Here is a 72,089-nt window from a genome sequence, read left to right as displayed (position 1 = left end):
CAGTCTAGGGTTTATCTTTGGGAATGATTGGATCACCATGAAAGTTCACACCAGGATGGACCTTGAATTCACCCTGCTCCTTTGTGGGCACAAATGGTTGACTTGTAGTAGTAGACTGAGTTGGATATGATTCTTCCTCATCTTCTTCAAAATCCAGCTTCCTTTTGGCTCTAAACTTTACTCTTATTATAGTTTTCTGCTTTGGTTCTTCACTCTTCTCAGTTTCAGTCATTGTGACAGGCTTTTGAATTTCTGATTTGGTATCAACCTTTTCAGTTTGTTTCTTAGCTTCTAAGGTAGCCTGCCTTTTCTGATGCTTAAGTCTCAGTTTTTCTTCTTTCTTGGCTTCTACAAATTATGGATGTCCATCCATCACATAAATTTCTTTTCCATGCCTGTAGGCTTTTGCTATCCTTTTCTTTAAGATTGTGTCTTTTGGATCTTTGACATTTGCAATGGAGTGAGCAAGAAGTTTCTTTTCATCAGGTTGGGGAGTTGCATAGACTAGTTCCAAATGATTTTTTCATGAGTGTTTTGATGAATGATTCTTGGGCTTCAAAATCACATTGGCCTTTTGATGTCTTCTAACTGAGGTATGTCCCTTTTCCATCCTCCCCAACTTCATTTCACTTATAGGAATTTGTCTCAATTGTGTGAAGTGCTTCACAGATTTGTCTTGCTTTTCAATTGGACCAAATACCTTTTCAATTTTCTCATCAATCTTCTTCATTTGATCTTTCAGCCTTAATTCAGCTGCTGCTATATTGATCAGATCAATGCTATCTAACACTGGTGGCTTTGAGAAAGTAATGGTTGGAACAATTACTTTGCTGACTTGAATGTGCACATCCTTCTCCCCCTCACTACCCTAGATAATTGCATCTTTCTCCCCCTTTTGTTATCATCAAGTTGAATAGGGTTTGAAGTTTGAGCAGCCACCAGTTTTTGTAGCAGTTGAGTTTGAGTTTGTTGGTTATAAAGAATTTGAGCAACTGAGTCATCCACTTTTGACAGTCATGAACCCAATTCCTCCACTTTCCAACTCAAGTCATGTTTCTTCCCGAGATTCCGGTTAAGACTTGTCATTGTAGAATCAGGAAGTTTGGCATATAGTCTTTTAGATATATTTTCTTTGACTTGCTCAATCTCATGTTTCAGTTCATCTATAGCTTAATTATGTTAAAGAGCTTGAATTTTATGCAGTTGTAGAGACTCTAGATGGGCCTGTAGAAGATTCTTGGTGCTGGTGTTGTTGGTGGCTTATATGGCAACTTGAGTTTGATGAATTAGTTTGAATAAGGTAGATTGGAGATGATGATATTTGCAATCCTTTGAAAACATCCAAGCTGGAGTTTCAGTTTCTCCCCCTATGTTCCTGCCTACATCTTCGGCATCCTCTCCAAGAGAGTCATCACCATAAAAATCACCAGAGGCTGCAGAATGATATCCAAAATCCTCACCGGCTGTTGAAGGAAGTGAGTTGATTGCATCTTTGGCCCTTAGCATAGAACCTGTTGTATGCACCAAGTTTAATGTCCTCTCAACATCCCCATTTCCCTGTTCATCTAGAATTTGATAGGCTGGAAGAGGATGAGTAAATGCCTCAGCATTAAAGGAGACAAAATCTAAAAATGCTTGATATTCTTATTGAAATATTTGCTCCTTTTTTGCATCATTGACATCCCTTAACTCATTAACAATGGGATCTTCCCATTCTGTTGTACCCGCTTTTCTCTCATTATCTATCTTTCCTTGCATCAAGGGCTCCCCTTGGCTTCCCACCCTCACCTTCATCATCTAAGGTGAGACTCCTCTTACTCATTGTTGCCATGCTGGAAGAAATAATATGTATTTGGTCACTCTTTTCCTCTCCATTTGCCTGAGCTTAACTCAGGCTCTCACTCAGTTCACTCCCTTCCCTCAATTATGTCCACATCCAGTGAGTTTGTGGGATAATTGTGTGTGTGGGGTGTTTCAATTATGAGAGAATTTGGTTGTGACTCCACATTTTTTGGAGGCACATCAACCTGACTTTGTGATGGGCAATAACTGAGTCTTGTACTGCAGTTGGCATAGTATCAACCCTGTGACTCCCCCATAGGTTTAGATTTCTTCTTTCTAATGTAAGTTTGAGGTTGGTCTATGTCCCTTCTATAACGCCCTCCAAATCCGGGGTCGAGATCCGGGGGTTACTTACCAAGCTTCAACATAATACAAACCTGTTTAACAATTATACAAACATATATCCCAACCCATTTATATCTATCTAGGATCTTTAAGGTTAAAGTATGAAGACAAGAACAAATCACTACATTTATTATAGTCCCAAATTCAAAGTCTAATAAAACTCTCTTTATTACAAACCAACTTTCTAAACATGTTTTCAAACTAAATTCATTTTATTCAAACACACACTACATCTATCTGTACTACACCCACTCAGGAAGCTCAAAGCTCTTTTCTTTTGTCGGGATTAGAACCCTTGGTGCCGGAGGATCCCGCTTCTTGACTCGCTTCTTTACCACTCGGGTACGAATGTGTTTCATTCTCTGCCTTAACTAAAAAACAAAGTGAATAACAACAATAGGGGTGAGCCATAATGCTCAGCAAGTCCACAATATATGCATACAATATTATTAAAAAGATAAATGAAATGGTAATCTGATTGTATATGTAACTATGCATCTCTGCAAAGGATAATGAAGGTCGCTATCGGCGATTACCAATAAACTAGATTGGACACAAGATCAACATTAGCTCCCATATCCTGCTGATCAGTCAGGATATAGTGCAGATCTATACCTACCTGTATAGATCCATTCGAGTGCCCAGGCTCTATGGCCCAACACAGGGATCCGGCTAATTTCCAGCCCATTGGATCCATTTTATATATAATATCCGGTAAAATTATGTGAATATTTTATGTTAAATAAATAAATATTATGTGTTTATATAATTTAAAATGTTAATTGCCATAATATTACGTGTTTTAAATGTTGTTTATGTTTCTGTGCGACCAGAAAATTTTTTGAGTCATTAGTAGGTGTTTAAACTACAATTATATGAATCGATCTGCAATCTGGACTCATATTTATTAGCGTCTTTATTGAGGTATTCGTGTTATCTCGTTTTATGTGCGTTTGAATGTATTTTATGTGTTTTCGGGGTCTTCTGGTAATTTAGAAAAAGTTTCGGTTTCTCAAAAATCAACGAACCAGGACCCCACCGGGACGTTAAACCCCATAAAATTCATGTTTTTATTTTTATAAAATCATTTGTATTTCAAACACCCAATATTTTTGCATTTTTGCATTATTTGCAATTTTTGGGAAATTTCGATACAAATTTTATATTTTATCGTTTTAAAATTATTCCCCGTAATTATTATTTTTGGGCTTAATTATTTTTATTATGGGAATATAAACACCCTTATTTGATTTTGGGTATTTATTTTTCCAGATATTAAAAATAGTAGATTTTATTATTTTACTTTATTTTTATATCATTTTAATTTCAGAAAATAGAAAAAAAAACCAAGAACAAGTTTGGGGGTGTTCTTGAACATGAGAATCAATCTACTGTTTTAGGTGATTCTGATTTCCATTTTCAAAGCTCGAGTAATAGAATTAAAGCTCTCGTTGAGCTCTTTGTGTTGAAATCACTCTTGCAATCAGAGGTGAGGTCTTTGTAAAAGTCGATTTTTTGTTTTTTTTTTGAAGCTTGAAATCGATTTCTGATTCTGTTGAGTTTTGATTGTTGTTGAGGTCATGGATAGCTTTAGAATGATTCCTATGATCGATTCATATAAATATCTGACTTGTTTTAGTTTGGATTAAGTCAAATAGAGGTTTTTATTTTGCTTCATTTTTTATTATTTAAATTCGATTTTAGGGACTGATCGTGATTCATGTGATGGTTTTGATATGGTAAAAAGATTGTGGTTGTAATAAGCTTTAATTCCATGTATTTTACTTTAATTTTGGTAGAGGATTTAACCGAATCGAGTTTTTTCGCCGGAAAATTCGAAGAAACCGCCGGCCTCAATGGTTTTTGGCTGGAGTTTAAGCTTTAACGATCATCTGTTAGTGTTGTTTGTGTATTCTGGCTTCTGGGATGTTATGGGAGTGAATGGAATCGAAAACTGAGTGATTCTACACCATTTGAGGGCTCATCGGAGCTCCACCGGATTTTTGTCCGGCGACCGGAACGGTCTTGGTCTGACCCAGATGTCTGATCCGTGGGTTCAAGTAAAAACCCCGGTTTGATCTTTCCCAGTCCGTTGTGTTATTCTAAAAAATGTTTTTAACAATTTCTTTTTACTTTTAATTAAAAATCCTTTTTTCTTATTTCAAAAATCTTTTATTTTAGTTTTAAAAATCATTTATTTATTTCTTATAATTCTAAAAATTATTTTCTTAACTGTTTTAAATTACAAAAATTTATTTCTGTTATATTTTTTTTAAAATCCATATTTGTTTTAATTTTCTATAATTTGTTTTAACTAATTATTTATAGATTTAATCAATTGATTAAATTCATTTAATCAAATAATTTAATTTATAAATAGTTAAATAAAATACAATTATTTAAAATTAATTCAAATAAATCCTAAAAATTATTTTTAAGCTTTTAAAAATTATATTTTGATATTTAAAAAAAATTAATTAATATTATTATTAATTGATCTATTCCCATTTATTCTTATTTTATTCATAATAAATGAATTGTTCCTCCGTTTAATACAAAACGAACACGTACAGACTCTAAAAAACCTTACGCTTTCAATAAAAATATTTCCGAGTCCTAATTTCTTTTATAATGTAAATTCATTTGAGTTGTGTACTATTCTGAGTCGGTATTTAATCGTTAAACTCTATTATTGACCTGATTTTAGTTCTGAACGTACTGAGACCTATCTGTTGACTATCTGATTTATGTGTTACATGAGATATATGATTACGTGTTATATGAATACCATGATTACGTGATATGTGATATGCATGCTATCTGTTTACAACTTTAAAATGCCATGATTAATTATAAACGATCGGGTAGATGTCAAGACATATAGTTGCGTTGATTGAGTTTGGTTCTATCAATAAGATAGTCCTTTTGTTTATAGAATCGAGTAGCAGGGAGTGCAGTCAAGTGTTAGACGAAGATAGTAGCCAGCAACTATAAGCCAGAGTTATAGTGAGAAGTTATTAAACATACCAGGCAAGTATCCCTACCTTCACTTATTGTTCAAGTGATGTTTATTATGAATCATGTTATGCAAATATCTATATCTTCACTTATCATTCAAGTGATACTGACTCTGAACTCTATTATATCAGTTTTTATACTATTCTAAGTTCAGAATAGTTAAACATTTATATTTCGCTACAAATTACTCTATACAGTGGAACGTTGAATTGAGATTAGCGAATAACTAATTGTTCTAGTTATTTCGCCATCGGTTGTTGAGATAGCTCTGGACCATTAGAAATGGGGAGTTATATTGTTAAGGATATCGTTTGATTCGGCTCCTTTGATCAAAATGTTTTATAGATAGGATGAATGCATAAGTGATCGGGGCGGATGGTCCAGCGGAGGGCTATGCATCATATGAAATATTATGATATAACTTACGCCACAGGCAGATATATTGCCTTTTTATTTGAGTACTCGTGTTTTGGGATATGTTTCTACGAACCATGATCCAGTGCTATTACACGGGCTAATCAGCATGTGATAGTACGTTCGTCGGAGTTAGATTCCAATCTAAAAATCATCTTTTATTGATGATAGCTTGTTCGGCTTTTATTGATTGATCAAATATCACTGGTTTTATCATGTTATTCAATTATTATCAAAATGTGGTTTATCATTTCAAGCATACTTTATACTGCTTGCTGAGCATTTCTTTCGCTCATGCTTGTTTATCATTCTTATCTTTCAGCTAAGCCAGAGCAGGCTTGAGTTTCAGGTTTGCTCAAAAGTCGAGTGCTTGTAAATAGTTTGGTGTGTTTTCCATGTAGGCAGTTTGGGACGCTAGAATAGTCTAGAGGTTTGTAATAAAATTTGAATAGTTTGTAAAACTAATTAGACTTATGAGTTGTAATAACATTTGGTTTGTCTTAGTGCCTGTTCCAAACTATCGCCTGTGATCGATCCAGTTGCATGCAAGGGGTCATATTTATTATTTTATTCCGTTGTGTTTATTATATTATGGTTTATCGGTTAGTGACCCCCAAATCTAGACCTTGGGTTTGGAGGGCGTCACATTATACCTGGTCCTTATCATCACCATCTTGTCCATAGATGAGCATCCGGAAAAATCGGTATGCTTTGATATATCCCAACATTAAAATATATCAAAATATATCAGGATATATATATATATACATATAATATGTAATCTACTGGAATATGAATAAAGTATTTAACGTATCAAGGGAAATCAATAATCAAAATGAAATTAGAAGCTGAGGAACACTAATTGTGTATCAGTGTTTATGAACAAGAATTATCAATATTTATCGAGTTGAGAATCTGAGCAAAGTAAAGCAGTTTACTATTCTTAATTTCGAATAGGGGAAAAACTTGCTTGTTACGCGATCTACCACAAATATATAACAATTTCCTATCACTGGCATGTTTTGCGTTGCTGGATTCGTATCTATCAAAGAAGGATACTCATTTAATCGACTCATATCTTAATCCTATCTCAATCCAACTTCACGTAGCCCTTATCGTCTACCCGTACGATTATAAATGACTCGTATAATAAATACTAGCAATTAGGACTTAATTAACCACATAAATCACATAACACATAAGTCACATTGTCATTCTAGGCTTGAAAAATATTTTTAGAATCGAAATCGGATCAATATTCGCATTACCGAATAATATCTGACTCGTTTCCTAATTTTTAGAATTTATTAGACTCGAATTTTTCATTAATAGGGTCTATAGGTAAATAAATATCGAAAGCCGACTCGTTTCCAAAAGAAATGAAGATTTAAAACTATTTTTTTAAACATATCATATTTATGAGTCTAAGGGCTTTCGTTTGTTTTTAAATCGAATAAACGGTTCAGTTATTAATCAATAAATAAGAATAAATCAATTTATTTATTCAAAATAATCAATTATTCAAAATAGTTACACCTCAAATATATATTTAAAAAATTATTTAGGAAAAATCAGAATTAAAAATAATTTTTCCATAATTTTTGGAATTAAACTGAATTATTTAAAATAAACTGATTAATTATCAAAATAATTAACTAATTTAAATAAATAATAAATAATAAGTAGATAAATAAACAAATAAATAAGTAATTTCGAATTTTGGAAAATATATCAGATTTATTTATAAAATAAATTGATTAATTATTTAAATTAATTAATCAATTTATTTAAATAAATAAAACTGATTTTTAGAATTTATAAAAATAAAAATAAAAAGTCAGAAACAGTTTTCAAAAACGGGTTTAGGTAAAAATTAGATCAAAACCGGGTAAATAAACGGGTCTCACGGGTCAAAATCTGGGTCATGTATAACATTACCGGAAGTTGCCCAGAATCCGGCACCAGCCAAGATTCCGGTGACCATTTTCAAGCCAAAAACGTTATCGTTTGGTCTGTTTCTCAACCGGGTTCGAATCCAAATCACTTCCCCCTTCTGATTCAGGCCAAATCCAACCGAAATAACCCCTGGATCATCTTCTCCGATCAAATCAAACTCAACTCCGACCAACTATCATTTTTCTTCATTTGTACATGAAACTTCGATTTTAATATCTCAAATCAAAGCTGGTAACTTTTATAATCTTAGCCCTAACATCTAACATAACAAAAATCACTCTATAATAAAAAACGAGTAATCAAAAATTAGCATAAACCTTAATAATCGAATTTACACAAACAAGAATCGTTTGATAAAATTAATAGCATAAATCGACTGCAAATCATCATACAAAGCTATATCAGTCATCAAATCAACCTAATAACCCAAGAATAAAAAAGCCCTAATTCGAACATAAACCCTAGAAATTAAAATTGAAAATATACGAATTAAAACATGAAATTAATGCAGGAAAGTAAAAGAACAGATCAAAAGCATTGATTTGAGTACTTACACGATCATATTTGGTGCTCAGAATCGATCAAAATCACGATTTAATTATGCAACCTGAATCCTGAAACCCGACCCGAATTTCAGAGAAAATTCTGATTTTTCTGATTTTTTAATAATTTAAATATAATTACTTAATAAAAATTAGGCTATTTGTTGTAGTAAAATTAATACTCCTAATTAAAATTAAGGTCCTAATTATACTCATAATAAAATTAATTGGCCCAAAATCATTAATTTTTGAGTAATAATTTTTAAATTTTTAATAATAAATATATACAATATATATGCCAAAATTTCCCAAAAATTATGAATAATTCAAAAATGCAAAGAAATGGAATATTTGAAAGTCCTATGATTTCATAAAAGTAAAAATATAATTTGTTTGGGGTTTTTAACACCCAAAGGGGCCCGAAAAAGTCATTTTTCGCGAAACGAGAATATTTCTAAATTCACTGGATGTTCAGAATAGAGATGGTACAAGCCATACTAGGCAAAATAAGGCCAATTATTTCAAATAAAATATCAGCTATTAAAACAAGGTTTGGGCAATATAAATATTAATACGAAAGCATTTAACACAAAATAAGATATCCGATAAATACCCAAAAATTACCCTAACTACACGGAACACATATAGCACATACAGCTAAGGTTTTATGACTAAACACATTTAATGACATAATAAGACACACAATTCACCTTTATTATGATATTATACAATCGTAATTTTCCAGTCGTTACATCCTTCCCCCCTTAATAGGGTTCTGTCCTCAGAATCTTGCTAAAAAAATAACTGGGATACTTTTCCAACATTTTTACTCTCAAGTTCCTAGGTTGACTCTTTAACCATAGGGTTCCTCCAGAACACTCGTACTAATGGTACAAACTTATTTCTCAATACTCTCTCTTACCGATCTAGAATTCTTATTGGTTGTTCTACATAAGACAAATCAGCTTGAATCTCTATCGGCTCGTATTCTATCACATGCCTCGAATCAGGGTTATATCTTTTAGGTATTGAAACATGAAACACATTATGAATATGTTGAATGTGAGGCGATAAGGCTAACTCGTACGCGACCTTTCCGACTTTCTTCAAGATTTCAAATGGACCAACTTATCGTGGTTTTATTTTGCCTTTTTTGCCAAACCGGGTCAATCCTTTCCATGACGATACTTTTAGCAACACAGGTTGTCCTTCCTTGCATTCCATATCCTTTTAAGTTTGATCCGCATATTTTCTTTGTCGATTCTGCGCTGCTTCTAGTCGCTTTTGAATAAGCTCTACTTTTTCTTTGGTCTGCTGAATCAATTCTGGACTTAGAATCTTACGTTCACCAACTTCATCCCAACACACTGGAGATCTACACTTTCTTCCGTATAATGGTTCATAAGGTGGCATTCTAATGCTCACATGATACCTGTTGTTGTAAGAAAATATCATCAACGGTAAATACTCGTCCCAACTTCCTTTACAGTCTAATGCACATACCCGTAGCATATGTTCAATTATTTGGATCATTCTTTCACTTTGCCCGTCCATTTGTGGATGATATACAGTACTCGTATTCAATTTAGTGCCCAAGCATTCCTAAAATTGTCTCCAGTATCTGGAATTAAAATGTGGATCTCGATCAGGTACGATTGATACAAGAACTTCGCATCACCATTTCTTTGAGATATATGTGCACTAATTTGTCAAGCGAAAATCTTTCGTTGATTGGAAGAAAATGTGCTGACTTTGTTAGTCGGTCGATGATAACCCAAATTGCATCATGGTTTGCCTTGGTTCTTGGAAGTCCTATTATGAAATCCATCGCTAAATGTTCCCATTTCCATTCCAGACTATCCAGTGGTTGTAATAACCACTTGAATGTTGATGCTCTGCTTTGACTCGTTGGCACGTATAACATTTACTCACCCATTCTGCTATTTTCTTCTTCATGTATGGCCACCAAAAGCCTTCTTTCAGATCTCGATACATCTTTCTGATCTCTGGATGAATGGAATATCTTGAGTTATGAGCGTCTAGTGAGATTTGTTCCTTCAATTCTGGTACATTAGGTACCCAGATCCTCGAGGAAAATCATATAATTTCCATATCGTCTTTCTGACTTGTAATTTCTTCTCCGGCTAAGCTGTCGTTTTCATGACTCATTATTTCCTCTTGACATCTTCCAATTTTTTCCAACAGCTCTGGTTGAAATGTCATTGTATAGTTCATGTCAGTGGACTCTCCTGGGACATGAACCTCAATCTCTAATTTCTCAAATTCTCCGGTTGGGCCACATGTTCTAAAGGTGATAGGTATATGTACCTTGATATTTTGGGTTTCAAGAATGGTCTAGAGACTCAGCTTGATTTGATCAAACGATCTTTGAACAACTTATATTCTCAGTTTGTTAATAACAAAAGGAATGAGATAGACATAACACTCACTGAGTTGTTAAGCATGTTTAGAACTACTGAAAATAACACGGTAAAGGCATGAATTATGTCCATATTGATGATGTACACATGGAATGCAAATGGGAAAGGAAAGTGGACGTGCAAGGTGAAGATTTGACCTTATTCGGTGCCAAACCAAAGTCCAATCCCAAAGGGCTTTTGAAGCCTGATAGTGGTGTTGCTAAAGGAGATGATTGTCATTTCTGTGGAAATAACTGGATGATTGGAAGTTAAATTGTCGAGCTTATTTGGAAGATCTATTGAACAAGACTAGAAATGGTCAAGCTTCAGGTATAGGGTTAGAATTGGAGCTAAAGTTGTTGCTCTATTTGAAGGAACTCGATACCTAATTTTTCCCATATAGGCGAGATTGAGAACTTGATAAATTGTTATTACGTGCCTATCTTTAGGGGATACATTAAATCAATTTCTTGTAAGGACAAGAAAGGTTTACATTTTAATTAAATAAATAATAGTTGTTTATTATATTTTAATGATAAGGCTTATAATGTTGCACAATTAGTTAACAATTTATATTTTCTAAGTTGGCTCAAATCAAACATTACCTCTAGCATTGTCGTTAAGCCATATTAATGAGAAATGCATTTCTGAGTTACATATAGATGAATACTTGGATAAGTTTGATTTTGAATCATACGAAAGATGCGAACTTTGTCTCATTGGCAAAATGACTAAAGCTTCTTTTACCTGATCAGGTGTGTTGTGGATATGTTGTGAACTTGATGATTTCATTAACAAAACACCTTAGTAGATTTAACTTAGTGAAAATGTAGCACTCGACGGATAAGCAAATATAGTCCCGACGGATGACTCATTATAGTCTCGACGGATGACCCAATATAGTCCCGACGGATAATAATTTGTTATCCATCGAGTGTGTAGCTTATGTAATAATAAGTCTGTAGCACATTTCTGCATACATCTTTGTATTGATTCTGCAGTAGCAATAAGTCATGTTGACTTTAATTAGATATGCAGAATAGGTTGATTAAATGTACATAAATTATGTCTTGTAATTCTGCATAAATGAAATAAAGTCAAGTGCCAAATAGCTACTCGACGGATGATCAACAAAGCTACTCGACGGATGATCAACAAGACAACTCGACGGATGATCATGTACTCAACAGATAATCAATTCAAATATCCGTTGACAGTGACAACACAGTCACATGTGTCAAGTGTATGCAAAAAGGAATGTGGAAGCCTATTCAACTGGGTTTTTGAGAACAAAGAAGCATTGCCATTTCCATGCTATTATGAAGATATTCAAAGATGCTGGAATGGAGTAATAAAGCAGCAGAGTATTAGACTTGATAGGTTTTGTTTTATTATCTTATCTTATTACTTTGTAATCTTGGTGATATATAAACCAATAAGTAGCAAGTAGAATAATAACAAGACTAAGAACATTTTCTCAGAGAAACAATTGTAAGCTGCATCCTTAGCAGTTCTCTGTAAACTTAGTTGTTCATATTTGTAAGTAGCTGTGAGCTTTTATTGCTACACAGAGTTCTCTCGATATAATATATATATATATATCTGGTGGATACATTCAAATCCACCAGAAAGTTTTTAAAGACCTGTGTTTTTAATTACTTGTGTTTTGATTCTATTAACTTATTATTCCGCACCTTGAAAATCAAACACTTATATATTATTTAGATGAACATTTTTATTGAGAAAGAGTTTCAAGAATTCCGTTCAACCCACCTTCTGTAATTCTTGTTGCATTGTTAGTGACTAACAATTGGTATCAGAGCAAGCTCTTGAAGGACAAAGAGTTTAAAGATAACAACAAACAGCAAGATGGACAAGAAGGATGTTGGAGTTAAGATTCCTTTTCTGGATAAAGATAATTACCATCATTGGAAGGTAAAGATGCATCTTTATTTACTTTCTCAAGATGAGGCCTATGTGGATTGCATAGAAAGAGGTCCTCATGTTCCAATGAGAGCTGCAACTGGAAATGAGCCATCAGTTCCCAAGCTAAGGCATGAATGGTCAGATCCTGACATTGAACAAGTCAGAAAGGACAAGAAGGCCATGAATATTCTGTTCAATGGAGTTGATGGTGATATGTTTGATAACATCATCAATTGCAAAACTGCCAAGGAAGTTTGGGATACAATTCAGATATCTGTGATGGCACTGAACAAGTCAGAGAAAACAAGATGCAGTTACTAATTCAGCAATATGAGCATTTTCCTTTTGAAGAAGGTGAAACTCTCACTGATATTTTTAGTAGGTTTCAAAAGCTACTAAATGCTCTAAAGCTACATGGAAGAGTATACCAAACCAAGGATTCCAACCTCAAATTTCTGAGAACCCTTTCAAAAGAATGGAAACCAATGACAGTCTCCTTGAGAAATTCTCAAGACAAGGAGTTCACATTAGAGAGACTGTATGGTATTCTAAAGACATATGAGCTTGAAATAGAGCAAGATGAAAGAATGGAGAAAGGGAGAAAGAAAGGAGGCTCCATTGCACTAGTTGCTGAGTTGGAGAAAGAGAAGGAAGTGAAGATGAAAGATGTTGAGTCAACTTCAAGGGTCTATGAAAACAAGGGCAAGGGGCTGGTAGCAGAAAATGAAGATTCTTTGAGCTAAGATGATATGGATGACATTGATGAACACCTAGCATTCCTTTCCAGAAGATTTGCCAAGCTCAAGTTCAAGAAGAACTTTGGAGCAGCTAAGCCAAATAGAAACATGGTGGATAAATCAAAATTCAAATATTTCAAATGTGGCTTTGCAGGGCATTTTGCAAGTGAGTGTAGAAAGTCAGATTCCAACAAAAGAATTTTGAGCCTGTGGAGTATAAACAGAAATATTTTGAGCTACTCAAACAAAAGGAAAGGGCTTTCATTACTCAAGAGAATGACTGGGCAACAGATGGTTTAGATGAAGATGTCAGTTATGTCAATCTAGCCCTAATGGCCAAGTCTGATGAGACAGAGACAGGTTCTTCAAGTAATCAGGTAATTACAACAAACCTAGCACATTTATCTAAAGCTGAGTGTAATGATGCAATAAATGACATGTCTACTGAATTATATCATTTGCGTGTTACACTTAAGTCACTTACTAAAGAAAATGCTAAACTTAAAGAAAATAATGTGTTTTTAAGTGAGAGGAATAATGTGCTAGAGTCTCAGTTCATTGAATTTAAAAAATTGAGAATTGAGTGTAAGATTGCCAAGGAGGAATTAACTAAGTCCTTGAAGAAAGAAAAAATTTTGAAGAAGCAGCTTGATCGTGAACAGGAAGTGATCAAGGCATGGAAGTCATCTAGAGATGTCCATGCTCAAATCACCAAATTTCAAAGAATTGAGTCTTTTTGTGATGCAGCCTGGAAGAGAAGCAAAGAGAAGCTAGAATCCAATTTGGTTGAAGGATTGCTGACAGATGTAGACTCGATGGATGATGAGGGTCATCCGTCGGATAACAAAAAGGGTTATCCGTTGAGTGACATAAATCCTCATCCGTCGACTGTGAGCAAACCTGTGAGCAAAGCCAAACTTGCCAAGTTAAATGAGAAATATGGATCAGTTTCCAAGAATTTCATTCCAGGAGAAACCAGTCAAGTGAAGAAGGAGAAAAAGGCTAATGTTGGACATATGACTGTCAAGCAGTTGAGTGACAGACTGGAGAAAATTGAGGTTAAAACAGATGCTAATAAGAAAAATAATAGAACTGGTAAAGTAGGAATTAACAAGCATAATAACTACACACCTGATAAATATGCTCCTAGAAAAATCTGTGTCAAGTGTGGTAGTGTAAATCACTAGTCTGTTAATTGCAAAACTGCCATGCCTACTTCCATATATGTGCCACCTCATTTTCCAAATATGAATGTCATTCCTTCTATGTCTATGAATGTTATGTTTACACAAAATATGAATGCACAGTTTGCTAATATGTCATTTGCATCTAATCCTTACTATGCTGCATTTAGTATGCCACAAATGCCATTTAGCATGCCTTACTGGAATAACATGTTTGCTAATAGCATGCCATTTCCTGTTAATCAAAATATGCATGATAATTCTGTTGTAATGAATGGTTTCAAAGGTCCAACTAAAATGACTAAGGATGAAACTGATATCCCCAAGTCAAATGAGATCAAACCTAAGAAACAGAAAAAGAAAGCTAACAAGGCAGGACCCAAGGAAACTTGGGTACCAAAATCAACTTGATTTGATTTTGATGTGTGCAGGGAAATATAAAGAATCTATGGTACTTGGATAGTGGTTGTTCAAGACACATGACTGGTGATTCTACCCTGCTCACAAAGTTCAAGGAGAGAGCTGACCCAAGTATTACTTTTGGAGATGACAACAAGGGTAATACTGTGGGATATGGCTTGATTTCAAAAGACAATGTCATCATTGAAGAGGTTGCCTTAGTGGATGGTCTCAAGCACAATTTGTTGAGTATCAGCCAGCTTTATGATAAAGGCAATTCAGTAACCTTCAACTTCGAAGCCTGTGTTATGACAAACAAAAGAAGCAGCAAAGTGGTTCTCACTGGAGTGAGAAAAGGAAATGTGTACCTAGCTGACTTCAACTCATCAAATGCAGAATATGTTACTTGTCTTCTCAGTAAAGCAAGTCAGGATGAAAATTGGTTATGGCATAATAAGTTATCCCATCTAAACTTCAAGACCATGAATGAACTTGTAAAGAAAGAACTGGTTAGAGGCATTCCTCAAGTGGAGTTTTCTAAGGATGGATTATGTGATGCCTGCCAAAAAGGAAAGCAGATCAAAGCATCATTCAGAAAGAAGCTTGATTCATCAATTGAAGAACCTTTGCAACTGCTACACATGGATTTGTTTGGACCAGTCAATGTATTGTCAATTTCAAGGAAGACTCATTATGTTCTGACAGCACAATAGTGTGTAAAATAACTGGAGATTCAGGAACAGCTTCATTTAAATTCTGAACATCAGAATTTATCTCCAGAGCTGGTGTGGTTGATGTAGATGGTATCTCAACATTTAAATATGGAAAATGAGTTGGAGTTTGCTGAGCTTCCGTAGATGGAGCTTCCAGATAAAGAACATTTGGTATATTCAAATTGTGAATATCTATCTCAGAATTTTCAGTTTGTTCTTTAGCATCATCTGTAGCTTTAATAGAAGAGACATGAGGGGTTACAACTGTATCAGTAGCAGTGTCTTTGGCTTGAGCTGGAAGAGCTTCAATGATAATCGGTTCTTGTGAGATCAGAGATTCCTGATCCCCTTCCTCCGCTTCTTCAATATCTTCTGATGGAGCTTTAGCCAAATACCTCATAGCCTTCATTTTCTTCAATCTCCTTGCCAATGAAGGAGTTGCTGTTGCAGCATCAGAACTCACAGATTTCCTTTTCAAAGTATCAGAACTTTGAGCTGCAGTTTCTTTCTGAGAAGTAACATTCTCAGCTCCAACTATCACAGGTTCTGATGCATGAACCCGTGCTTCAACTGTTTCCTCAAAATATCACAATTTATTATTGACCATAATTATAATCAAAACATTCATCAAAAGATATAGTTCAAAATAGATGAAGTAAAGATTAACATATTGCAATTAGAATATGCACAGTCGCATAATTTGAGAAATAGAGACTAAATCTTACAATTAAAGGAAATTTCATTAATATATCAAACGAGTACATTTTATGAAATTTATCGATTACATGCAAAAAATTACAAGATAGTCCTATTCTAAGATCTTAACATCAACAACCTTAGTCTAAGAAGCCTGACAAAGCTGATGATGAAGAGATATGGATGGATGACATTTAATTCTTCTTCCTACTTTCAACAAAGAGAACAGCAAGATGAATGATTTTCTCCTGCTGTTTAAGAATTCGGAGATGAACTTCTCTTTGGAAGAACAACAGATCATTTTTAATGTTGTCTGGAAGTTGAATCCAGATATCGAATGGAATGTTGTTGATAGGATATAAAGTCGGAATTCCATTTCTAAAATGAGTCATTGTTAGGCCATAGTGTATGTGCCATAGCAGTAAAACCAACTAAAATGAGTCACTGTTTGAGAGAAAGGAAAAGATGTGATTTTACTGAAGGATGATCAGTCATTTAAATAGCCAATGGAATACCAAGGGACGCGAGGACTGTTTAATGATTAAGAATAAAAATAATGATGCCTCGTCTTCCTAGACCGATGTGTAATAATAACAGTCGGTAAAAAAGTTAAAGCAGGAGTTAATGGGCGCGGGAAATAATTAACAATTACTGTGCACATGTAGTTTGTCAAGACAAACACGTTTACCACTAACCCATAATGATTATGACTATTTTTATCTTACCCAAATATATTCTGATTTAAATATGATTGTTTTAATTTTTACCACAAATAAGTCGAGTAAAGAATAATGCCACGTAAGCATCAAGGATCCCATCAGGATTTAATATCAGAACTTAAACTTATATCATATTTTAACAGTCATCAAAATATGGCTTCTGTACTCAAAAAGTGAATATCTTTTTCTGTGATTCTTCATACAAATACTGACTTGTTTTCTTTAGAGTTTAATCATCAGAACTTGTCCTCAGAATTTATGCAAATGACACTTAATTGTTTGTCAAAAACAACTTAATCACCACAATAATTTTCATCATTCATATGGAGTGAAAGTGTGAGCATTTAGCAAAATATCAGATAAAGATTAAAGTCTGATAAACATTAGTACATCTTAGAAATAAGGCATAACTAAGAAAAGTGCTTAAAATTTGTCATCAATCATGAAGTCTACTATAGAACAAATTTATGCATAAGTCTACCTCAACTGTTTATGCTCATTTTAACCATCTTTTGAAATTCCTTTTTACAGTGGCTTCTCAGTGTAAGTGAGTCACGACTGCTTATCAGAATTTATGCTATTGTCATAGTATTTCTCCAGTAATCAGAGAATGTGAAAAGTCACCAAAAAAATTATTTGCTTTTCTAATGCATATTACTTAATACCAGCAATGCACTTGGGTCTTCCCTTCCACATATTTACTCTAGATCTCAAAGGAGTACCTGACTTTTCTTTTCTTTTCTTTTCTTTTCTTTTGATAAGTGAGGCTTATCAGTATTTAGTTCATTCTTAAGATATACTGAAATTAGAATCTAATAGATAAGAAGCAAGAATCTAGTTTTTGACTTAGTAATAAGATACACAAAGTAAACTTGACTAAGCTCAATATCAGAATTTGCTTGTGTTAATGAGTTTCCAAATAAACAACTAATTCAAACATGGGATTTCTAGTATGTTAAAGACTACTAGGTCAGCATCTAGCACAGTTATCCTCATTGGATTGAATAGTCACTAAACATTCAAAACACTATCAGAGTTTAAAGATCCACATCAGATAACAATCAACATTTAATGAATTTCTATTAAAGAACATATTTCATGAAGATAAGATAATCTGTAAACACTGATCATAAAGTCTGTTAATAGATTGCTCTGATACCACTTTTTAGGTCACACACACTGTAGAAGGGGGTTGAATATAGTGTTTACTATAATCAAATCGAATATAAGAACTCAAGTAACAGAACACAGATTTTATTCAACGCAATAAACTCTGTTACAAAGAACTGTTCTCTCTCAGTGATGAACAAATTATCACGAGAGCTGTTAGGGTTACAAAGAATAATATCCTCGAATAAGATAACACATATAGTGTAAACCCTATGTCTGTGTTTATATACTACACAGTTACAAGATAATCTTCTAATTGATATCGAATATAATTCTGCTTCCTAATATATATCAATCAGTTATCTTTTCTTCCAAGTATTCTATTCTTCATAGAATTCTTCTCCATGCATATCTCTTTCTTGTTTTAGCTCGATCTTCTTTCCTTTCAATCAGCCGCCTTCCTTATCTGAAAGTCACTTTAAGTCCTGATATTATCTCCTGATAAATATCTCCCGATAACTTAAGTTCTGACAACTTAAGTTCTGATATCTTAAGTCCTGACTTCAGTATAAGTACTGATTTCCAGTTAAGTACTGATTTGCCCTGTTAAGTAAGATCTGAAAACTAAACACAAATTATATTAGTCATGACATCACAAATATATCTAACAATCTCCCCCAACTTGTAAATTAGCATTATACAAGTTCAACGGATATTTGATAATGTCAAAAACATTAAGTACAAATGCATGAGAATTTGACTAGATAACTACAACCTACAGTCCTTATAGCTTTACCATCCTTAAAGTCTGATTTCAGCTTCAGTCTGTATATCTTTCAGAATTTAAGCAGTTGTAGATCTTTGACTTGGCTTGAATTTCTGATCTCTTTGATGTCAGGAGTTGTTCTGAGATAGTTCTTCAAAAGACATCTCTCAGCATATTCAAGTTCATTGACCATCCTCCTTTTAGCATTTTTAATTCAACTGTTTCTTCACTAGTTTGAAAGATAGCAGCCCTGAGATCATTTATTTTAGCTTTCCTTATATCCTGATCCAGTCTGATTATAAAGGCTTTATCAGACTCTAGATTGAATTCAAGTCCCTTAATACCAGAAAATGTAGTGATGATCTTTGTGGTATTAGGCTTCATTTCAACAATATCTCCACTTTGAGATATGTACTTAGGACAATATGGGCTGTCAGACTTTACAGAGTAAAGCTTCTTCTGTCTTTGAATATTTTATTTTAAATAACCTGCAGCACTATCTGTTGATCTATTTTTCACTTGAAGTAGAAATAGAACATGTTTCAGTTCTTCAAAATACTTCAATGGAATAGCATTCTTCCTAATACGGAATACCCTCCCATCTGTCATAAAGTATAACATAACATCTTCTTTCAAAACAGAGTGGTAAACCATTTGTACAGATTCAAGTTGATTCAATCTCTCAGGAGTTGTTCCTACTCCTGGTTCACTCAAGGAAGTTGAATCATTGGTAGTATTGTTTACTCTCTTCTCTTTAGAACTATCCAATCCTGATTTGTCTCTTGCTTCCTTTCCTGTAACAACTCTTGCTTCAAAACCACTTGATGTAGTCTTCAAAGGTTGAGTCTGTTGAGCTTTGGTAAAACCAAGTAGTGACATCCTTGAAGGTTTAACATGAGCAATGTCAGAGGTTTCCTTTTCTTTATCTTCTAATATCAAGCCAACTTGAGCTATGTCAGAGGTTGCTTGCTTCACTGTCATATCAGAACTTACTATATCTTTACTCTAAATAACTTGAGCCATGTCAGAGGTTGGTTGAGAAATCTTCTTTTTCATCAGAGTAAGACTAGTATCTTCTTCATCAATAATTTCCTCATCCATAATTGGCATGTACACCTTTACAGGTTCATCAATTTTTTCTTTTCCCTTGGACCTTGGATCTACCTCCACTTGTGATTTGGCTTTGGTTGCCTCAGAAATTGTCTTCTCCTTAATCACAATACCCTTAGGTTTTGGAAGTTTCTTTTCAACAACAGAAGCTTTAGACTTGGAGTTAAAATTTTCTACTTTAAGTCTAGCTTCTTCTTCCTTTAGACTTTCAAAGTCCAATCCTGGATTTTCTTTGAGGAATAATCTCTTTGAAATTTCTTCATCAAGCTCCAGATGTTCAGTAGAACTTATCCTTTTACCAGTATCAGAACTTATTCTTCTCCCAGTATCAGAACTTGATCTCTGTATAGAAGTTTCAGCTGTCTTTGATGAAGAACCTTTTCCTTGACCATGACCTCTATCCATTCCAGAGTTTCCCTGGTCATTATTTCCATCATCCTTACCCTTCAGTACTTGACTAGATTTGCATTTGGACTTAATCACTTTCTCCCCCTTTTTGGCATCAGCAGGTGGAAGAAGAGAGACAAGAAATTCCACTGAGGATTGGATCTCATTGAGTTGAGTTTGCTGAGAAGCTTGATTCTTTAGAATTTCAAAAATCTGATCTTGTTGCATCTCCTGAGTCTTTTCAATATACCCAATTCGGTCAAAGGCAGACTTGAAAATCTGTTCTTTTCCAATTTTATAGTCATATCTTGCTGGATTAGAGATTCTTGAATTTTATTCACCTTGTCACGAGTTATTGAGTGTTGACCTTGAAGGTGCCTTGTACTCAATGCAGTAACTCTCAGCTGTGCCTTGAAATTATCATTTATCAGCATTTCATCAGCTTTAGTAAGGTACTCAGCAAGAATTTTTTCATTAGGAACAAAAGTAACTTTGTTCCACTCCTTAGTCCACTCCTTTCCTCTAGGAGTTTCACTCCAAGGTACTGGTGCATCCTCTCTAACAAACTTCTTCATCAAATCAACTTTGTTAACTGTTTGTTGAGGTGCATGTCCTGAAGGACCAGCTACATCAGCATCTACATTTGTAGCAGCTTCACTAGTAATTTCAGCATTGTCAGCCTCAGAACTTACAGAGTCTGCAGTATCAACATCCTCTGATAAAATAACAGTATGTGAGGCTATAGAGGCTTCAACATCATCCTCTAAATTCTGATCTGCAACTAAGTTCTGATCAACATCCAAATTTTGATGCCCACCTAAATTCTAATCTTCATCATCTAGATTGAGAACTGGTGTTGATGGAATATATGTATTGAAATCAGCATCCAAAATTGGTGTTATTGGTGGAGTGAGTTGAGTTGGTGGAGCTTCCAAGTATAGAACCTCAGGCACAACCAAGTTATGTATTTCTATTTCAGCACTTGTACCTGGGTCTTCAACATGTACTGGATTAATGATAGGAGACACAGGAGGTGTACACACTTGCTCTGGAATATCCTCTTGCTCTTAAATAGGAGACTTTGGAGCTTGAGTAAAGTTTGATTCAGCTGTGGGAAGTAATTCAATGACTATAGGTTCTGTTGGGATCAGAGATTCCTGACCCCCTTCCTTAGCTGCTGCTTCCAAAATTTCTTCAGAGTGTGATGATACACTTACAGCCCTCCTGGCTCTTTTTGTATTTTAAGTCTCTTTGCAGAATTAGAGACTTTGGGAGCTTCATCATCATAATTTAGCTTTCTAAGCCTTTTGAGGGGCCTAGAACTCCCAGTTTCAGTATCTTTCTGAGAAGAGATCTTCTTAGTTTCTACAACAACAGGTTCTGATAGTGGAACCTGTTCCTCAGCATCTGACTCATCTCTTAGAACTATCCTCCTTCTTTTCTGTTGAGACTGAGGTACTATCTTAGTCCTCTTGGGTTTTGAAGATGAAGGCTTCACCGGATGTGCTGAAGATTGAGGTTGAGAAGTTTGAGGTTGGTGAGAGATGGTATGTTCTAATGGCTGTTGTGTTGGCTGTGATGTGTTGATGGGTTGAACATCAGGGTAAACAGATGTGTATGTTTGTGGATCAGCATTTACCAAGATCTTTTTTACTGACTGAGGAATCTGTAAGGGTCTCAGCACTTGTTTCTTATTGTCAGCATTTAACAAATCATTAAAAGCCCTTTTTGCAAGCTTAAAGGGTGGAATTAAATTACTGTCTAGTTGGGGTTCATCAGCACAACAAAAAGTATATATAAGCTAACAGAATCTAGCAAAGTATACTACATTCCTATCCTCTGTCATCCTATCCCCTATAAAACCTAGTACAACACTTGTAAAATCAAAATGAGTTTGATGAATAAGGGCATACCCGATTTGCCGACTCATGATGGGAATAACATCAAAGTTGGAGCATTTATTGGCGAATGCCTTAGTGATACAATCAAAGAAAAAGCTCTATTCCTTTATGATATTTGATCTTTTCAGTTGAACCAGCTTTCCCAAACCTTTCTCATAGCCCAGTCTGGCCATAAGTTGCTGTAAGACAGGATCCTCCACTGTTGAGAATGTGCAACCTTCAGGTAAGTGGAGAGCTTTACAAACTGCTCCAGGAGTAACCACATGCTCGACATCTCCTGATGTGAAAATAATGCTTGGAGTACCAGTAGCACCACCATCATCAAAAAGCCCAGTTCTCCAAAATATCAGCACTTGTTTGCTTGAAATAGTTTGAGGTTGGGTCAAAGCATACCCAATCTCATTATTGGCTAAAAAATCTTGCACAAAGTACAAATCTGATGGAGCTTCAGCCTTATTCAAGATTGCAGCATAGTTATTTGATACAAACTTGGCTCCATCAACAATTAAATCCTTGGGCGCCATCAGAAATAAGTGAGAAATTAGTTTTCCTGAAAGATGTTTGATGAAATGTCTGTATAGAAAACCGTCAGAAAATATGAGAGAGAACAAGAAAAGAGAGAGAATAAGTAGAATAAAAATGAAAATAAAAGATTTGAAAATCTTTTATCTCTTTTACTTAGACACCCCACGTGACAGCAGTTAATAAGAAGTGGAACGGACCTTTACACCTGTCAGCCATGCAGCAGTTAAGGCAAAAGTTAATGGGCACGGTAAATAAGTAATGATTACATTGCACGTTCAGTTTTAAAAAAAACTGTTCCCACTAAACAAATGATTATTACTGCTTTATCTCACATAAATCAATATTCTGAGAAAATATAATCGTTCAAGTAATGACCAAAAATAAACCAAGTAAATAAATACTGTCACGTCAGCATCAGAATTTGACTATTATCAGAATTTAAAAGTCATCAGAATATGGCTCCTTAACTCAAAAAGTGAATGTTTATTCCTGTAATTCTTCACACAAATACTGATATGGTTTCATCAGAACTTAATCATCAGAACTTGTCCTCAAAATTTATGCAACTGACACTTAAACTGTTCATCTAAAACAACATTGATCACCACAGTAATTTTCATCATTCATAAGGAGTGTAAGTGTGTGCATTTAGCTAAATATCAGACAAAGAGTAAAGTCTGATTCACTTCAGTACATCTTAGAAATAAGGCATAACTAAGAACTTTGCTAAAAAACTGTCATTATTCTGAAGTCTACTATTGAATGAGTTCATGCATGAGTCCACCTCAACTGTTTTGTGCTCATTTTATGCATCTTTTGAAATTCCTTTTTTACAGTGGCTTCTCAGTGTAAGTGAGGCACAACTGCTTATCAGAATTTATGTTGTTATCAGAGTATTTTTCCAGTAATCAGAGAATGTGAAAAGTCACCAAGAAAATTTATTTTGCTTTTCTAATGCATATTACTTAATACCAGCAATGCACTTGGGTCTTCCCTTCCACATGTATTTTTCTCTAGATCTCAAAGGAGTACCTGGTTTCTATTTCTTTTCTTTTTCTTTTTCTTTTGATAAGTGAGGTTTATCTGCACTTAGTACATCCATAAGATTTACCAACATCAGAACTTAACAGATAAGAAGCACTATTCTAGTTTTTGACTTAGTAATAAGATACATAAAGTAAACATAACTAAGCTCAATATCAGAATTTGCTAGTGTTAAAAGATTTCCACATAAATAATTACTTCATACATGGGATCATCAGTATGTTCAAGACTACTAGGTCAGTATCTAGCATAGTTATCCTCATTGGATTGAATAGTCACAGAAACATTCATATCACTATCAGAGTTTAGAAATTCACATCACACAACAATCAGTACTTAGAAAATTTCAATTTAAGCACATAATACACAAAGATAGTAATATCTGTAAATACTGATCATAAAGTCTGATGTATTAGAACATAAAGTAAGCAGATTTAGAGAAAGAACCTGAAACCATTCCAAGTTCATTTACCAATCTTGTAAAAGTAGCTTCACATAGTGGTTTTGTAAAGATATCTGCTACTTGTTGATCTGTTGGAACAAAATGCAATTCCACTGTACCTTCCATCACATGCTCCCTTATGAATTGGTACCTAATGCTGATGTGCTTTGTCATTGAGTGTTGAACTGGATTACCTGTCATAGCAATAGCACTATGATTATCACAGTAAATAGGGATTTTAGAATATGTTAACCCATAATCCAGTAACTGATTCTTCATCCAAAGAAACTGTGCACAACAGCTTCCTGCAGCAATGTATTCTGCTTCTGCAGTTGATATGGAAATTGACTTTTTCTTGCTAAACCAAGAAACCAATCTGCCTCCAAGAAATTGGCAGCTTCCACTTGTGCTTTTCCTGTCAATTTTGCATCATGCAAAATCTGCATCTGAGTAACCTATTAGCTTAAAGTCTGATTCTCTAGGATACCACAATCCCAGATCAGCTGTACCCTTAAGATACTTGAAAATTCTTTTCACAGCTGTTAAGTGAGGTTCTCTTGGATCTGCTTGAAATCTTTCACAAAGACAGGTAGCATACATGATATCAGGTCTACTTGTAGTTAGATAGAGTTGTGAGCGAATCATACCTCTGTAATCAGTAATATCTACTGATGTACCAGTATCCTTATCCAATTTTTTTGCAGTGGCCATAGGAGTGGATGCACGTGAGCAATCTTGCATTCCAAACTTCTTCAACAAATTTCTGGTGTACTTAGATTGATAAATAAAAGTTCCTTCTTTATTCAGCTTGACTTGAAGGCCCAGAAAATAGCTAAGTTCTCCCATCATACTCATTTGATATCTTGACTGCATTAACTTGGAAAACTTCTTACAAAGTCTGACATTTGTAGAACCAAAAATGATATCATCAACATATATCTGCACCAAAAGTAAGTCCTTTCCATGGTTGAGATAAAATAATGTTTTGTCAATAGTCCCTCTGTTAAATCCACTTTTCAGAAGAAACTGAGCTAAGGTCTCATACCATGCTCTTGGAGCTTGCTTAAGGCCATAAAGTGCTTTATCAAGTCTGTAAACATGATTAGGAAATTTTGAATCTACAAAACCTGGAGGTTGTTCAACATATACTTCTTCTTCCAATTCTCCATTAAGAAAATCACTTTTTACATCCATTTGAAATACTGTAAACTTTTTGTGAGCAGCATAAGCCAAAAATATCCTTATGGCTTCCAATCTAGCAACTGGTGCAAGTGTTTCATCATAATCAATTCCCTCATGTTGAGAGTATCATTTTTGTTTCTGAACACCCATTTTGTACCAACAACAGATCTGTTCTTTGGTCTTGGCACTAGGGTCCAGACTTTATTTCTTTCAAATTCATTTAACTCTTCCTGCATTGCTTGCACCCAATCAGCATCTTGAAGAGCTTCTTCCACTTTCTTTGGTTCAGTCTGAGAAAGAAAGGAGTGATAGAGACATTCATTTGATGTTGTTGTTCTAGTTCTAATACCTGCTTCAGGATCTCCAATAATCAAGTCAGGTGTATATGCTTTAGTCCACTTCCTTGCAGATGGAAGGTTTTTTCTAGAACTGGATGCTCCCCCATCATCCATGTTGTCTTCATCAACATTATCTGATGCTCCCCCTGAAATTATGCTCTCTGAGTTGGATCCTTCAGAATTTGAGTTTCCAGAAATATCAGAACTTGAGTTTCCAGAATTATCAGAACTTGGCCCATCAGAACTTGATGAATCAGAACTTGAAGAGCCTATTTTTGGTTCTGATGCTTCTTGAGATGTGGTTGTATCTTCAATATGCTCCCCCAGCAAAGGTGCATTTTCCTTTGGCGTAGTTACCACAGTTTCAATAACATCAGAGTTTAACCCATCAGAGTTTGTAGTATCAGGATTTAGATTGTCAGGATTTACAGAATCAGAATTTAAAACTTCATTCTCAAATCTCAGCTGATCATGATCATTAAAATCTTCAAGTCCTGTAATCTTCTTATCATCAAAAGAGATATTGATAGATTCCATGACAACCCTTGTTCTTAAATTGTAGACTCTGAAGGCTTTTGTGGAAAGTGGATATCCAACAAAAATTCCTTCATCAGCTTTTAGATCAAATTTGGATAGCTATTCAGGATGAGTCTTAAGAACAAAACACTTCCATCCAAATACATAAAAATACTTCAGATTTGGCTTCTTTTTCTTCACCATCTCATATGGCGTCTTTCCATGCTTGTTGATAAGTGTTGCATTCTGAGTAAAACAAGCAGTCTGCACAGCTTCAGCCCAAAAATAGGTTGGTAACTTTGCTTCATCAAGCATAGTTTGTGCAACTTCAATAAGAGTTCTATTATTTCTTTCAACAACTCCATTTTGTTGTGGAGTTCCAGGAGCAGAGAATTTCTGCTTAATTCCTTGGTCTTTGCAGAACTCTTCTATGATCAAATTCTTAAACTTAGTGCCATTATCACTTTTTATGATCTTCACAGAGTCTTTGACCAATTTATTCAGTTGTTTGAGATGATCAATCAAGATAGATGCGGTTTCACTTTTTGTGTGCAAGTAATACACCCATATGTATCTAGTGAACTCATCCACTATGACCATAACATATTTCTTCTTTGCAATAGACATGACATTCACTGGACCAAATAGATCAACATGTAGTAGGTGATAAGGCTCAAGAATTGAAGATTCAGTCTTGCTCTTGAATGAAGATTTTCTTTGTTTTGCCTTTTGACAGGAATCACAAAGGCCATCAGGAGCAAATACTGATTTTGGCAGTCCTCTCACAAGATCTTTCTTGACAAATTCATTTAAATTGTTAAAATTTAAATGAGAGAGTTTCTTGTGCCAATCCCAGTTTTCTTCAATTGATGCTCTGCTTAACAGACAGATTGCAGAACCATCAGAACTTGTTGAAAGCTTGGATTCATAAATGTTACCATGCCTGTATCCTTTCAGAACAACTTTGCATGTAGAATTGCTTACAACTTCACAGTGTTCTTCAAAGAAATCCACATGATAATCTCTGTCACAGATTTGACTAACACTCAGCAGATTGTGTTTAAGTCCTGAGACTAGAGCTACTTTTTCAATGATGACATTCTCAAGATTGATATTGCCATATCCCAGAGTTTTTCCCATGTTGCCATCTCCATGAGAAACACCCGGGCCAGCCTTCTCCACAAAGTCTGATAGCTGGGCTTTATTTCCAGTCATATGTCTTAAACATCCACTGTCCAGAACTAGGATATTTTTCCTGTTGCCCTGCAATCACAAAGACCACTAATGATTAGTTTTAAGGACCCATACTTGCTTGGATCCTTTGGCCTTATTAAGTTTGTTAACATTTGCAGTGGATTTAACATCAGAGTTTATGTTAACAATTTTTTTATCAGAATTTACAGTATCAGACTTTGCATCAGAACTTACACTAGAAGGAACAATGCTAACTTTCTTTAAAGAAGGTTTTATTTGATAATAATCATAGTGCAAACTATGATATTCCTTACAAGTATAAATGGAATGCCATAAACTACCACAATGAAAACAAGGATTTTGTGGCCTATATCTAACAGACTGACTCTTAACTCCTGATTTTGAAGGTAAGGAGTTTATGTTCTTATTCTTCCTGCAAAAAGAAGCCGGATGGTTAGAATTTCCCCAGTTATAACATTTCTTTCTAGGAGCATTAGGAACAGGCTTATAATCATTACTTTTATTCACTCCTTCCTTTCCATTCCTATTTTTCCTAGGTGGCTTTACCTTGTTTACATTCTTAACATCTTTCAGCTTATGCTTAAGCTGCTTCTTTGTCATCAAGCCTATGTTAACTTCAGTTGGCTTATCCTGTTTTAGTTTGTCAGAAGTTAATTTCTCTTTAACTTCAGATTTATCAGTATCAAACTTTACAACTACAAACTTAAAAAGATTTACCTTTGGCTTTTGTTTAACAACTATAGGCTCAATCTCTACAGTTCCTTTATTATTCTTATCATCTCCATAACCTAAGCCCTCTTTCCAATTTCCACTACTTAACAAATTCTAAGTTGTTCTGCCAGAGTTAGTCCAAGTCCTGATAATCTCTCTTTCCTTTTTTAACTCAGTTTTTAGAGATTCATTCATTTTAAGCACTTCATCTCTAACATAGAAAGCATCATCTCTATCTTTCGGAGTTTGATGGAACATAACTAACTCTTTTTCACTTTTTCCTTTCTTGCAATCAGGAGATATGTGGCCTTTCTCACCAAAGTTGTGGCATTTGACATTTGAGTAATCTCCTCTGTCAGACTTTCCTCCTTTGCCTTCAGATTTTCTGAATCCCTTCTTATCAGAACTTCCACTTTTCCTGGAAAACTTCTTTCCTATCCTGAATTTCCTGTATGTAATCTTTGTGATTCCTTTCACCATAAGAGCACACAGCTTCATCATCTCTTCATCAGCATCCATCTCAGATAGACTTTCAGTTTCTGAATCCTCATCACTATCAGAACTTGATGACTCAGTATCAGACTTTGTGATGAGAGCCTTTCCTTTGCCTTTCTTTGAGATAACCACTTTAGGGGATTCCTCCTCAGCCTTAAGAGCAACTGTCCTTGACTTTCTCCCATTCCTCTTGCTTTTTTGTTCCATCTCAAGTTCACGAGTCTTGAGCATACCATAAATTTCATCAAGAGTAGTTTCATCAAGAACATAGTTGTCTCTTATAGTGGTTGTCTTCAAGTCCCAACTTTTAGGAAGAGCTAAAAGGAATTTAAGATTAGTATCTTTAAGATCATATTCCATATCCACCAGTGACAGATCATTCAAGAGTTTGACAAATCTGTCATATAAACCAGTTAATGACTCATCATGTTTTGAGTCAAAGTGCTCATACTCTTGAGTGAGTATAGTCTTCCTGTTCTTCTTAATTGAATCATTTCCCTAGCATCTTGTCTCCAAGGCATCCCATATCTCCTTTGCAGTCTTGCAGTTGATTACCCTGTTTGATATGACATTATCAATGGCACTATGCAGCAAATGTCTTACCTTTGCATCATTTGCAATAGATGAGATATCTTCAACTGTATATTCACTTTTCTCCTTTGGTACAAACTGTGCTGGCTGATCTGCAACTACAACAGAGAGCTTGGTTGGCTTATGTGGTCCTTCATTAATTCTGTCAACATATTCTGGATCTGTAGCTTCCAGAAATATAGACATCCTCACCCTCCATATGGGATACTCAGAAGGTTTCAGTATGGGAACCCTAATAGTCTCATATCGATTATGGATTTGAGTCTTTGGAGTTTCTTCAGTTTTGGTGGGCTTAGTTGGAGTTTGTGTTAGTTCAGACATGATTGTTTTTGGATCTTAAACTGTATGTATGTTAACATATTGCCCTGATACCACTTGTTAGGTCACACACACTATAGAAGGGGGTTGAATACAGTGTTTACTACAATCAAATTGAATATAAGAACTCAAGTAACAGAACATAGATTTTATTCAACACAATAAACTCTGTTACAAAGAACTGTTCTCTCTCAGTGATGAACAAATTATCACGAGAACTGCTAGGGTTACAAAGAATAATATCCTCGAATAAGATAACTCATAAAGTGTAAACCCTATGTCTGTATTTATATACTACATAGTTACAAGATAATCTTCTAATTGATATCGAATATAATTCTGCTTCCTAATATATATCAATCAGTTATCTTTTCTTCCAAATATTTTATTCTTCATAGAATTCTTCTCCATGCATATCTCTTTCTTATTTTAGCTCGATCTTCTTTCCTTTCAATCAGCCGCCTTCCTTATCTGAAAGTCACTTTAAGTCCTGATATTATCTCCTGATAAATATCTCCTGATAACTTAAGTTCTGACAACTTAAGTTCTGATATCTTAAGTCCTGACTTCAGTATAAGTACTGATTTCCAGTTAAGTACTGATTTGTCCTGTTAAGTAAGATCTGAAAACTAAACACAAATTATATTAGTCATGACATCACAAATATATCTAACATAATCTCTGTCACAGATTTGACTCACACTTAGCAGATTGTGTTTAAGTCCTGAGACAAGAGCTACTGATTCAATGATGACATTCCCAAGATTAATATTGTCATATCCCATAGTTTTTCCCATGTTGCTATCTCCATAAGAAACTCCTGGGCCAGCTTTCTCCACAAAGTCTGAGAGCAGGGCTTTATTTCCAGTCATATGTCCTGAACATCCACTATCCGGTACTAGGATGTTTCTCCTATTGCCCTGCAATCACAAAGACCACTAATGGTTAGTTTTAAGGACCCAGACTTGCTTGGATCCTTTGGCCTTTTTAAGTTTGTTAGCATTTGCAGTGGATTTAATATCAGATTTTATGCTAACATGCTATTTATCAGAACTTATATCAGACTTTGCATCAGACTTTACACTAGAAGGAATTAAAGCAACTTTCTTCAAAGAAGGTTTTATTTGATAATAATCATAGTATAAACTATGATATTCCTTGCAAGTATAAATGAAATGCCATAAACTACCACAATGAAAACAAGGATTTTGTGGCTTAAACCTAACAGACTGACTCTTAACTCCTGACTTAGGAGGTAAAGAGTTTATATTCTTATTCTTCTTGCAAAAGAAGCAAGATGGTTAGAGTTTCCACAATTATAACATTTCTTTCTAGGAGCATTAGGAACAGGCATATAATTATTTCTTTTATTCACACCTTTCTTTCCATTCCTATTTTTCCTAGCTGCCTTAACCTTGTTGACATTCCTTATTTCTTTCAGCTTATGCTTAAGCTGCTTCTTTGTCATTAAGTCTATGTTGACTTCAGCTGGTTTACCCTATTCTAATTTGTCAGAAGTTGACTTCTCCTTAACTTTTGTCACAAACTCTTTCATCTTTCCAGAATCAGACTCTACAGTTTTGGCTACAAACTTAACAGGATTTACCTTTGGCTTAACAGTTTGTTTAACAACAATTGGCTCAATTTGTTCAGTTCCTTTTTCACTTTTATCATCTCCATAACCTAAGCTCTCTTTCCAGTTTCCACTACTTAATAAATTCTGAGTTGTCCTGCCAGAGTTAGTCTAAGTCTTGATAATCTCTTTTTCTAACTCAGTTTTGAGAGATTTATTCAATTTTAGCCATTCATCTCTAACATAAAAAGCATCATCTCTCTCTTTCTGAGTTTGATGGAACATAACTAACTCTTTTTCTAAATAATCATTCCTCTTTTTAAAAGCAAGATTTTCAGAAGTTAATCTTTCACATGTTAAAGTTTGATCTCTATAGCTAATAAACATGGTTTTAAGATATAATCTCAACTCAGCAATATCATCAGTATGAAAAGCATAAGTTGTTTGAGGTACCTTTAACTCAGCAGCATCAGAACTGCTACAGCATTTGCCATCAAGGCATAGTTCTCCTCATCTTCAGAATTCAAAGTGTCTGTCCAACTTTTCTTCTTTGTGACAAGTGCCTTGCCTTTGTCACTTTTTCCTTTCTTTCAATTAGGAGATATGTGGCCTTTCTCACCACAATTATAGCATTTGACATTTGAGTAATCTCCTCTGTCAGGCTTTCCTCCTTTGCCTTCAGATTTTCTAAAACCCTTTTTATCAGAACTTACACCTTTCCTGGAAAATTTCTTTCCCCTTCTGAATTTTCTATAGGTAATCTTTGTGATACCCTTCACCATAAGAGCACACAATTTCATCATCTCTTCATCAACATCTACTTCAAGTAAACTTTCAGTTTTTAAATCATCATCATCAGAACTTGATGATTCTAAATCAGACTTTGTGATGAGAGCCTTTCCTTTTCCTTTCTTTGAGACAACCACTTTGGGGGATTGCTCTTCAGCCTTAAGAGCAATTGTCCTCGACTTTCTCCCATCTGTCTTGCTCCTTTGATCCATATCAAGTTCATGAGTCTTGAGCATACCATAGATTTCATCAAGAATAGTTTCTTCAAGAGCATAGTCGTCTCTTATCGTAATAGACTTCAAATCCCAACTTTCAGGAAGAGCTAAAAGGAATTTCATATTTGAATCTTCAAGATCATATTCCTTGTCCACCAATGACAGATCATTCAAGAGTTTGACAAACCTGTCATATAAGTCAGTTAATGACTCATCACCTTTTGAATCAAAGTGCTCATACTTTTGAGTGAGTATAGTCCTCCCGTTCTTCTTGATTGCATCAGTTCCTTGGCATCTTGTCTCCAAAGCATCCCATATCTCCTTTGCAGTCTTGCAATGAATTACCCTGTTTGACATGACATTATCAATGGCACTATGCAGCAAATGCCTTACCTTTGCATCCTTGGCAATGGATGAGATATCTTCAGCTGTATACTCACTTTTTACCTTTGGTATGGTCTTTGCTGGCTGATCTGCAACTACAATAGAGAACTTGGTTGGCTTATGCGGTCCTTCATTAATTCTGTCAAGGTATTCTGGATCAGTAGCTTCCAGAAACATATCCATCTTCACTTTCTATATGGGATACTCAGAAGGTCTCGGTATGGGAATCCTAATAGTGTCGTATCGACTGTGGATTTGAGTATTTTTAGTTTCTTCAATTTTGGTGGGCTTGGTTGGATTTTCTGCTTCTTCAGACATGATTGCTTGGATCTTTACTGTATGTGTGTTAACATATAGGCTCTGATACCAATTGTTAGGTCACACAACACTGTAGAAGGGGGTTGAATACAGTGTAGAATATAATCAAATCGATTTCGAACACAAGTAACAGTAAATAGATATATTCGATATAATAAACTCTGTTACAATGGAACTGTTGTCTCTTAGTGATGAATAAAATATCATGAGAGCTGCTAGGTTACAATGTATGATCTTCTCGATGATGATAACACATATAGTGTAAACCTATGTATGTGTTTATATAGTACACGGTTACAAGATAAATTCTAATTGATATGGAATATAATTCTGTCTCCTAAAATATATCAATCAGATATCTTATACAATTCTTTCAGTCCTCTAACTCTTTCCATACATATCTTCTCTTTGTATTAGTCTCGATCTTCTTTCCTGTAAATCAGCTTCCTTCATTAACTGTTAGTCCTCCCACACTTAAGTTCTGATATCCATCTTCTGATATTTATCTTCTGATAATCTGAGTTCTGATATCCTTAAGTTCTGACTTCCAGTAATTAATGATTCCAGTAAGTACCGATATTTCTTGTTTGTTAAGATCTGAAAATTAAACATGAAACATATTAGACATGACATCTCAAATATATCTAGCACATTGTACATCATTCACGAAAGGTTTAATCGATCACCGTTTCAATTATTATTACTTGGGTAGCAATGATGTATTACTAGATGCCGCTCATTGTTTACGATTTTAAATTAGATTTAAAATTCGTTGCCAATGTAATAATAACCTATAGGGTCACACACAAAGAATGCTTGAAGGATTATTTAATTTAAATTGGATTTAAATTATATTAAAATAATTCGAATTATTTATAATATTAATTAATTATGACTTAATTAATTAGATAAATATTGATATTCGAATTTACTAATATTAATTTTGAAATTCATTTGTTAAATAATTAAGTGTGACTTAATTATCATACAAATAGGAATTTTGAATTAATAATAACTCCTAATTAGTTAAGAGTTATAATTCGTATTATACTCTCTATATAATATCTCTTGTGTGGCTGATTTTTTTTGTGCAAAAAAAGACTTTTACTAAAACCCTAGCCATCAAGGGAGAAGATGGAGAGAGCAAGAAGAAACTGGTTTGTGCTAGTACACATCCAATCCTTGAGTTCAAGCATTCGTGTGGATACCGATAGAGCGTAGATCGCGAGAGCGGGATGCGTGGTGATTGAACAAGCTTTGTATCTCCATTAGTCAACCAATTGGTAAAGTTTCTTAAGGTAAACAATCTAATCTACGAATTAAATATATGTTTTTCGCATGGATCCTATAGTGGGTTTCGAAAATTCTAATTTTTTACGTTTTAATTATTGTTTCCTTTGCGTTTATGTGCTCAAAACCCTTCAAATGGGGCCAGAGTAGGCCTATTGAGGTGGCGTAAGAGGCTAATTCGGTTGCGCACAATTCATAACCGACTAGTCTAGCAGGTCAGAGACCTAGCTAGTCTCTAAGTTCCGGAACTGGTATATGGGATGGCAGTTGGAGCCGTCTGGTGTTAATAGCCTGATCAACTGTCTTCACATATCCGTTACGTATCTGATTTAGCTTTGTGATTCCCGTAAGGGTATATGTAATTGATACAGTGGATTTATAAATGTGAATAACATGCTAAAATTGGACTCTGGTACTTACACAACACACTACTATGTTTGTTTTGTTAAAAACATGCTAGTTAGTGATATCCAGTTACCTAAACTTTTCTTTATATAATATTGTTCGAATGATTTACGGATTTCAGATTTCATATTGATTACAGTTCTGTTCCTATAACTGTTTACATTACTGTTTTTATCTTGATATTCATATGTGGGTACTGCTGAGCGATTATGCTCACCCTTGCAACCTGTTATATATATATATATATATATATATATATATATATATATATATATATATATATATATATATATATATATATATATCGCAGATGCCTAGAAGACCGATCGGACCTTGGATGAACCGTGTCTCAGCCCCTTCAGGACCCGGCTCCTCAGAGGTACTTAATATCAGACCATGTACGGTCTGATGAGTTGCTGAATAAGTTAATGTGTAGGACTTTTGAATAAATAGTTTGTAATAATGTGTAGCCTGGATCATACTTGAACCTGGATCGGATCTTCGTTTGGGGTCGTAGTAGTTTAATATTAATAATAATCTTGTTTTTTATATTTCTGGTAATTATATTTAGTGACGACAACTCCTGACCCCGGGGTTGAGGCCGTCACAATCGTCGATGTCTCATGTTGAGTTCTTTATGCGAAAAATATACTTCAGACTTTGGTGATCAATATAAATTTCACACTTTTCACTTTAAAGATAATTTCTCCAAAGTTTCAGCACAAACACGATTGCGGCTAGTTCTAGATCATGTGTCGGATAGTTCTGCTCATGAGGTTTTAATTATCTGGAAGAGTATGGAATTACGTTACCATGCTGCATCAATACACATCCAAGTTCCCCTTGATCATCTGGCAGCACTTATACAAGTGCGGTCACCATTCGGTTCTTCAATTCCTGAAAACTTTCCTCACATTTTTCATCCCATACAAATTTTTCATTCTTTCGAGTCAATTTGGTTTATGGCGTAGCTATCTTTGCAAAATCCTTAACGAATCTTCGATACTCCTAACCTCTGTCAGTGTCTTTGGTCTTTCCCAGTTCACAATAGCTTCAATCTTTGATGGATCCACTTAAATACCTTCAATACTGATTATATGGCCTATAAATTGCACTTCTCTTAACCAAAATTCATATTTTGAAAACTTCACGTAAAGCTGTTCTTTTATTAAGATTTCCAAAGCAATTCTTAAATGCTCGGTATGTTCTTCGTCGGTCCTTGAGTAAATCAAGATGTCATCAATAAATACAATCATGAATCGGTCTAAGTACTTCTTGAATACTTTTTTCATCAAATCCATGAATGCTGTTGGTGCATTAGTCAAGATGAATGTCATTACGATAAACTCATAGTGTCCATATCTGGTACGAAAAGCAGTCTTGGGAATATCTTCGGCCTTGATCTTCAATTAATGGTACCCTGATCTCAAATCAATCTTAGAAAACAATGCTGCTCCTTTCAGCTGATCAAACAAATCATCAATCCCTGGTACATGATACTTATTCTTGATAGTTAACTTATTCAGCTCACGATAATCGATACATAGTCGCATGCTACCGTCCATCTTCTTAACAAACATTACTGATGCACCCCATGTGGATACACTAGGTCTTATAATCCCTCTGTCCAGAAGATCTTGATATTGCGTCGCCAGCTCTTTCATTTCAAATAGTGTCATTCGATATGGAGCTTTCGAAACTGGTTTCGTGCCCGGCGCCAAATCAATAATAAACTCTATTTCTCGATCTGGCGGTAATCCTGGAAGTTCATCTGATAAGACATCAAAAAACTCACACACCACGGGGATGTATTCAATTATTGGATTTTCCTTTTTAGTATCCAATACATAGGTTAAATAAGCTTTTCATCCTTGACGTAGCAATCGTTTAGTCTACATCATCTTCAGGAATCTCTTCCTCTGTTTCTCACCTCTAAATATTATCATTGCATTATCCGTAGTTTGTAATTTCACTTTCTTATTCACACAGTCGATTTGAGCATTATGACCGACCAACAAATCCATTCCTTAAATAACATCAAATTCTCCTAACTTGAAAGGTATCATGTCAACGGAGAAGTGACGCCATGCTATTACGATATCGTACTCTGGACACACCCGATCTACCGGAACTTGGTCGTCATTCGCTAACTTTATAATTAACGTCTTGTCCAACTGTTGAATTTCACAATAAATCTCATCAATAAATTCTTCGGAAATAAAAGATCTTGTTGCTCCACAGTTAATCAATACTTTTGCATCTACAGAATTCACAGAAAGCATACCTGGGACCACACTTGGATTCTGCACAGCTTCCTTCATTGTAATATTAAAAGTCCTTGCCTTAGGTTGATTCTGCCGTGGTGGTGGAGGTAGTGCCAATACTCTCGGAACACTGGATGCCATTGCTGATCCCTTACAATCCCTGACAATATGCACTTTCTTCCCGCACTGAAAACATGTAACATCTATCTTCCCTGTTGGGCATTCATTGGAGCAGTTCCCTTTCTGTCTACACCCGAAGCATGTCACATTGGCTTTGTTGCAGATGCCCGTATACTTCTGACCACATGTCTTACAATATGACAATGGTGGTCTGATGATTTTCTGCTGGTTTGAGGCTTGGAAACGATTACCTGTCCTCTGATTTCCTTGTCCTGACCTTTTGAAATTAATGTTGGTCCAAGCTTGAAATCCCAGCTCTCTCTTGAAGTGGTTCTGAAAATTTCCTTGTCCCTTTTCTTTCTGGGGCATATCACTTTCTCCCTCAATAATCATGGCCTTTTGAACCACGGCCGTATATGCCGTCAGTTCAAATATTGCCACTCTGCTGCGAATCCATGGTTTCAACCCTTGCTGGAATCTCTTGGTTCGCATTTCCTCAGTGTCATCTTGTTCCGGAGCAAACCTAGCCAACTCTAGTAAACTTGGCTTCATACTCGGTTAGTGACATATTCCCCTATTTCAGTTCCAAGAACTTGATTTCCATTTGGTTCTTCATATATCGGGGAAAGTACTTTTCCAGATATAGCTCGATGAACCTATCTTAAGTTATGATACCTGCACCTTCCAAAGTCATCTTGGAATCCCACCAATAATTAGTTTCTCCCTTCAGAAAATAACTAGCGAAATCAGTCTTTTAGTCTTCTTCCACTTGCGCGAATGCTTTGTCTATCTCTTTCAACCACGCTCTAGCCTTACTAGGGTCCGCTGTGACCTCAAATTCGGGAGGCTTTACTGTTTGAAACTCTTTAAAACACTACGCCAAAGATGTCTTATTTGAACATTTCAGCATGGGTGTTGCTATAACTGATTTTATAATAAGTATGAAATTTTGGCCTTAACACAACATCACAATTATGGATGTTACTGTAGGGATAAAACCGTGTTGGTGTAGCTCAATAAGGTGTTACACACATCAACACAATAGATTGTGTTACTATAGAGTGTGAAAAAAGTAAATTTTATTTTTTAACTCATGATAAAATAAGTGGTTAAAAATAGTTGACGTTAAATTAGTAATTTATGAAATTTTCTTCCAAAAGTTTCGGTCCTCCAAATAAATAATTTATTTTTATATTATTTATATTTTAATATTTTAAATAAATTTAATATGAATATATATTTTGACTTAGTATTAAAAAAATACTTTATTAATTTTATTTAAATCACTAAATTGTTTATAATATAACATAACAACCTCTAATTACTATGAAGCTTTCACTAATTAATAAAACATTTGTTGTAATAATTTGTAATTTCTAGAATTAAAATAAGGCAATATTTTGAAAATTGAAATAGGAATTTAATTTAAAAAAAAAAGAAAAAAATGACTTGGGCTGTGGAACTTAATGGGCTGGGCGGCAAATGAAATTTCAATTAAGCGGTAAATAAAATTTTCAGATACAAAGAGAATGGGGAATCTGATTAGGGTCAAAAACACCCCACCCGACTATGCTCTAACTTATCTCATTCCCTCTTACTCTATTCTCTCGGTCAAAACCTCCTTCAAGATGTGCTAAATTGGGGTTGAAACAAATTTTAGCAACAAATTGTGGTTTGATTCTATTGTTTTTTTATTCAAAGTAGATATTTTTTTCTTTAATTAGAGCTCCAAAAGATTTAAGTTTCAGCACTCTTTGGATTTCAAGTTGTGATTGGATTAAATATCGAGGTATAACATGCTTGCTCCTGGAAGCTTGTCGGTAAGCATTCCCTCATCTCTCCCCCCCCCCCTCTCATTTCAGGACATATAAAGGTTCACCTGTCAATTATCGAGCCTCTGCTGGCTAACAAGTTTCGGCTGGGTCGCAAAATTGGAAGGGGCTTTTTTGGAGAATTTACCGGGTAAAAGATTCTGGCACCTTAACTTCATCATGTAATTTATAAGTCATGTTAGGTTCAACATCTACGCTGTAAATAATATAGTTACCAAAATTCAAAATCTTCAGGGGTTTTTTGTTGAACATAATCCTAATTGGTAGCTACTAGCTAGGTCATGGTTGTATGGTATTTTGGTTTATTTGGGTTGTAAATCTGCCAGCATTGGAAGCATAATTGCTGATTGCATGATATACTGTTGCCTGTTTCCACCCCAATATTATGTGCTCTCTGTGCTCGTGTATTTGATATGCAACTAAATTTTCAGTTTCTTATCGCTACCTGGAGCTGTTTATCATCTAGTAATGCATCGTAGCTTATTTTATTCCTAAACTTTAGTAATAAACAAAAAGAAATGCATAAAAAATCTTGTCTTCTGCCAACAAGTTTTGGCAAGGAAGCTGTTTGAACTTATTATGGTTATCAGAATGTTGATTTGTTACTTATTTTTGCAGAGGAAACTCACTGATGGAACTGTGTTCAATTCCAGCTTTGGAAGGGGCAACCCCATTGAATTTGAGCTTGGTACTGGTCAAGTGATTAAAGGCATGTGGTTTTCTATTTTTCGGATACTTTTTTCTATTGTTCTTCTTAGACACAAGTAAAAGGATGATTTATCTAGAAGTGCTGCTAAGATGCAGCTGACATTATTTTTTATATTTTGAAAAAAGTTTCGACTGACATCAGTTTTGCGTTCTCCTTCTTCATCATAAGTGTTATATGATTCAATGTGTCGTCCACACAATTGTTTGTTATTACTTTTATGTCGTAGACTCGTAGTTGAGCATTAGTTTCGTGATATCTTTAATTGTCAATGTGTAACATGCTCCTTGTTTTCAGGATGGGACCAGGGACTATTAGGTATGTGCGTGGGCGAAATGAGAAAGATGAAGATACCTGCTAAACTTGGTTATGGAGCATAAGGTTCCCCACCCACCATCCCAGGTGATGATTATTCTTATTATAACTACCTTTGACTATTGTTGTACATAGGATCACAAAAAAGAGGGGGGAAATATCAAAATGCTCGGTAAATTAACACTGCAATTTGAAGTGGTTAACTTTATTAGTAAAAATCTTTTTTATACACATAAAAATATTATTTTCTGGAATATCTGATTCAGCTGGCTACACATATGAATTGTTTTAGCTTGTGATGTGCGATCTTCTTATTTTTATTTGGTGGCTGTGTACATGGTCTAGGTTAATGTTTGTAATTTAGGAGATTGTAGAATTTGCAGAAGATAAGAGTCTTGTCAAAAGAAAAACCTATGCTAGCTAGAGTTCTGTTTTGGCACTTGAAAATGTACATGTTACTTGCAGGCAAGAACAATTTTATGTGGTTTTATGTTACTTGCAGGCAAGAAAAAGTGCTGACTATAATCTACAGGTTCAAGAAAGAAAAGCAAAATCCCATTGCAAGAATGTTTTCTATTGGCCTGGGAATCATTGAAGGAGACCGGTGGGCTCAGCACAAGAGGGAAATAGGGTATTTGAGATTCAATGCCAACAGATCCACCTTGTTATAAAGTCTATGCAAACAACATTCATTCCCTGGATGGCGATAATCTTTAATTTTGTTGCAATATAATAACTATACTCTTTCTCTTCCTTTCTTTTCTACATGTACATAATTATAATACATATATAGATGTCGGTCCAAGCCCATTGCTCTGCTCACCTATTTTATTTCATTACCCACTCCAAAATAGCTTCTGGTAATTAATTTATGAATTAGTTTATCGTGATTACCTCGGTCTTGCAACCAGATGAATGCAGGTGCAGTGGTTCTAACAGACTGTGTATTTTGGTTGATTTTTTTTTTGACAAATGCAGAAAGTTTTCATTAAATTGAATATAATACAGCCGGAACAAACCCCCAACTGTCGATACAACCAGGTGATAAAACAAATAACATACTAAAATCAATTAGATGATTTGTTTCCTGATCGTTTAACACATAGAATTTAAAAATTCTTGAAGCTAAAAACGAAATCAAAAACATCCCAAGCGATCCAAATTGCATCGGCATCTCTGAAAATAGCAACATCGCAATTAACCATATCACGTAAAAATTATGGTTAGCCCAATGTTCAGAAACAACAATCGCATAAAATGAGATTGGAGAAGCGGTACCCCAGTTATCTACATACCGGACACCAGCCATAGACATGTCGATAGCACCCCAGCTATCTACATGCCGGATACCAGCTATAGACATGCCGAAAGTGTAAAGTCATAAAAAATGAACAATTTTTGGTTGTGAAAGGTGAGCTCTTGTAATAATCACCATCATCCCAGATTCGATAGAGAGACAAACACACACTCCAAGAGGAGAGAAACACAAATACCCAAAAAAATTGGGTTTTATTGAAAATAAATCAACGAGAATAAAAGAAAATGAAAAGATTGGGCTTTCCACCAGAGAAAACCAGTGAAAACCCCTCGATTTACTTGAAAATGAACAAACCCTAGGAGAGGGGAGAAAGGAGGCGGCGCCTAAGTAAAAGCAGCCTACTTTTATTTAGTTGATAGAAAAAACATGTGTATTTTGGTTGATAATTGTACCATTTCTAGCCCGTAAAGATTACGATCTGAACTTTGTAAGTTTCCTTTCTTTATTTTAGCTTTTAAGAGCATCTCCAACCATGACCTCCTGTTAGCTAAAAATCTTATGTGGCACTGATATATAGATATTAGGTAAAAAAAATACCACTCCAACCACTTTAGCAAAAAAATTTAGATATCTTTCATCTTGTCTTCTATATTTGTTGAATCTGTAGGTGTTAGCTATATCTTCCACGTCAGATTTATTTTATGTTTAAACCTAAATCTACACATTACTACGTACACATACACATTAATACATGCATATATTTATATAATATTTGATACATAAATATTAAAATTATTATTTTATATATAATATTTTCAATTTATATAATATTAAGTGTGAAAATATTGTTCTCTTATTAACAAAATTTATTAATTATTTTTAACAAACAATATATATATATAATACAATATATATTAGTAATTTTTTATATAAAATATTTTTGTAATATTTATATGTTATTATATTTTCAGTTGTAATAATTATTAACTTACAATTATATATTTTATTCATGTATTGAATTAAGTATTAACTAAATTTATTTTATCATATAAAGTTTATATATATACATACAAATCTGAAAAATAGGAATAAAACAATATTTTTGAATATAGATAATGATTATAGCTACTACCACTGGAGTGCATGGTCTTATAGATTCAATAAAATTTTACATATTCCTGATTTGGCTAACCATTTTAACTATCATGGTTGGAGATGCTCTAATAATTCAATCTCTTCACATTAAGTTTAAAATTTTTAGAAATATAATTACACCATTGCAGTTGCTAATAAGTATGCACTCAATCAATGTCATTTTTCTGCTTGGTGAGGCCGCTTTTAACCGCCTGGTAAATTTCAATTCAACTCTGAGATTTAATAATCCGTTACTAATTACAGTTTGAAACTTGAATCATCGATGTTTCTTAGAGCATATGCACCCGTCGAGGGCGTCAATTCATCAATTAAATCAATGGAGTTGGTTACTATTCATGCTAAATTCACTTTTTTCCTTAGTTTTTATACACCCACATAACTCCATCAATTCATCAATTACTATTCATTAAATAAATAATTATACTATATATTATAAATTTAATTTCATATTATTTAATGGTCCCACAAATAATATCCAATAATATATTGTTGGATCATTTTAGATTTTTGATAAGATTGTGGATAAATTTAAATTTTTGATAAGATTTTCGTTGAATCACATTATGACACGTGTCTTGATCTAGATTTATAGGAGCAGTTTATTGAATATTGTTGGATCGTTTTATTTTATTGAATTCAAAAATAGCAAACAAAATTAAAATTAAAAAACATAGAACATAAATGAATTAAAAACATAATAGCAAAAATATAGGCATTGTACAAGAAAAGGAGTGCAAAATATGAGGGTCCCACGGATTAATGGCGGTTGGACACTCCAGCGAAAATCAACGGGATGTTTGCTGAATTAGTGGACCATTGATAATTGAAGGAGTAATTTTTAGTGCGCTGCATACTCACCTGGCAGCAAAACATTGAAAAAGGTCTTGAATCAATTTTTAAAATTGAGCGGTGCATATGCTCTTATATACGTTGTCTAAATTTGTTTCAGCGGTTTCCTTGGTTTAGAATTGCATATTTCTTCCTACGGACAACTGTTCACCTTATTTTTCAGTGGATTTTACACTCAGCTCTGTCAACTTGGTAATAAACTCCTATTTATAGCAAGCTTGTTATATCCATTTCTTGATCTATCAAGAAATGGACATTTAAATATGATTAATATGTTTTTGATAACCGATAGAGCCTTGAGGATACTTTGTTCTTTTCATTCTAATCATGCATTACTAAACGCTTTTTTGGCATCATGAAATAAATATCACTCTTTTTCTAGTTAAAAAAAGAATGTAAACGTGTGTACTTTTAGCATGTTGACAGTAAACTATAATAGAATATACATGGGAAGGAAGGAAGATTCTATTCTTTAATAACTGAATAGAGTTTTTATATCTGTGTCAGTCACCAGTTCTTAATTTGCTTATTTATTTGTAGAAGGGTGGATATACATGGATGCATGGGGAAATTCCAAGAGCAATACCACAAAGAATCTGAAGTTGGTTGCCCAAAAAAGTTGACAAATGGAAGAAGTTGCTCAGTTTCATAAGGCTGATAATAAAGAATATTACTTCCAGATGTATTACTTCCAGGATCCTGTTTGAATTTTTTTCTGACCTTTTCTTCACTGGTGTAGATTTCCAGTCAAATTAGAGATGGAAGCCGCTGAACGTGACTGTGATCTAAATCGTGCCGCCGAGCTAAAATATGCAACATTGATGTCTAATTAGAAATTTATTCATTTTTTTGTAATAACAATTCATGAGTTTATATATATTATTTAAATTGAGTTGTTATTCTAATTATTCTTGCAATATTTTTATTTATATTTTAGATTGAAATACTTGTCTATTTATTATTATATTTATGAAAATTAAAAAAAAAACAAGAAACAACAGAACTATAGAATATAAATTTAAAAAAATTATTATGTGGGCCCCATCACTATGAAAGAAATGCTTAGATCTTTTGCAACATAATAAGTATGTTCATATAGAGTCCAAAAATATTACTATTGACATCTATAGTAACAGAATATGGTATGTTGCAATAGAGTACTTTCTACGTTGCTATATATACCTATAGTAACTAGTTACGAGTCAACATAACTTTGATGTTGCCTTAGCTCTTTATGAGTGTAATAACCCCAATTTTTGGGAAATTTTTTTTGAAACCCTTATGAATAGTGTTTTTGCTGATTGAGAAAATTTTTTCATGCCACACTATGTAGGGGTTCTGATATGGATATTTTGAGGTTTTATTAGTACTCTATATGGTATATAAGTGTATGCAAAGATCGTCAGAATCCAATTCCGAACACTTTGATTTTTCCCGGAAATACACTAGATACGGAGAGAATTGAGTATAAGGTAACAGGATAAAAATGATTTAAATTAAAGAATTATAATAGAGGATCATAAAAAGGAATATAATGTATTGAGAAAGGTTAAGTGAACCTAAGTAATAAGATCCCGGGTATGATCCCTCAAACGATAAACGAAAACGAAAGTTAAGCGAACCGTATAACAGATCAGCGGTCATTAGGCAAACAATTAAAAGCTAATCAAAGAGATTAGAAGGGATGATGACATAGCAATGTGACATAAGCATGACATAAGGGGAAGGAGATGTGGTTGATTTAAAACCACACAAAGTCAAGGCTAGAAAAGTAATTAACCAAAAACAAGACAAAAAGCAACCAACCAAGCCAAAACATTTCATTTTCATCAAAAAACACAAAACCCCCATTTTCTTCTTCAAGCTCTCGGCCTCTTTTCTTAAAAAATGAAAGTCCAAGCTCCTCCACTTACTATTTAGCAAGGTAATTATCCTAGCTTCTCCTAGTTAAGTTACATACTTCCTATAAGTTTAAGCTTCTAATTCCAAGCCAATCTTTTTCTATAAATCAAGAAAGAAGATGGTGAATAGTACTTTCTTGAAATTAATTTTTGTGTTCTTGATTTCTTTGAAAGAACAAGCTTGTAGGAGGTTAGATTAAGGCTTCCATGGGCATTCCAAGGATCTTTCATGGATTAAAAGCTTCAAGGAAGGTATAACTCTTCATGATCTTAGCTTTAAGTTTTGTTGTTTAGATTTCCTAATGTTTAGATGAAGGGTTAGGGTAATGGGTGTGTAATCATGTTAAAGCTTGTTATGAGTATTTTAGTTGGTGAGAGGCATGATTATTGTGTGTTTAGAGATTGGTTGATTTTGTGATATTTTTGGAGTTGGAAATCTTGGTTAATTAGTCAATGAACTTAAGTAAAACTCTTAGTTCATAATTGAGAAATAAGTATGAATTGGTAACATTGATTTGATGGGGCTGTTGGAGTGTGTTTTGGATAGATGTTGGTGGTATGATTGATTTGGGGTTGAATTGTGGTTGGTTTTGAATGGTTTAAATTTGGGAAATCACGTAAACATAGCCGTCGTAACGTCCGATTTTCTTTAGACTGTTTTTGTGCATAACATTAGGACCCGAGAACCCCCTGCTAGATTATGACCATTGCCATGTCTAGATAGCTCGTGTTACGAGCTTCGTTTTGATATGTGGTTCGTTCGATTCCGATGCACGGTTTAGGAGAAACGACCGTTTTAAGTAACGGCGTTTCGTGAACGAAACTTTTCCCCTCGCCTTACTTTGAAACATAGGTTAAAGACCAAAAAGGGTTAATTAATGTATGAAACAATTATGGTAAGAGTGTTAGGCAGTTGGTAAGACACTCGCGAAGGAATCGCCTTAAAACTCGTAAAGGTTAAATTATTAAAAATGGTGGAGCCGAGGGTACCCGAGTGACTTAAGAGAATCAATAAGCGCAAAACAAGCGTTAGAGTCTAAGTTAGTTAAAGTATAGATTTACAAGTGACTTTGGTTTAATTCCAACTTACTTGTTGTTTATAGGTTACCAGACTCGTCCCGAGCCATTCGTAACCCCCAGTCGCTCAGGCAAGTTTTCTACCCGTTATACTGTTGTGGTGATGTATATGTGTATATGCATTATCTTGTGATAGTGCATGATTGTTATTAGCAAATTTTGCGATATATTGGAGCATGCTGATATGGTATATATGAATGTCTGTTTCGTAATCTGGTTATCTATCTGTTGATTTCAATGCTTATAGTTGCATAATACCTATGCTAGAAATAAGCAAGTAGTTGCGTATACCCTTAGTATAGGGGATAAAAGGTGAACATATTTCTAAACCGGGAGTCGATGTTCCCGAGTATATTATATATATATATATACATATATTTATATATATATATGGTTATAGTTTTTAAAACTATTGATCGAATAAGGTTTATTCGATACCTTTATTTTACTTAATTGAATATTAATTCGAGTATTCATTCGAGGGCTTATGACTCAGTTCATTTTATTATTTGAATATTATTTGAGTATTCATTCGAGGGCTGATGACTCAGTTCATTTTATTATTTGAATATTATTTGAATATTCATTCGAGGGCTTATGACTCAGTTTATATTATTATTGAATATTACTTGGATATTCATTTGAGGATGTATGACTCCTTTATTTTATGAATATTATTTATAGTATTCATTCGAGGTATTATGACTCCGCTTATTACTTAATAATATTCTTTATTGTATTAAAGAATAAGGTGTCGATAATCAAACTTATTTTTGATTATTCAAATAAAGATATTACTTTCGTATAAGTATATCTTTGATTATTTGCTATTCATTCGAGTATAAGTTTTCCAACTTCTACCTCCATTATTCTTTATGGGAATATTATTTAAATAATAATATTCAGATATTTCTTTCATATTGGGACTGATTTATTTCATAAATCAGCATTACTCCAAATATTCTTAAAAATGTTTTCGAGTCTTCAAAATGAATTTAAAAAGGGTAGAGCGGATCCCAAAACTTGTTTTCAAATTCAAGATCTTCCATTTTAAGGGGACTTGAATACTCGCTCAAAAATCTAAGGGATCCGGCTCTATGGTGTATTTTATATTCGCAACAAGGTTGCAGTTTTGGTTAATGAATTGATTACTTACCCAAGGTTCGGAAAGTAAGTCCATCTATTGAGTCAGCATAAGCAACATGGGCTCAGTGGGCGTCCATGATAGTGTAAGTGGCTCAGTGGGAGTCCATCAAATGCATAAATGGCTGAGTGGCAGTCCAGCATAAGGTCCTATTGCGACCAAGGTGATGACCAGTGGGGAATTCGTCCATCTACTAGTAGAAAAGATTACTTATTGGTATCTTTGCCTGATCAGCAAGATATCAGGTTTATGCCAAAATTCTTTCCTTTCCAAATTTATTGGATATTGCAATTCTGTTCATACTTCACATGACAGAGGTTTTCAGGAAATGTATAAAGGAAGATGTATATGTGGATATATATATATAGATATATATATCAGAACTTAATGAAGTATGTCATAACTTTATTTCCTTTAATAATATTTTAAAGATTTAATCTATTCAAATCTTGTCTTGTAGTCTCATCTATGTGATGAACTGTTGAAAGCTCATTATACTTTGAACAATGGTAGTTCAAGTAGCTTTATAAATGATATAAGTGTAGTGAAGTATTTGGTAACTTCATCTTTTAAACTTATATCTAGTTAATAATTGTCTTATGAATGACAAAGATTTTCAGAAAAACGTTGAGACAAGGTTAGATATATGAGATCACCTTGCAACGATATTTTTTATACAGTTATACACTGGAACTCTGTGTGTATTATGCATGGAAGAGGACTTCCAAGATTTTGAAAAGTATATATGTATATATACTAAATATTTTGCGACTTCATCGCATTAAGATATCAACTTGGTTCATTTCTTTTGACCAAGACTTTCATGAGTACTATGAGAAGGCTCATATACTATTAATCATTATACATATTATTTTGGTGGGCTTGCTGCTCACCCTTGCTTTCTTCTTTCATCACACAACAATAGATAGAAAAGATGAACACGACTAAGCTCCCAATTCGCAGGCGGATAGGAAACATTCCGCAGTTTCCTGTAGGCGTGGATGTCGCTGTAGCTGAGGTAGGAACTACCAATAGGCTAGGTTTTCAACTTATGATGTACCAGACTTATGTATATTTATGAATTGTAATAATGGCAAAGAAAATGTAAATTTATTCAGATAACCTTTTAAGGTGTATTGGCAGATAATTGTGGAATAAAATGACTTGTGATTATTTTTGGATGTTCATCTCTGAGACTATAACGTGTGGTGTGTGTGTTTATTGTGGGGTCACAGTACAGAATAGTTGATTTATTATTAAGATTGGGTGTTATTAGGGGAAATGGAACTCGTGACAACCCGGATCCCCGACCCCGGATCTGGGGGTGTTACAGAAGTGGTATCAGAGCTAAGCGTTATAAACCTCAGAGATGATGTGACGTTAAGATAATAAGTTCACTAAGATGATAAGAACTCTTGCCAAGTTCATAGTCGGGCTACCTAACGTAGTACTGATAGTTAAAACACTTATGGGAACCCTTATAAATATCGTGATAGAAGCGTAGTTCGTTATCGTATATGGTAGCGGGAATCCGAACCCTGAGGTTGAGGAGCAACAGCGCGATGATGTTTTATTACTAATTGGAGATCGGATTGTGGATCCGATAGAGCGTCCTAACGCAGGACCGGATGATGTTGATATTGAGGATGTTGTCCTAGAAGGGATAGTTGCTGAGGAGGATCCCATGGAGGATCCTGACAAGAATGAATAAAGGACCACCGATGAATTGATGACCATGGTTAGGTCGACTACCAGAGGTAGGATTGGCCGGTCACTACCGGAGGTTCGTTCAAGTTTGTAAAGATAGTAGCCCCTTTAACGCGGCTTACTCGTAAGACTGAGAAGTTCGAATGGACAGAGAAATGCGAGAACAGCTTTCAAGAACTGAAGCAAAGGTTGGTGACGGCCCCTATGCTGGCGTTGCCGGATGGAAAAGGAGATTTTGTGAAGTGTAGTGACGCTTCGCACAAGGGCTTAGGGTGCATGCTTATGCAGCACGGTAAGGTAATCGGGTACATGTCAAGACAATTAAGGTAATATGAAATTCGATATCCCCGCCCATGAGCTTAGGCTCGTGGCAATAGTTTTACCCTAAAGATTGGAGGTACTACTTGTATGGAGAGAAGTGCGAGAATTACCTAAGCCATAAGTGCTCTAGTACATTTTCACGTAGAAAGAGCTCAACATATGCCAGAGGAGGCAGTTAGAGCTAATCAAGAATAATGATTGGGTGATTCTTTATCATTCGGGGAAAGCCAATGTGATGGCTGATGCCCTTAGTAAAAAGGAGAGACTCAAGATGATAATGTCTTTGGGAGAGTTTATAAGAGATTTTGGAAATAGTAGTGAAGGTAACCGGAGCCGGTACCGAAAAGCTGTTTGAGATTGCAATACAGTCCGAATTATCGGAAAAGAACATATTGTGCGAGAAAAAGTGAAGAATGAAGGCAGAGAGCCAACAAATAGATATGAGATTAATACCGAGAAAAATGATAAGGGAATAATGAGGTATTCCTATAGAATTTGGGTTCCAAATGTTCAAGAGCTTAAAGATGAGATCTTAGATGAAAGTCATAGTTCAAGGAATAAGATTAAGGGCAAACCCTGAATGTGATAGTCAGGGAGGACGCCATCAAGATAGAAGGAACCCATAACATAATGAAGTGGAAAATGAGGATTTTAACGTATAAGATAACCCCAAGTATGGGAGAAGGATGAAACATTTCATACTAAGGAAACAGAAAGTCGAGTAAGGAAAGGAGACCCGAGACGGTACTCCTATACGGAAATTCATGGACCTGTCTAAAAAGAACTTAGACTATTATCCCCAACCACCACCTTGAGGAAATAATACGGTAGGAAATTCTTTCATGACCTTTAAGTCGCTAAGCTCTTAGAGTTCTAAGGAACAAGCTGACCCAGTCGAGGCAAGAGCCTGGCTAAAGGAAATATAAGAATCATTTGAGATTCTAAATGATTGACGAACCACAAAAGACTGTTTTTGTCACTTACCCTCCTAAGAGAGAGACCACCCGCTGGTGAAAGACCAAGAAAGGCACGGAGCCAGAGGTTAGAATAAACTGATTTAAGTTCAGTCAATTGTTTTCGGGAAAGTAATTCCCAAAGATAAGGAGATAGTGTAAAAGCTTTGGAGCTAGAACAAAAGTGGATGAGTATGATGAATTATGAATCTAAGTTGTAAAAGTTATCAAGATTCGTTCTGAGGACACGAATCCAGAATGACGGGATGTTTGGAATCAATACTTATGTTATGTTAGTTCATGAAATAATGATAAGAGAAAGGAAAATAAAAAGAAACTGAAGTGGAAAGGAATATAAAGGCAATAGAGTTTGAGGTATGATAAGGGAGTTGGACATGAGGAAACCCTAAAGACTCGTAGCAATAGACATAGAAAAGTATGTAATCGTCAGGATGAGGGTGATTCACCATGAGTTAAAATAGATGGTTGAAGGCATAAAAGATACATATATAATTATCCCTTGTAAGTTCGGAGAATTCAATGAAACCTTGAGATAATTCGAAGGGTAAATAATGAGACGCAGATAGACTAAGGAGACAAGGAAGTAAGAAATTAAGAAAATTGGATGAAGGAAGTGACCTTCAAGAATGGGAAGTGTAAGACCGGTGGCATGATACCCAAAAAGGGAGACGCCAGGTATGAAAGATATCCCAACATTGAGGTGACTGTTGAGATAAACAACAAAAGTACATAAGGAATTATTAAGAAGAAGTTCATGTTGAACATGACCAATATCTTCCAAGACATCCATGTTATCATTACCAAATCAGGAAAGAAAAGCGGATGACCATTGTTATCTTTTGGAGGCCATATGGATTGACCTCAATTTGAATAAGGATGCTATTATGAAGTTAGGTATAGACTATCGAGGTGGGAATGATTGAATAAGACACCCTTATCAGGGATATATGACTTGATTTATCCATGGAAGAAGGCAGGTACCTTTTAAAGGTGGAATTAAGGATAGAACATCGGTAACTTAAAATGAATCCTCGGGGAATGCATAAAAGTTGGAATTTCACCCTTAATAGGGATAGTGTGAGTTTTGACAGTATGAATTGGAAATGATTAAGGTAATAACAACCTTTAAGAATCAGTGTAGAAATTTTTCAGAAGTATATAGACAATGATTCTGGTATTAATAAATGGTATCTTGATATGCCCTGTATATAAGGAATACAGGAGGAACGATTGAAGGATAACCTTAGAGGTTTTACAAGGAGAAAGGTAATATTCAAAATTCTCAAGAATAAAAATGTTGATAAAGGAACTATGACGTAATTATAATGTTGCCAAGTGGGGCACGTGTTAAACCACGAGAAATATGGATCGAACCAGTAGTGGTCGAAATTGTTCAGGGCAATTAGGACTTAAGATAAAAGATGTTCTAAGTATGATTGAGAGTCAGTCTTGATAGTGATTAGCCTCTAAAGACTGAGGCAATAACTTATGAAAAAATGGTGATTTTTTTTATTTACTCATCAGATATTAAAGAAAAGCATTTTCACATAAGCTGTGATTGAAATAAGGTAGAAAATTTATTTGGAGGTGGTTAAAATGACATTGACTGTAAGGAAATTTTACTATCAGGAAAGGCCAAAGAGGTGGCCGACACTTTAAAGGTAAGTGGATAATTATAGGCGCGTGTGCCAAAAGAATACAGTGATGATGGTTAAAACTGTGAAGGTTGTATTATGGTTTGGAAGATTGACATTCCTTCTGATGACTGTGCAATACCCAACCGTAATAGTAGTTGGTAAAGGTATAATTCGTGTAATCGCCATGAACAGGCTATCTATCTTAGAAGGTCCTATCTTGAGATAAGCCAGGATCATGTTTCAAAAAGGACTAGACGAACCTTTGAGTAAGTCTTCTATTTAAGGCATATGATTTAGAATGGTATTAACCTGCTATCGTTGCTTTGATTGAAACTCTTCTGCAATTTTATCTGCTTCATGTCATGTATGTATGTCAGGATCAGGAGTGTTCTTCATGAATCAGGAATGGTGATTATGTTACCTCCTTAGAATGATTTGATACGACATGTATGGACTCCTTATGGTTAGATATTAAGATTTTATGGAAAAGTGAATGACGACAGTAGGTCAGTGGTGGACCATAGTAAGGCAGCAATGATTCTGCGAGTAGTGAGCTGATTACAACCATGAGAGTTGTATTGGAATGGGTGTTGAGATTGAGTACCACTAATCGGGTCGTGGTAGTGTATAAGTTATCATTGATAGACTAATTAAGTAGAGTATCTACCTATTTTATATTTATTCTACTTATCAATAGAGAGTCGTATTACTATACGAGAAAGGTTGCAGTGCAAGCATAGAATTTTAGTAACGGTGATGTCTGGAATGAAAACCCAGATTCGATTTTCGATGTCGAGGGAGTTTCAAAGGTGATTGTGTATAAGCTCGAGGAAGAGCATGGGTCCATAGAATGATGGACGGAATAGCAAAAAATATTTAAGCATGCAAAATGCGATGCGATAATACTTGATGTTGATATAAATACATATGTTTTGTTCTCCTATGACAAACCTCTATAGTTCAGAGGTAGGTTCCAAGCCAGATATTTTGTGGCAGTATATATATTTTTTTTCATATATATACAATTCTCTTCAATTCGTTCTTTTCTCTTCTTTTCATTTCATGTAAGCTGAGAAGAACAACCCTTCCAGAACGGGAGGTATTGCCGAATGACTATCTATATGTGTGATAGAAGCCTAGTAGGATACCATCTATTGTTTAATTGCTTGTCAAGTACTAAAGGCTGGCCACCTTCTGTACTAACTATGCGATATAACAAGTGTTCATGATCATAGTGATCTCTCAACAAATTCCTTTACTTCTATATGATTGATCAAACTTTGGGAAATAGAAACAACTGAAAAAGGAGTAATAAAGTTGTGGTAGTATTCGGAATGGAAACACATTCGTGATACTAAGGTTGACGTGGTTATTAAAAGGTTATAGAACGCTAACGAGCAAAAGTATAACTAGTATAATATTAGGAACGGAAGGTAGTAGCGACTACGAACTGGAAAAGGATGGGTAGTGAGAAGCAAAAGCTCTAATGCTAAAAGCTATAATGAGATTCTGTGCAATAGACTTGAAAGAAATTGGAATGATCACTTAACACGGGTTGAGTTTTCTTACGACAATAGATCATATGTCAGTATTGAGGTATCGCCTTATGAGATCCTTGAGGGAAGACAATGTCGATCTCCCTTATGTTAGGATGAAGTTGTAGAGCGCAAGATGCTCGGACCCGCAGTAGTCCAAAGGACCAGGGATATAATAGATCTAATCAGAGGACGACTGGTAGTAGCCAGGAAGGACATAAGAAGTATGTCGATTTGACACGAAAGGACAAAGAATAGGAAGGAGGCAACCTTGTATTGTTCAAAGTATTCCCTTGAAAAGAATTAATGAGATTCGGAAAGAAAGGAAAGCTAAGTCCACCAATTGTTGGACCCTTGGATATATTAAGAAGTATTGGGAAGTTAGCATATGAGCTAGCCTTACCCCAGAACATGTAGCAAGTCATAACGTGTTTCACGTATCAATGTTAAGGAAGTGTAATTCGGATGCCAGATAAATAGGGGCATAGGAGCGCATAGACATGCAACCAGACGTAACCTATATGGAGCAACCAGGAAGGGTATAGATTAAGAAGGAACGAGTGCTTAGGAGAAGGGTTATCAAACTAGTAAGAGTTTGATGGTAGAACCACAATGTGGGAAAATTGACTTGAGAGTTAGAAAGTGCAATACTAAGAAAGTATCCCTATTCATTTCTATCTGATTCCGGGACGAAATCCTTTTAAGGAGGGGAGACTGTAATAACCCCAATTTTTGGGAATTTTTTTTGAAACCCTTATGAATAGTGTTTTTGCTGATTGAGAAATTTTTTTCATGCCACACTATGTAGGGGTTCTGATATGGATATTCTGAGGTTTTATTAGTACTCTATATGGTATATAAGTGTATGCAAAGATCGTCAGAATCCAATTCCGAACACTTTGATTTTTCCCGGAAATACACTAGATACGGAGAGAATTGAGTATAAGGTAACAGGATAAAAAGGATTTAAATTAAAGGATTATAATAGAGGATCATAAAAAGGAATATAATGTATTGAGAAAGGTTAAGGGAACCTAAGTAATAAGATCCCGGGTATGATCCCTCAAACGATAAACGAAAACGAAAGTTAAGCGAACCGTATAACAAATCAGCGGTCATTAGGCAAACAATTAAAAGCTAATCAAAGAGATTAGAAGGGATGATGACATAGCAATGTGACATAAGCATGACATAAGGGGAAGGAGATGTGGTTGATTTAAAACCACACAAAGTCAAGGCTAGAAAAGTAATTAACCAAAAACAAGACAAAAAGCAACCAACCAAGACAAAACATTTCATTTTCATCAAAAAACACAAAACCCCCATTTTCTTCTTCAAGCTCTCGGTCTCTTTTCTTAAAAAATGAAAGTCCAAGCTCCTCCACTTACTATTTAGCAAGGTAATTATCCTAGCTTCTCCTAGTTAAGTTACATACTTCCTATAAGTTTAAGCTTCTAATTCCAAGCCAATCTTTTTCTATAAATCAAGAAAGAAGATGGTGAATAGTACTTTCTTGAAATTAATTTTTGTGTTCTTGATTTCTTTGAAAGAACAAGCTTGTAGGAGGTTAGATTAAGGCTTCCATGGGCATTCCAAGGATCTTTCATGGATTAAAAGCTTCAAGGAAGGTATAACTCTTCATGATCTTAGCTTTAAGTTTTGTTGTTTAGATTTCCTAATGTTTAGATGAAGGGTTAGGGTAATGGGTGTGTAATCATGTTAAAGCTTGTTATGAGTATTTTAGTTGGTGAGAGGCATGATTATTGTGTGTTTAGAGATTGGTTGATTTTGTGATATTTTTGGAGTTGGAAATCTTGGTTAATTAGTCAATGAACTTAAGTAAAACTCTTAGTTCATAATTGAGAAATAAGTATGAATTGGTAACATTGATTTGATGGGGCTGTTGGAGTGTGTTTTGGATGGATATTGGTGGTATGATTGATTTGGGGTTGAATTGTGGTCGGCATTTCGCGAACGAAACTTTTCCCCTCGCCTTACTTTGAAACATAGGTTAAAGACCAAAAAGGGTTAATTAATGTATGAAACAATTATGGTAAGAGTGTTAGGCAGTTGGTAAGACACTCGCGAAGGAATCGCCTTAAAACTCGTAAAGGTTAAATTATTAAAAATGGTGGAGCCGAGGGTACCCGAGTGACTTAAGAGAATCAATAAGCGCAAAACAAGCGTTAGAGTCTAAGTTAGTTAAAGTATAGATTTACAAGTGACTTTGGTTTAATTCCAACTTACTTGTTGTTTATAGGTTACCAGACTCGTCCCGAGCCATTCGTAACCCCCAGTCGCTCAGGCAAGTTTTCTACCCGTTATACTGTTGTGGTGATGTATATGTGTATATGCATTATCTTGTGATAGTGCATGATTGTTATTAGCAAATTTTGCGATATATTGGAGCATGCTGATATGGTATATATGCATGTCTGTTTCGTAATCTGGTTATCTATCTGTTGATTTCAATGCTTATAGTTGCATAATACCTATGCTAGAAATAAGCAAGTAGTTGCGTATACCCTTAGTATAGGGGATAAAAGGTGAACATATTTCTAAACCGGGAGTCGATGTTCCCGAGTATATTATATATATACATATATTTATATATATATATGGTTATAGTTTTTAAAACTATTGATCGAATAAGGTTTATTAGATACCTTTATTTTACTTAATTGAATATTAATTCGAGTATTCATTCGAGGGCTTATGACTCAGTTCATTTTATTATTTGAATATTATTTGAGTATTCATTCGAGGGCTTATGACTCAGTTCATTTTATTATTTGAATATTATTTGAATATTCATTCGAGGGCTTATGACTCAGTTTATATTATTATTGAATATTACTTGGATATTCATTTGAGGATGTATGACTCCTTTATTTTATGAATATTATTTATAGTATTCATTCGAGGTATTATGACTCCGCTTATTACTTAATAATATTCTTTATTGTATTAAAGAATAAGGTGTCGATAATCAAACTTATTTTTGATTATTCAAATAAAGATATTACTTTCGTATAAGTATATCTTTGATTATTTGCTATTCATTCGAGTATAAGTTTTCCAACTTCTACCTCCATTATTCTTTATGGGAATATTATTTAAATAATAATATTCAGATATTTCTTTCATATTGGGACTGATTTATTTCATAAATCAGCATTACTCCAAATATTCTTAAAAATGTTTTCGAGTCTTCAAAATGAATTTAAAAAGGGTAGAGCGGATCCCAAAACTTGTTTTCAAATTCAAGATCTTCCATTTTAAGGGGACTTGAATACTCGCTCAAAAATCTAAGGGATCCGGCTCTATGGTGTATTTTATATTCGCAACAAGGTTGCAGTTTTGGTTAATGAATTGATTACTTACCCAAGGTTCGGAAAGTAAGTCCATCTATTGAGTCAGCATAAGCAACATGGGCTCAGTGGGCGTCCATGATAGTGTAAGTGGCTCAGTGGGAGTCCATCAAATGCATAAATGGCTGAGTGGCAGTCCAGCATAAGGTCCTATTGCGACCAGGGTGATGACCAGTGGGGAATTCGTCCATCTACTAGTAGAAAAGGTTACTTATTGGTATCTTTGCCTGATCAGCAATATATCAGGTTTATGCCAAAATTCTTTCCTTTCCAAATTTATTGGATATTGCAATTCTGTTCATACTTCACATGACAGTGGTTTTCAGGAAATGTATAAAGGAAGATGTATATGTGGATATATATATAGATATATATATATATCAGAACTTAATAAAGTATGTCATAACTTCATTTCCTTTAATAATATTTTAAAGATTTAATCTATTCAAATCTTGTCTTGTAGTCTCATCTATGTGATGAACTGTTGAAAGCTCATTATACTTTGAACAATGGTAGTTCAAGTAGCTTTATAAATGATATAAGTGTAGTGAAGTATTTGGTAACTTCATCTTTTAAACTTATATCTAGTTAATAATTGTCTTATGAATGATAAAGATTTTCAGAAAAACATTGAGACAAGGTTAGATATATGAGATCACCTTGCAACGATATTTTTTATACAGTTATACACTGGAACTCTGTGTCTATTATGCATGGAAGAGGACTTCCAAGATTTTGAAAAGTATATATGTATATATACTAAATATTTTGCGACTTCATCGCATTAAGATATCAACTTGGTTCATTTCTTTTGACCAAGACTTTCATGAGTACTATGAGAAGGCTCATATACTATTAATCATTATACATATTATTTTGGTGGGCTTGCTGCTCACCCTTGCTTTCTTCTTTCATCACACAACAACAGATAGAAAAGATGAACACGACTAAGCTCCCAATTCGCAGGCGGATAGGAAACATTCCGCAGTTTCCTGTAGGCGTGGATGTCGCTGTAGCTGAGGTAGGAACTACCAATAGGCTAGGTTTTCAACTTATGATGTACCAGACTTATGTATATTTATGAATTGTAATAATGGCAAAGAAAATGTAAATTTATTCAGAAAACCTTTTAAGGTGTATTGGCAGATAATTGTGGAATAAAATGACTTGTGATTATTTTTGGATGGTCATCTCTGAGACTATAACGTGTGGTGTGTGTGTTTATTGTGGGGTCACAGTACAAAATAGTTGATTTATTATTAAGATTGGGTGTTATTAGGGGAAATGGAACTCGTGACAACCCGGATCCCCGACCCCGGATCTGGGGGTGTTACAATGAGCCTTTAGCAACATTTTTTTGGTTCTATAGAAACACAGTTTAAGGGTTGCTTAAAGCAATCTATGCCATAGAGAAAGTAACAACAGGCATAACTAGTGGTACTTGTGGTTAAGGACGAGGTGGCTGCTGTAACATCTGTTGTTGAAACTATTATTGATATTGTTGTGACTGTTGCTGCATCATTACTATTTGTTGTTTCATCAGATGGAACATCTAGTCTATATGGTGGTTATAGTTTTGTCCCTCAGTGTTATCATTGGATGTCTCAGTTTTGGTCTTTCTTTTTGGTGTCATTTTCTGATAATAAGACAAATAATTCTTTTAATAATTTTGTTAAACAATTGAGAGTAAATAAATAAAGAAACAATTTAACTTGTATTAAAATAGGAAATTTAAACAGTTTAAAATTTTAAGCAAATCATTTGAAACAATTTAAAATTTTAAATAAATAGACTAAATGTGACGGCCTCAACCCCGAGTTCAGGAGTTGACGTCACCAACAACAATAATAATAAACATAATATAATCTAAATGATTAATAATACATAACCATAACCCCTCTACCAAGACCTTTTCCAGGTTTAAGTATGACTTAGGTTACAACTATTACTAAACCAACTTATAACAAACAATCCTGACGCAACTAACTTAATACAACAACTCAACAGACCATCTTTGGTCTGACACAACTACCTCAGAGGAGTCTGGTACGAAGGGAACTGGAACTCTTCCCTGACGATGATGGAAGAGTCTTCTAGGAATCTGCAATACATATATACAACACATTCTGCAAGGGTGAGCAATCAATTGCTCAGCAGTACCACTAGATGAATAACAAGTAAAACGATTTAAAGTAAAACAGTTTTAGGAACAAAATTCAACACTTGTTAGAAATAAGTAAAACATGTATAAACTGGACATCAAAACTAGAATGCTCCGTAAAACAATAACATTAGTAGTGTGCTGTGTATAAATACCAGAGTCCAATTCTAGCATGCTATTTTCACTTCCAAATCCACTACATAAATCACTTGTTCCGTTACGGGAACCACAAATCCAAATCAGATACGTAATGGATATGTGAAGACAACTGATCAGGCTATCAACACCAGACGACTCCAACTGCCATCCCATAAACCTGTTCCGGAACTCAGATACTAGCTAGGTCTCTGACCTGCTGGACTAATCGGTTATGAATTACGCGTAACCGAATTAGCCTCTTACGCCACCTCAATAGGCCTACTCTGTCCCCTATGTATCCCATATCTGATCGTTTTATCCAGTTTTCAAAACACTTGTACCTATCTCATTTCAAAAACTATTTATCTTAATAACACACGTAAAAAATCTAGTTCACAAATCATTCCATTCGAGATAGGTACCTTTCGAAGTTACTTTTCTCCAAAACAGGTTTAAAACAGTGATTTATAACTACAGGGGATACGTAACTTAAAACGTTTCTGCTCCATTATGAGATTAAAACATTAGCTTATCACATATACTAAACCATATAAGCATGGTCAGGGGTACTTACCTTGCAGAGCTTTACAACTATCACTGACTGATTTTAGATCGACTCGGACGTTTGCCTTATCACCTAATTAGCAGACTATCCTGGATCCGACTTCAACGCTCAGGTCCTTCTCTTGGAACCTCGCTGCGCTTGTCGACTGATCACTAGGTTATCTTTAGTCCAATGTCAACTCTCAGGCCTTCCGACTATAACCTACAGAGTCGAAATACCCTAATTTAGACATTTGATTATGTTTGACATATCCTTGCTAACAAACCTACCCATTTGATATCAAATCCCGAGTCACAATGATACATATTATAATAACATATGCAACAATTAGGGTTCACGTTCTCGAAAATCGGTTCGGTGTTCGTTTCCAGAAAATACGTATACTCGTTATTTTACGAAACTAGGGTTATTGGTTTTGGAAAAATATTTCACCACAATGTACAATCAAGTTTCGTATAATATATATATATATATATATTTATATATTCGCTCGACGTTCGGATAATTACCGAATACGCTCCCGTATTTCTGTAGTTTGTTTTCCTGGGAATCGGGTAGACTTCCTTTATTTATCGGACTATCCCGTCGAAGCAATTCGACGTCAAATTTCACAACAACGCAATTCAACAATCACAATCCAATCGATATCGTAATCTAAGTAATCTCGGGTATAAATAGATAACTATTACTCCATCTCGAAAATTATAAAATAGAATTTATACATTTATTACTTATTTATATTAGGACTCAGAATACTCATCACGGTCCACCGTCGGCTCACCGAGGCTCATCGCCGACGGCGGTAAAATTCGCGGGTACCCGATTAAATTCGGGTTTCCAACGCGAATTTCACCAATTAATTATTATAATTTCCTGCACGAAACTTATTTTTATTTATATATATTTTCTTTTTTCTTTAATCCAAACTTATATATTTATATCACCAATTAATCCAAAGTGACACGGCAGCATTACGTAATACCCTTGACTGAAATACACACGCGTATGCGTGTGTATAAACGTATACCAACCGCTACAACTGAATCCGAGGCCATGCGGCTGGAAACATAATGCGTAACTGGAGAAACAAAAAAAAAACGGCGACAACTTACCCAATTCCGGGAACAACACAGGAAGCGAAGAGAAGAAAAAATAAAGAAAGTTGGAAGCGAGAGAAAAGACAATAGGGGAGGAGAAAAATTGAGAGGAGAGCTGAGAGAGGTGAGGTCGAAGAGATTAACAGGGGAGGAAGAGGAATTGTATCTGTGTGTATTATTTATTATTTTTTTATAAAAACCAACAGCAGACAGGTATCCTTGAAATAATAGGAAGCTGCCGTGTGTCTTTATTCTGCCTGAAAGCCTAGTTTTTATTCCGTGTCTCGACATATACGAACCGAGATGCACTTAAAACGGTTTCAGAAAATCATGAAAGCAGTCTTAAAATGTTATAAATATCCCGAAGTTAAGAAAAATGTAAATTTTGAGATTTTAAAACAATTTCCGAAACATAATTTTTACCCGCCTTTATCAATTAAATGAATTAACGCGCGATTAAAATTAACCCCAAAAATTTCCAAAATAATTTTAAAATTTTCGAAATATTTCTAACTTAATAGATTATGATATTCGTAATTTTTGAAACATTTTTGATTTTAATATCGAGTTTACATTAAAATACAATCAGAAAATCATTCAGAGCTAAATAATTAGTGAAATATTGATTTCTAAATTTTATAAAATCCTAAAAATAAATACTGAAATTATAAAGTCATAAAGCAATTCTAGGGATAACCCAGAGATTTATGAAAAAATAAAACTGCAATAAAATCACTTTTAAAAGCGAAACAAAACAACACCACCCAATAATTAACTACACAATTCAATCCCATACACCAGTAATCACATATAGATAATAACAAAGCAATAGACCGCTGACAGAACCCATACACATATTTTATTCATTTAATTATTTAATAATTATACATTTAAATAATTCGAAAATATATGAGTCGTTATATCCTCCCCCTTAAAAAGATTATGTCCTCAGAATCTGAACTAATTAAACAAATGAAGATATTTGTCAAGCATATCTGACTCTAACTCCCAAGTAGAGTCTTCTACTCGAGCATTTATTCAAAGCATACTCACTATAGCTATAAACTCATTCCTGAGGCCCAACTTTTATCTAGGTTCTAGATTGATTCGTACACTCTGTCTTGGCTCAAATTGAGAATATATACATTTGGCATAAAGACATTAAAACATGCTACGAGTATGCTGCAGTTATGGTAACAGCGCTAACTCATAGGCGACTCTACCTGATTTTCTCAGTATCTCAATCGGTCTGGTATATCTAGGACTTAGGCGCCCATTGGTTCAAACCTAATCAATCCTTTTTCAAGGTAACACCTTTAACAATACCATCGATCTTATTTCTATCCTTCGCATCCTTTCGATACAAGTCTGCGTTCTTTCTCTGTCTATTCTGAGGTGCTTTAACTCTTTTCTAAACCAATACCATTGCGTCTTTAGTGTGCTGGATTAACATAGAATTTGACAATTCTTTTTCTCCCACTTTATCTTAATAAAGTGGGGACCTACACTTACGCCCATACAATATTTACTAATGTGACATTTTTAATGCCGACATAACCATTATTTTTATAGGAGAACTCTATTATCGACAAATGATCATCCCAGTTTCCCTTAAAATTCAAAGCACACACTCTCAACATTAGCGTGATCGTTTAGGCTTTCTTTCCATCTTGACCCATCGTCTAAGGATGATAGGCAGTACTCATTTTCAACTTACTCCCAAACATTCAGACACCTCTTACTTCTTGCCATCAGTTAAGGCTGGAAAGTAATTTCATATATTTACTTCTTATCACCTTCAGGCATCCGAACTTTAACCTTCACTCCTTCCAATTCTTTTAATAACTCATTAGTGATCTTAATTACATTCAATCCTTTCCTTCTGCACAAGGCATCTGTTACTACACCGGCTTTTCTTAAGTGGTTGTTAATGGAATAATCAGAATCTTTTATCAGTCTCAGCCAAAATTTATACTTGAAAACTTAAAGTATAGATGCTTCCGTTCTAATCTTTGTAGGGGAAGTCCTTGGGTGTTCTATACAGACTTTCTTAATCTTTTATTAGCTGAGGATGTTATCAATAAATATAATTATGCTTACCCAAGCACTCCTTATACACCATGTTTATTTAATCCTCAGAAATGACTGATACACTTGTTAATCCAAATAATATCACCAGATTTTGTGATGCTCCTAACTTATTCTAACCACAGTCTTTGATATGTTCTCAAAATGGAGCTTAAGTCATCCTTCGAGAAATAACACGCTTCATAGATTAGGTCATATAATTAATCAGTTTAAATAGGGGTTACTTATTCTTATTCGTCATTTTTTAAACTTATGATAATTGGTACATAACCTCACAATTTCATCCCCTTTCTGCCATAACATTACTGGTGCACCCCATAGGGATATATTCGGCATGATCACCTCCCTTTCCAAAACTCCTGCAATTACTTAACTAATTATTTCATTCCCACTGGTTTCTGGAGAGACTCCCGACATTCATTTATTACTCGAATTTCTTCCAGTTTAAGTACTTTATTCTTCATATCTCTACATATGGTGGATCTACCTTGTATCCTTGGATTATTAACTCCTTTTCTCGCACGATTGGAAGAACTTCTTATCTTGCTTCTGCTCTTAAAAACTTACCTTAATATTGGCTTCCGTACATTTTATAATTTGCTTCTTCCGAAAATCAGTCTTTGCCTTATGACAGGACAACCAATCCGTTCCTAAAATCGCATTAAATTCTTCTAGCTCGAAGGGTGTTAAATCAGTTGAAAATGAATACTCGTGGGTTCTAGCGGACAATTAAGACGGAGGTGATTCACCGAAAGTCCATCTTGATTGACCACTCTTATGGTTAAGGGCTCGGCTAAGTCTTCTAATATCAATTTCGTTTTACTCACACATTTCTTTGGTATAAATAACTTAGACACTTTTGAACCAAATAAGGCTTTAACAGGTATGGAGTTGAGAGAAAATGCACCTGCAACTACGTCTGAGTCCTATGCGCTCGATCTCTTGGTCACTTTGAAAATTCTGCCTCTAGCTGTGATGGATGTTGGCCCTTGGGTTGTAGTATCTTGAGTAACCGTTCCACAACTCCTTGCAATATGCCCAACTTTCCCACAATTGTAACACGTAACCCCTGGATTTTTTGGATTGTATTCCGATGCATAATGACCCTTATGACCACATTTGAAACATTAGACATTCTTTTTGCACGAACCACTATGTATCCTGCCACATGACTTGCAATCCACTACTAACTTGAGTGATAGGCTGGAGTGGAAGAAACTGAAGTAGCACTAGACCTAGTCTGAGAGAAACTCTATCTCCGGAATCTATTACTCCTGTTTCGGCCAAATCGATTCTGCAATTCCTGACTAGATTCTCCTTGGTCTGCTGTGGCGCCCTCCAAACCCGGGTCAAAAGTTTGGGGTCCACACACACACCTTATTTATAACCTTCTTTTAACAATAAGAAAGATAATAATAGTATGCAATGACCCTACTTACCAACTACCATGGATCGCAATAGGTTAAAGTATGCACACAAGCCAAACACATCTACTTATATTACAAACCGTTCAAATCCCAACTATTCAAACTCAGAACTGAGTATTAAACATTATTACAAACTTTTACAAACTTAAATTATCCCAAAAGAAGCCTACTAGCTCAAATTGATCAACCTGTACCCCTAGCTCTCGCCCTGGACTGGGGATCCTCGCTACCAACTGGTTCCTTTTTAACTGGAAAAGAATATAAACAACATCGCACAAATGAGCTAACTAGCTCAGCAAGTCACAATGACAAAACTGAGAATAATGATCATCTGGTGAACATGGTTATGATATCAAGTGAACAATGGATTATGATTTAGAATTAGATATTATAGTTTCATTTTAAAAACCAAGGTTAGGTTGCTGATCAGTCACGCACTAACCCCGAGGAAAGCACACATCACTGCTCTAACTACTGGATCCAAGGCACACATTGGCCTAACTTGACCATTATATGGTCTGACCACGAATCTGGTCCATAATTTTATAAAAACAATCCAATTCTAACATAATAACAGAATAAACGATAATAAACAATAAACAGAATCATTAACAACATTGAGTGTTCAATAATGAAAGGGTTTCAATCTTCGTAAGGATCAATAAGGTAATTTCAAAGCTTGGATGCTGGGTAAGGAAAGAATTGGATAACAAAGGAAACGACATTTCAGAGTTTCAAGGATTTGGTCTTTCAAAGCATAAGATACAATGGTTTGAGTATGTAGGTAATTCGATTTAGTGTATGGTATTTAGTTTGTATGTATTTGTGGAGTAATATTGTATATTTTGGTTCATATCTGGGTATATAACAATCAATGGTCTAGAAAGAATCAGGTTTACGGCTCAAGATCAATAACTGGATTCATGGTTAGGGTTCAGTGCTTCAAAGCACTTGTAATATAAAACAGGACTATCAATCACTATAATATCTCGAGAAAGTTCAGAATACTTTCCTGGTACTAGCTTACTACACTGCACTCGCTTCCAATCACAATCGTCTTACTCCTCAACTACCTATTTCTCTTTCCCACGTCTTGCCTCTTCTGCTCACATATCATAAGCATCTATCAATATTCAACTCATATGATTCTATTCAACACATACTCCTATCTACCCTTCATTTTACCCAAATCCGATTAACGGATTGAAAGTTACGCAATAAACATGTAAACATCGAATATACAGACCGACAGTCAACCAACAAGTCACATATAACACATAATACATCACATAATCAATGATATCTCATTTATAAAGAAGTCTCGGGTCATAAATAGGCTTTCGGGTACTTAAAATGATTTTTAAAACATTTTTCGGAATTAAAACGGGTCGTTGGATCAATTTCGGAATAATAAATATGGTTCGGTTGGCCAATTCTGGCTTCAAAACAATTTTATAATAATTATCGAGCCTTGAAAATAATTTAGATTAATATTTTAAAGCTCGAAACTATTTTTCGGAATTTTTAAATCATTTTTAAATAATAAAATCTAATTAAATAATTAATTAAAATCAATTAATAATTAATTAAATCAATTAATCATTTAATTTTCGAATTAATTGACCAATTAATCAATTAAAAATTAACTGAAATTAATTAACTAATTAATTCAGATTTATTTTTGAATTAAAAATAATTTTTGTAATTAGAATAATAATTTTTAGAATTTTCAGAAATTAAAAACGAATTTTTATAATAAAAAAATAGGAAATATGATTTTTGAATATTTTTAAAACAGGAATCCTAAATTTGCAAACTCTGGAATCTTCAGGGACCAAACTGCATCGTCCCCAAAAGTCCAGGTACCAAACTGTAATTTTACAGGGGGGTCGCTGGAAAATGCCCTGTCTCGCCGGAGAAGACGATCCAGGGATGCTCAGGCCACCACACCTCCAGATCACATCTACAAATCACCAGGAACATAACCATGCCATCAAATCGACCTAACAATCCCTGAGTTGGACGGAATTTGGCCGAGAAGTTCGCCGGTTTCAGGCGAACTCGACGTAAACTTCAAATGACAACTCCCTTCTCTACAGACGTTGTTGATTCGTGAAACTTGTACGACTAGATTGCAAATTTCACAGAGAACACAACCCACTATACGACAACAGCTATCTATCCTGAAATAAGAAACCCCCAAATTTCAATTAAGAACATTCATACGGGTTATAAACCCTAATTTCACAATTCGAAAATCAAACTCAATTTTGAACATGTTATTAAACTCCAAATCAGATGTATAATATATCAAAATCATCAGGAAAACAAGCTCTACAACATGCAATCATCAAATCATACAAACAATCATCTGAACAAAAATTCATATTTTTAATTAAAATAATTCGAAAATAAATAAATTTTCAGAAAATAAATCTTGATTTCTGCAGTGATTTGGAACACAGAATCTGATAGAAAACCTAAAGACCTTTGGATTGAGTACTCGAGCTTTGAAAACAGAGATCAATAACACCTTCGTTTTGCTGTTTGATTCTTGGAAGATTATATGAATATAAGGTTTTTCTCTGGAAAATTATATAATTAACTGTCTGCAAATCATTTTGATACAAAATAAAATACGGTAAAGGCTATTTATAATTACGGAAAATTAGTATCCCGTTGGATCATTCCGGATATAAAACGGTACGTTTATTTGTGAAAACTGATCCAAACGGTATCGGTTTTCAGGATAATTATCCAAATAAGTACAATTTGTACTGCGGTCTTGGTCTTAGCACCTGGTTACACGTACTACGAGGTGATAATTGAGATAGTTTAATAAAAAGCTCCCGTTTATCGAAAATACGAGTTTTATTGATTTACCGAAACGAATATTGTATCGAAAATGTTACGCCGGGACCCGCGCAGGAGAAACCGTAAGCAGGATCGAAAAAGTCGAAACATGGAATATGCTCGGAATATTACAATAGGTTAGGAAGGAGTTCTCGGAAGAGTTTCGGGTTCCAAAAACGTAACAACGGATAACGTCGATTGGTTCCCGTTTTTATAAAATAGATTTTAAATACTCGGAAAAAGATTTTATAAATTTCATATGATCCTTCTATATCCATAAATCGTCATAAAAAGAATTAGGAAGATATGACAATTATCTATATTTTATTTTGGACATATAAAAATTAACATACTCAATTAATAATATTTTTAAACATCCAAACACATTTAACACTTAACAAATAATGCACAGAATAAATACTGAACACATATAATAATTATTTATTAACAAAAATAATTACACAATATATCCCGGATATTACATCCTTCCCCCTTAAAAGGATTCTGTCCTTAGAATCTCTTAAGAAAACAAACGAGGGTACTTTTCTCTCATATCACTTTCTAACTCCCAGGTTGACTCTTCAACCTTTGGGTTTCTCCATAATACTCTTACTAGCTTTATTACTTTATTTCTCAATACCTTCTCTCTTTCCTCTAGAATCTCTATCGGACACTCTACATATGACAAATCTGCCTGAAATTCTATTGGCTCATATTCTATTACATGCCTGGAGTCTGGATTATACTTCTTAAGCATAGATAAGTGAAAAATATTGTGAATATGCTCCATGTGTGGAGGTAATGCTAACTCGTAAGCTACTTTGCCAACGCGCTTTAGAATCTCAAAAGGTCCGACATATCTTGGGCTCAGCTTCCCTTTCTTTCCAAACCTCGTTAGTCCCTTCCACGGTGATACTTTCAGTAATACCAAGCTTCCTTCTTCAAATTCCATGTCTTTCCTTGACTGGTCTGCGTATTTCCTTTGACGGTCTTGTGCTGCTATCAATCTTTTCTGGATTACTTCAACAACTTCCTTTGTCTGCTGTACCAATTCAGGTCCAAGTATTTTACGTTCTCCTACCTCGTCCTAATATACTGGAGATCTACATTTGCGTCCATAAAGGGCTTCATAGGGTGGCATCCCAATACTGGCGTGATAACTGTTGTTATAAGTAAACTCTACCAGAGGAAAATGCTCGTCCCAACTTCCGTTGAAATCAATAGCACAAACACGTAACATATCCTCAATTGTCTGGATCGTTCTTTCACTTTGGCCGTCCGTCTGGGGGAGGTAAGCCGTACTCATATTCAATCTTGTTCCCAAACATTCTTGAAAACTTTTCCAAAATCTTGAATTAAATCTTGGATCTCGATCAGATACAATAGACACTAGAACTCCATGACGAACTACGATTTCCTTTAGGTACATATGGACTAACTTATCGAGCGAGAATCTTTCATTTATAGGCAGAAAATGAGCTGACTTGGTAAGTCTGTCCACTACAACCCAAATGGCATCATGATTAGCTCTTGTCCTTGGTAATCCAACTATAAAATCCATGGCAATATGTTCCCATTTCCACTCTGGAATCTCCAATGGCTGTAGCAATCCACTTGGTCTCTGATGTTTGGCTTTAACTCTCTGACATGTATAACATCTGCTAACCCATTCCGCAATTTTCCTCTTCATATCTGGCCACCAATAATTCTCCTTTAAATCTGTGTACATTTTGGTACTCCCTGGATGGATTGAATACCTTGATTTATGTGCAACCTGTAAAATTTCATTCTTCAGTTCCATCACCGGTGGAATCCAAATTCTTGAAGAAAACTAAGAATACCTTGATCATCCTTTTGCGTGCACAATTTTTCACCTACCAAACGATTTATATCTTGATCCATTACATTTTCCTGACACTTCTTTATTTTCTCTAACAACTCCGGCTGGAAAGTCATACTGTACATTTTTGCTTCATCAGGCTTGCAAACGCTAATCTCCAATTCCAGTTTCTGAAATTCTCTATATATCTCTTCGGGTACTGATAGCACATTTAACTTTTCCTTCTGACTTAACACGTCTGCTACAACGTTTGCTTTACCGGGGATGATAATTATTCGAGCAATCATAATCTTTGATCAATTTTAACCATCTCCTATGCCTCATATTAAGTTCCTTCTGGGTGAATATGTACTTCAAACTTTTGTGATCCGTATAAATCTTACACTTCTCTCCATACAGATAAAGTCTCCAAATCTTCAAAGCGAAAACTATGGCTGCTAGCTCCAAATCATGAGTAGGATACTTCTGTTCGTGTGGTTTCAATTTCCTTGACGCATACGCAATCACCTTATCGTGCTGCATTAGAACACATCCTAGTCCTTTGTGAGAAGCATCACTATAAATTACGAAATTCCCTTGATCATCTGGAAGTGACAAAACAGGTGTCGTGATTAACCTTCGCTTCAATTTCTGAAAACTTTCTTCGCATTTGTCGTTCCATATAAACTTTTCGTTTTTCCGTGTAAGCTTTGTCAATGATGTTGCAATCCTTGAAATTTTTTGAACGAATCGATGATAATATCCCGCTAATCCCAAGAAACTTCTTACCTCGGTGGGTGTTCTCGGTCTTTCCCAATTTGTAATTTCCTCGATCTTTGTTTGGTCCACTTTGATCCCTTCATTACTGACTATGTGTCCTAAGAACTGAACCTCCTGTAACCAAAACTCACACTTTGAGAATTTAGCATATAACTTCTTTTTCCTTAAAATCTCCAAAGATGTTCTCAAATGTTCCCCATGATCCTCTTCCGTTTTTGAATAAATTAAAATATCATCTATAAACACAAAAACGAACTTGTCCAAATATTCCTTGAAGATTCTATTCATCAGGTCCATAAACGCTGTCGAGGCATTGGTCAATCCAAAAGACATCACTAAAAATTCGTAATGTCCATACCTTGTTCTGAAAGCTGTCTTTGGTATATCTTCTGGCTTGATCTTCAGTTGATGATATCCTGATCTTAAATCAATTTTGGAGAAAAACTTGGCTCCCTTCAATTGGTCAAACAGATCGTCAATTCTGGGTAACGGATACTTATTCTTGATTGTAAGCTTGTTGAGCTCCCTATAATCGATGCACAGTCTCATGCTTCCATCTTTCTTCTTGAAAAATAATATCGGGGCTCTCCACGGGGACACACTGGGTGTGATTACTCCTTTTTCTAATAGCTCTTACAATTGCTTTGCTAGCTCTTTCATCTCGACGGGCGCCATTCTATACGGGGCCTTTGATACCGGTTCTGTTTCAGGTGCTAAGTCGATTGCAAACTCAATTTCTCTATCTGATGGAAGTCCTGGTAACTTGTCGAGAAACACGTCTGGAAATTCATTCACTACTGGAATATCTTCAAGTTTCGCTGGCTCCTGACTCCTATCAATCACATATGCCACGAAATGCTCGCATCCTTGTCGTAATAACTTTTTGGCTTGAATCATTGTTAAGAACTTCCTTACTTGCTTCTGGCCCTTGAATGTTACTATTCTTTCGTCTGGCATTTTCACCATTACCTTCTTATTTCGACAATCTATCTGGGCATCGTGCTTAGATAACCAATCCATTCCTAAGATAACGTCAAATTCTCCTAACTTAAATGGTATCAAATCTACATAAAATTTACTACCAAAATCTCAATCTCACAACTCCCACAAACTTGATTAATAGATATTCGTTCTTGGTTTGCTAATTCCACAGTCATTATTTCATTTAAATACTCAACTGGACAATTTTACTTACTAACAAAATCTTGTGAAACAAACGATCGAGTTACTCCCGAATCTATTAACACTTTGGCACATAAAGAATTCATATTAAGCGTACCTGCCACGACATCAGTATCCTGGATAGCATCCTTCATAGACATGTCGAAAACTCTAGCCCTTGGAGTCTCATTCATTGTTGGGGTAGATCCCATAATCCTCAATACATTACTGACTGGGGCTGGTGTCTTGCAATCCCTGGCTATATGTCCTGGCTTTCCACATTTAAAGCATGTAAATCCAATGGCTGGAACCTTCACTGCTGGATTCCGGATAGGCTGATCCTTATTTGCTGGCTCTCTTGCTCGCTGATTTTGGCACTAATTTGAATAGTGCCCTTTCTGATTGCACTTGAAATAAACCACATTCAACTTATTACAAACTCCCCCATGCTTCTCCCCACATACTTGATAATCTGGAAAAGTTAATCTCAACTGATTTAGCTAATTCGCATTAATTGGACGGTTGCCCTGGCTTCCGTCGCTTGCATTTTGTCTCCTGAGGTTAAAATTCCTCCCTGGCTGAAACTTGCCCTTCTTAAAATTTGGAAACTTCCCTGGTTGTGACTGACCTTCATTCCCTTCAAATTTCCTTTTCTTGCTTTCTTTCTCCTTCTGTGACATCTCACTCTCGGTCTCTGCAATCATAGCCTTCTGTACAACTCCTGCATAGGTATCCAGTTCAAATATGGCTACCTTCCCTCTGATCCATGGTTTCAAACCTTGCTGAAATCTCTTAGCCTTCTTCCTTTCAGTATCCACATACGTCGGCACATACCTTGATAATTCTTCAAACTTACTTTTATAATCTGCCACCGACATATTCCCTTATTTTAATTCTAAATACTTCAACTCCATCTGATCCTGGACAAACTGAGGGAAATACTTTTCTAAAAACAATTCCTTAAATCTCTCCAAAGTAATAACATCTATACCTTCTAATGTCTTCACCATCTCCCACCAATAGGTGGCCTCATTTTTCAAATAGTAACTTGCAAACTCAACCTTCTGTTCGTCCTTTACTTTCACTAAGGCAAATGCCTTCTCTATCTCCTTTAAGCAAACATTTGCTTCAATCGGTTCTAAGGAACCCTTGAATTCTGGTGGGTTTACTGCCTGAAAAGTTTTAAAAGTTACCTGGGGATTGGTCTGCCTTTTTTGTTGTTGTGCCAGGTGAACTGTTTGTTGGGCCAAGATTTGAAGTATCTGGGCTATTGCTGGGTCTATAGGTCCTGGGTTTGC

General features: G+C 34.9%; 1 long non-coding RNA gene across 2 annotated transcripts; it reads left to right on the top strand.

The window, feature by feature from the left end:
- Positions 1 to 38,458: 38,458 nt before the first annotated feature.
- On the top strand, positions 38,459 to 40,609 carry LOC141693677 (uncharacterized). 2 transcript variants are annotated; one of them, XR_012563180.1, is made up of 4 exons: positions 38,459 to 38,709; positions 38,783 to 38,882; positions 39,371 to 39,461; positions 39,756 to 40,609. It is a non-coding gene; the product is annotated as an uncharacterized LOC141693677 (long non-coding RNA). The 2 variants fall into 2 exon arrangements; XR_012563179.1 differs by having other exon boundaries at positions 38,460 to 38,882.
- The last annotated feature ends 31,480 nt before the right edge of the window (positions 40,610 to 72,089 follow it).

This window comes from Apium graveolens, chromosome 10, assembly GCF_009905375.1.
Source record: "Apium graveolens cultivar Ventura chromosome 10, ASM990537v1, whole genome shotgun sequence".
NCBI lineage: Eukaryota > Viridiplantae > Streptophyta > Magnoliopsida > Apiales > Apiaceae > Apium > Apium graveolens.
Note: the sequence above shows the minus strand (reverse complement) of the source record. Positions and strands in the feature narration are given on the sequence as shown.